Here is a 70206-nt window from a genome sequence, read left to right as displayed (position 1 = left end):
ATTGTAAAATGCTCTTCAAACTGCCCATTTTACTTATAGCAACATTTCCTTCCCAGTGTACCACTATGCCTCCCCTCATTGGTTACTACAAGGAAAATATCACCACCATTATTTATCATCAATTCCTCAGAATATTGTAGGGCAGAACTATATCACCAATAGTAAAGTTCTTAGAAAAATTCTGGGTTATGTTATCATAAGAGGTCATTTTTTTGTATATCTGTCCAAGGATCGATAGTATGCAGTTAGCCAGCATCTTCATAGATAGATTTGGCATAAATTGAAGTGGTTTGAGGGAAAAGTTGATAAAAACAGAACTACAGAAAACATTCTATACATTAGGACTGCACAGCCATGAATTTTTGGTAATATTCTGTTGCCACTACCTAGAGCATGAAATTGGTAAAAGGATTCTTCTCTAAAGATTTTATCTTGGTGATTATCTTTATAATTTCATATGTAAAATATAAAAGATACACTATTAGGACAATCACTAAGAATAGAAATAGTATGGAAAAATTTCAAACCATGAGAAGAGGAAAACAGAAAAATAAAAGTAGCAAATAATAGAAAAAAATTTAGTCAAAAAGTCAAGGAAACTTAAAACATTTATGAATAAACTCTTATATTAAAAGTGAAGAGAGCCTAAATTTGATAATCTCAGCATGAAACTTAAAATTAGAAAAAGAACAGAATAAATACAAAGAAAGGAGAAGGAAGATAAAAAGATAAGAGCAGAAAACTTAAAATATAAAAAACAAGATACTATATATAATCTACAAAGTTTAAAGTTGGGTCTTTGAAAAGACTAATAGCATTGAAAAAGTTATGGTGAAATTTATGATAAATATAAATGCAGAAATATTAAGTACAAAGCACTGACAAGCTAAATCCATCAACACCTAAAAATTTATAATAAATCATAATAAAATTAGATTTACTCAGAAATGTAAGAGTTTTTAACAGCAGAAAAAACATAAATATAATTAGCCACATTAATAAATTTAAGGAGGAAAATTATCTTCTCAATGTAGCAAGACAAACCATTCAGTAAAATATAACACCCATTTATGAATTAGCAAACTAAGATATAAAGTATCATTTCCTGAAAAAATGTATCTACCAAAATCCTATAGAAAATAGTCATGTATAGATCAAAAAGGAAGAAATAAGCTCTATAACAGTTGAAGATAATATGAATGTCTATAAAAAGGCACAAGAGAATCTGCAAATAAATATTCTGAAAAAAAATTTAAGTATCTGGACATAAAATCATTGTTCCCTAAATCAGCTGCATTTCCATTATACTATAAGCAGACATTTAGAAAATGTGAATTTAAAATCACCAGTGGAATTAGCAAAGACTTACATACACACACATCAGTACCTCAAAGAAGAAATCCCATAAGATCTGTCCAAGACAAATACAGAGAAAATTATGCAACTTATGAACCATATCTACCAAAAAATTCAGTAGATATACCAAATTTATAGTTTGAAAAACTCAGTGTCATAAAGATACAAATCCTCAAGTTAATTTACATATTAAATGTAATTCTAATTTAAGGCACAACAATTGTTAAAGAATGGGCAGAAACACAAGAATGATGTATGACAGTCTGAAGAGGGATAAGGTAGGGAGACATGCAGTACCACATGTTAAGATGTCCTATAAAACCTGTCTGCAAAAGGTCACTACCACCAATCCATTGCCAGCAGGAGTCCCCAGTGTAGGGTGCAGTAAAAATCGAAACTTTGTTCAGGTAAAACAGTTTGCAAACCCAGGAAGCAAGCAGCGTCTGGTGGAAACAAAGTACCTACTCTTAGACAAAGGGAGTCCCACTTCCATAAAGTGCCGCCTAGGTCTCACGTTGGTCTATTTTTATGTAAATAATGAATCCAAATTTGTATAGGTTGATTGGTTCAAATAACACTGATTTGTCAGAATCAAGGAGTCCTGAGTGGTCCTTATGGAGATGCTCTCATTGGTTGCTCACAATGCAAATGAGGATATAGCTCACTGGGCTGGATAGGTCTCAGCCCATTGGTTAAATTATGATTTTAGGAACTCCTTTCTAAGGTTCTGTTCAGCCTGCAGGAACTCAGTGCAGGAGGCTTAGCAGGCCAGCTGGTGGCTTTTCCCTGAACAGACCCTCCGCAAACAGTATCCTGCTAGACTATAAATTTGGGCCCAGTTACCTAAAGGAGTCCTTGTTGACAACTGTATTCCTCCTGTAGGGTCAACAAGATCTAATATTAAGACAATATGGTATTGACACAAGGATAAGAAAACTGCAAATATAGGAACAGAACTATATATATAAAAAAACAATTTATGCTAAAATTGGCAGTTTATGTAAGGGGTGATTTGTTTCTTAATGGTGCTGGGACAGTTGGGTATACCTACGGAAAAAAAGAAATTAGATACATGCCTCCTACCAGATAGAGACATTACTTAAAGATAGATTGAAGACTTTTGATATAATAAACACCAATAAGCCATGGAAGCACAGATACAGTTAGCTGTTTCCATACTCATGAGTTCCAGCCTAGGTAACCAGAGGAACACAAAAAAATCCTGAGTTCCCTTAGTGCCTGCCCCCTCTAGTTACCCTCTCTAAGCCCAACTTACCCCAAAGGAGCAGAGCTGTTAAGAGCCACATGTTATCTCCAAGGTGAGGGGACCAGTGACATCTGTAACGTGCAAGACACTGAAGAGAATCTGCTGAGGCATCTGGAGCCAAGATTAGGAAGGAGGAAGGAAATGGCCTCTTCTGACTATTCTCATCATGTTCCTTTTCTGGGAAACACATCCAGAATTCTTAAGGCATGCTCTTCCCTTTCCCGTGTTTCTTAGCCTGTCTCTCCCCCAGTTAGCAACTCTGGGTTTGGGGTTTATGAAATTCTGAGAATCCAAGGGAAGGGCTAATGTTTTACAACATTCGCTTCTGATTATATTCCCCCTTTACCAATTATGTTTCTTGGGAACAGAATATGGCAAATGCCCATTTTTTAAAATTGGTTCAAGCCTGGCTAATCCCTCCAAAACTGGATCAGTTGAAACCAGATTATTCTACGTCAGCCTCTATGAGACACGTGAGCAGTTACTCATCTACAAGAGCTCCTCTAATGCAGACTAGCCTCTGTCACTCTGGGAATTATGCAAGATTGGTTTCCCATTTTCATTTAAAATAAAAGCCATCTTCCTGAAAGACATTCTGAGTTTGGGGTGTTTATTTGGCTAAGTTCAAGGGAATTAAATATTTAATGTAAATGCTATAGGAAAGAAAAGTAGCTCCTGTATGTGAGCGGAAATATCTGTAAGAAGGGAGTATCAGAGTATAGATGGGAAGCTCTATGCCACAAAAGTGAGTTGTTTCCTGAGTCAGAGTTGTTAATATATAAAAAGATTGTTGTTGGGTTTTTTTTAGCTATTCTGTTAAGAACGGTAAAAAAACTAACAGAAACTAGGATAAGTTCAGTGGAAGCAAAAGGGGCTTAGGTAGCAATCTTACTGACAGAGAATTAAAAATGATGAAACATAATGTGGTAGATTGACTTGACGGCCCACATTATCACCCCACCTTAAATCTACACAGCCTTGTGGGAGGCTGAGGATACTTGCCTGAGCCTAGGCTTTGTTTCATACACTTGACTTTCATTGGCCAATGAAACCAATGAACGATGGGTGGAAAGAGCATTGTGCTAAGTCCACCCTAGACTTTAGGAAGCGTTACATATTATTTCACACCCTCTTGTGCTTCCCTGATGGTCCCGATAAGAACATGCTCTTGCTGTTGTGAGGCTGAGCTGTCCTAGCCACTGTCGCCTGAGGTGGAGCTGCCCCAGCTGTCCTGCAGTCTTCAAGGGAGAAATAAATGCTTACTGCTGTGTACCGCTGAGATTTTGACATTTTTTTTGAGCAAAAGCTGACCGATACACATGCAAAGCAAGATTAGGAAGAACTGAGGATGTTCTGAGAGAGACAGGAGAAGCCTCAGCTCCTTAACATTTACATTTAAATTCTATATTTATAACTATTTTACTATTTTGTCCTCAAAATTTTCCACTGCACAGATATACCATAATGCATAGGCATGCAGGTCATTTCTAATGTTTTATGACCAGCAATGCAATGAATAATCTTGTACCTAGTTTTAAACCTTTGACTTATTTCTGTAGGACACGGTTCAAGAATCAGCATTCTTCAGTCCAAGGAAATAAATATTTTTCTTTGGGTGGATGCTGTCAGATGTCTATCATTATTATCATCATCGTTGCATGTATTTGTACAATGTTTATTATGCATCAGGCAAATATACTTGAATATGAATTTTCTCATTTAATCCTTACACTAAATTATGAGTAGATACTATTCTAATGTCTATTTCACAAATGAGGAAAGTAGTCAAAGACAAATTTAGTAACTTGTCCAAGGTTATAAAAAGTGAAAGCAGAATTGAAAACCAGACAGCCTGATTTCCTTTACAGTCTCACAAATAGTGTATAATAGTACCCACCCATCCCTTACAATTTCTGGTATGTAGTAAAATAGCTGCTTGTTTGAAAAATGTGTACATATGTTTCATGGACCAGGAAAACATTGGGGAATGAGTATTGCTATGGAAGAGAAGTGAAGGAAAGGTGAAATACTTTTCTTCTGATAAGAACCTGTAGTTTCCAGATGTTGAGGAAATAGCCACTGAGATAGGTTTAAACCCATGTAAATGAACCAAGAGATAATTGAACAAACACCATTAACTAAGGCAGAGCAGTGTCTAGTACTTAATGATCAATGAAAATCATGATGCTCATAAGGCCTATTAGGAGAATTGACATCTAAATGTGACATTTATACTTCCATATATTGATGATATTTTATAATACCATCACCCTCATAGGATTCATATATTTAAAATCATTTCACAAATACACTTTTCTCATAGACTTTGGTCTTATTTGCCTCTGTTAACTAAAACTGTTTCCTTCTTACAATAGATAATTTGTGAACAATTTACATATTTTTAAAAGGTAAAATAACTAACATCTCATTAAGAATTGAGAAAAAATTATTTTATTTTTGCACTGGTTATAGTAAAAATGCATTCTGTAATCCTTTATTCCCTACCCATTCCTTCTTTAACAGCCATATATTTTTAGGAACCATTAAAATGTACCAACTAAATTTTAGGTAAATAATTGTATCTAAGTGTCTATGGCACAATTTTTCCTTAATATGTTTTGTATGCTGCAGAATATTCCTTGAATAGCTGGACTAAACTACTTTTTTATATTTGCTAATGCTGGAAGTTGTGTTCAGGAGATTCAGATAAACTTTATCTGAAGTTTTGCTTCAACTACTATTCATTATAAAAAGTCCCCCATGGATTCAATTTTGAATTTCCATTAGAAATTCAGTTTATTTTTTCATTCTTATTCTTATTTTTTAATGTAGCAAATCTTTCTCTGGCTCTTGCATTCTCAAAGTGAATCCATCAACTTTTAAAAATGTAATCCTCATCTATGACTTTATATTTTTATTATCTAGTCTTTACGGTTAATTTATGGTAGTGTTATAATTTGTCTTTTATAGATTACTTTAATTGTAGATGCCCTTGTCCATTTCCTCTTCCCCCTAATCCCACTCTGTCATCATGAATATATGAATCAAGCCCTTTGGCTAATTTTCTTGTGTGCCCTTGAAATTTCTTCCTAAGCTGCTTAAATCAAATCACTCTAAATCTTAGTCCGTGCTGTTACAGAAACTGCACATAAATCCCTCCGCTAACTTTTAATGTTTGAGTGTGAGTCAGCACTGATCTGAGAGGCCCTCATACAGCACAGTACTTACTATAAGAGGAGACCACAGCGGTTTGTTGGATCTTAGGGTGTGAAAGTTCTGATTTTTCCTGTTCCCTAAGCTAGGACCTCTTCCCTCAACCATCGTGGTATGTCAGAAAACACCTTCAGAGTCATGGTAACATGGGCAGTAGACAGCTGGTCAAGATTGGGGTTGCTGAGTATAGAGGTAGAGGAAGGAGTCAGGAAGACAGATAGAGAAGGTAGGAAGTTGATCACAAACTCTTCCTACTTCTTTTGCCCTTGTTCCATCCCAGGGAGAGAAAAAATAAATCCTTATTTCTTTTTCAAAACTTTAAAAAGTTATGTAATATTTTATGCATACAAAAGGATGTATAATGCACGTATATATGGCTATGATTCACAATAAGCAAATGATCACTTATGAACCCACTACTTAGAAACTAAAATAGTATTAATAACAGACCAGATCCAGCAGAGATGGAGTAGCAGAGATTGGATTTATTTTCTCACCTGAAATGACAAAAATAAAATGTAAAAAAATTCAATAATCATCTTCAAAACAGCAGATATCATGCAAGATAAACACCTCCAAACTCAGAATGTCTTTCAGGAAGATGGCTTTTATTTTAAATGAAAATGGGAAACCAATCTTGCATAATTCCCAGAGTGACAGAGGCTAGTCTGCATTAGAGGAGCTCTTGTAGATGAGTAACTGCTCACGTGTCTCATAGAGGCTGACGTAGAATAATCTGGTTTCAACTGATCCAGTTTTGGAGGGATTAGCCAGGCTTGAACCAATTTTAAAAAATGGGCATTTGCCATATTCTGTTCCCAAGAAACATAATTGGTAAAGGGGGAATATAATCAGAAGCGAATGTTGTAAAACATTAGCCCTTCCCTTGGATTCTCAGAATTTCATAAACCCCAAACCCAGAGTTGCTAACTGGGGGAGAGACAGGCTAAGAAACACGGGAAAGGGAAGAGCATGCCTTAAGAATTCTGGATGTGTTTCCCAGAAAAGGAACATGATGAGAATAGTCAGAAGAGGCCATTTCCTTCCTCCTTCCTAATCTTGGCTCCAGATGCCTCAGCAGATTCTCTTCAATGTCTTGCACGTTACAGATGTCACTGGTCCCCTCACCTTGGAGATAACATGTGGCTCTTAACAGCTCTGCTCCTTTGGGGTAAGTTGGGCTTAGAGAGGGTAACTAGAGGGGGCAGGCACTAGCTAAGGGAACTCAGGATTTTTTTGTGTTCCTCTGGTTACCTAGGCTGGAACTCATGAGTATGGAAACAGCTAACTATATTTGTGCTTCCATGGTTTGTTTGTATTTATTTTATCAAAAGGATGGGAAGGGAGACTCAGAGGTACTATTAAGCCTGGAAGCGTCATGTCAAAATAAAACCCCATCAATCACCACCTGTAGGCTTTTCAGTACCATTGGTACCTGATTTTGGGAAAGGAGGCAGAGAGAAACTAAAGAGACCTAAGCTGGCCCCTTAAAATCTGTATTAAGTCTGTCTCCCTAATTCTCCCTATCTTTTCTTCTTCCATGGATGAACTGATGATGTCTCCATTGTTTGGTGCCTTACAGTTCCAGTTGGTGGGCAAATAGGTGAGTCGTGTCTCACTCAGCTTCTCTTCCTCTGGCACCGCCCTGCTTCCAAAAGATAGGTTTCATTATCCTAGAGAAGACTATATGGGGAGAGGAGAGAAAAGGGAAAGATTTGTAAATTAAATGAAGTCTCCTATATTCAGAGTATGATTTTGATGATGTCCTGGGTTTTAAGGGTTCCCTCTAAGATACTCTAAATGAGCTCTGACCTCTGGACTTAATGCCTATGTAGCAAGAAAGGGCCAGAACTGCAAACATGCACTAGGAGCTCTGCTGAGTTTTACAGTATCCTCCAAACTAGTCCCCTTTACAAGAAAATTGAGTTTGTTTTTTTTCTCCTCAGAGAGAATCAAGCATGTGCTGGGGGCTTAGGAAGTGAGGGGGTTGAATCTTGATTTCCAGTGCAGATGCTAATTAAGGCTTGAGATGAACCCTCAGAGATAATATAGGAAATTGACTTGAACCTAGTCGCACCAGTTTAAAACCCTGTTTCATTTTTTACCCCGCTTCACTGTGGGTTTTTGGAATCCCAAATTGGCAACACCCAGGTTTCATAACATGAACAGAGGCCTCTGCAGTCGGATCTAGACATCCTTCATGGCTGGCATTTGTAGGTTCTCACTTGCTTATTTTTCAATCTAATATGTAAATATACATTTTTTTCATTGTGCTATCCACAAAATCTCCCCAGTTATTCAGGGCCTTTCCTTTTACTCCACCTGTTTTTGTTTCCATTTTCCCCCCAAGCAGACCGTGCAAAATCCGTGATCACCTTGCAGCCTCCGTGGGTCAGTGTATTTTCGGAGGAAAATGTAACATTATGGTGTAAGGGACCCCGCCTGCCTTGGGACCAGTTTACACACTGGTCTCTCAATGGCACAGTCATTGGGACCTTGACCAGCAGCTACAGAATCATTGCGGCCAGTGTCAATGACACTGGTGAATACAGATGCCAGAGAGGTGACTTGCTGCCAAGTGACCCCACACTGCTGGAAGTCCACAGAGGTAGGTATGGCGTGGAGAGGAGGGCTGGAATTCACAAGGTCTTCCTTTGCGTTTTCGCCTTTCTGGATGTCGGGTGGGGGATGGGGCGGGGGTGTGTGTGTGTGTGTGTGTGTGTGTGTGTGTGTGTGTGTGTTGATTTATATGAGTGTGAGTCTCAGCTGTGTGTGGCTAACAGGTGCAATAAAGTCAAGATAATCAAAATATCACATTAGAGTCCTTAAACTGTGTCCCCAAACATTCCAACTGGGGTAGATGTGAGTAGGGTATCAGGAGTAAAACTCAGACCCTAAGAGTTTATCATTATTCAGAATTATCTAGTTTTGTTTAAAAGTTATACCTGCCCATAGTAAATAATACTAATTTGGAGAAATGTACAATGATGAGCAATAAAGTCTCCCTCCCATCCCAAACACCTAGTCAGCTTCTACAGAAACAAAACTGTTAATATAAACTTTAAAAAAAGTGGTTGGTAGAATACTCTATGTATCATCCTATACCTTTTATCACTTAAAATACTATGGTCTGTTTATATTAATAGAGGTATACATCATACATTCAAATGTCTGCTTTATGGCTGTGCTATAATTGATTTAACCATTAACACTAAGCTTCTAGTGTGTTTCCATGCTTTGCTTTTACAAGTAATGCTGCAATAAGCATCTTTATACATATCATCTGGGGCACATTTCAGGTATAGCTGTAAGATAATTTTCTGGACATAGAATTACTGTGAAAGTTTATTTGTTCTTTAATGTTTTATTTAAATTTATTTTTATTTTATTTTAGTTTTAATTTTATCAATTTAATTTAATGAATTTTATTTAGTTATTTAAGTTAATTTTATTTATTTATTTCATTTTATTTATTTATTTAATTTTTATTTTATTTATAGTATATTATTTATTTTTAATTTTATATATTTATTGTATTATTCAATTAATTTAATTAATTTATTTTATTAATTTATTTCACTTACTTTTATCCATTTGATTAATTTTAATTTAATCAATTGATTTATTTAATGTAATTTATTTAATTAATGTAATTGATTCGTTTAACTTTAATTTAATTTCATTTAGGTAGTTATTTTATTTATTATTTTAAACTTTAATGAATAAAAGCAGAACAAAAGCCTACCATCTCCTTAAATCTGTAAGAGGTTTCTACTTGTTAAGAGATGGAGACTGCAGTACTCTTTAGGGCAAAGTGTTTCATTATTCAGAACAAATCATTCAAATGGATTATTTAGTTATTCAAAAGCATTAAGCTAAAACTTCCATGTAATTGACAATGCAAAACTGAATCTATGCTGGAGGCAGAATTAGATTTATGTGGACTAGATTGCTTTTGGAGGAAATGTCAAGAATGTTGGAGGAAATCTTCCTGTGTCCCTTAGGACTCTGGGACTCAACTCCTATGCTAGAGAGGTGAGGGAGCTGACTACTCTTTTAACACATGACTTTGTGTAGTTTGAGCAGTTCCAATTGGATGAGGCAGGTCTGAGCCCAGTGGCTGAAAGTTGATTCCAGGAACTCCTTCATAAGGGTTGGCTTAGCCAGCAAGAACCCAGTGCAGGAAGCTGGCAGGTCAGTTCATGGCTTTCCCCTGAAATGCAGAGTGCATGAGAGACCCCCGTACGCAATGGCTGCTAGAGTCTGATTATGAATTTGAGCCCAGTTAACCCTAAGGAGTCCTTCTTGGCAGGTATATTCCTTCCCAAGTCAACAATTATATATTTTTACATGATATTTTAATGTGAATTTTATTGAAGTATAACATACAACAAACCTTAAGTGTGCACACATCAGTGAATTTTCATTAAGTAAATTGCACCCAGATAAATGTTTCCAGAACCACAGAAACTCCCTCTAGTCCATTTCCAGTCGCTACCTCAACACTGACTTCTAACTCCGTATGTTTTCACCTGTTTTTTAACTTCATGTAAGTGGATATAGTATGGGGTCATATGTACTCTTTGTATCTGGCTTCTTTTTCTCACATGGATTGTAAGAGTCATAGATGTTATAAAGGTGCAGTTAGTTCTCATCACTGTATAATACTCCATATTTATCCATTCTATTGATTGACCTTTGGGTTGTTTCCAGGTTGGACCTCTTACAAATATGATCACTGTGAACATTTTTGGACATATCTTTAGGTGCACATATTAAACATCTGTTGGAATATGCCTAAGAGTGGAATTGCTAGGTCACAAAATACGTATTTATTCAGCTTTAATTTTCCAAAGTGGTTGGCATCCACAACACACTCTCAGTGTGAGAGTTGTGGTTGTTCCTCCTCAACAGTGGGTGTTTCCTGTGTTTTTCACTGTAGCCATTCTGTGGCAGGTGCAGTAGTATCACACTATGGTTTTAATTTGCATTTCCCTGATGACTAATGATACTGAGTATTTTTTCACTTTTATCATTTACTTGGATATGCTCTTTTGTAAAGTACCTGCTTAGGTTTTTTGGCCAATTTTTAAAAAGTGTTATCTGCCTCTTCCTTATTGACTTGTAGGAGCTCTTTATTCTGGATATGAGTCCTTGTTCAAGTACAGTAAATATCTTCTACTCTTTGGCCTGTCTTTTTTACTATCTGATTATATTGTTTTCTTTTTCAGTGAGCAAAAGTTTTTAATTTTACTGCAGTACAATACATCAAGCTTTTTGGTTGATGTTCTCTATACCATATTTAAAGATGTTTGCCACGATTAGTGAGCAGTGGAGGATTCAATGGTAGTTACACTGGCTCTCAGTCACTTCAGTTAAACCTGTGTGTCCTGAGACCAAGAAAATACAGCTGGTTTGTGGACCCAAGTCCTAATCTTGTGGTTTAAAATGAGTGTCTCCATCCTAACTCCACAGTGATAAAGATGGGGAGAATGGTTTTTGAGTAGAAAATTAATGTCTGCTAAAAGCCACATCCCCCAATTTTGGATATGTAATACTCTTATTATCTTTTAAGGCTAAATATTTTAAATTTTATTTATAAATTTCTTTCTTTCTTTTACTCTTGATTTATTTAGAAGTGCTTTTGGAGGGTGTTTTTTTCCCTTGTCATTGATTTATACTTTTATGACATTCTGGTCAGAATTTGTGTTAAATATGATATGGTTTCCTGATATTTGTGGAAAATTGCTTTGTGCTTTGGTATATGTTCAGTTTGTATAACTGTTGCATATGCATTTGGAAAGTATGTGAATTTTCTCTGAGGTACAGCATTCTGTGTAAATCCATAAAACTAAGTCTATTAATTGTGCCATTCAAATATTTTATATCATCACTAGTATTTTGGACAGTTTCTGATGGAGTTTTGTTAAAATTTCCCGCTGTGTCTGTGTAGGTATAAAGCAAGCGTGTCTGTTTTTGGGGCAGCACAGTCTTTGAGTGCCTTTTGGTTAAGGACAGGAATAGGGAGGAAAGAGTGTTCATTACATTTAGAAGCACGTACAGTAGCATCCAAGACCGAAAATAATGCTACATATAGCACTGGAATGCCTGCTTTCCATTCTTAGGTAAGTTCTAGAGGGGGAAGAAGCACTACTGTCTCCTCTCTGCTTTTGTTCTTTAAGAACCTCATCCTCATTTAGCCAAACTAAATGCTCAGGGAAGGAAGAAAGAGGCATTTTTGGTTATGTGTAGAGGTATCCATCAAAAATGAGGGCCCATTTGACTAGGAGCTGGTTTTTACCAGCTATATCACTGATGTGCACATATGTGAGTATTTCTGTTAATTTAGAAGCATAAATATATTTGGATATGTTTGCCATTTGTGTGTTTGTTTTAGTATATGTGATCCTATGAACAAATTAGTCAGGAGTTGAGTTTATCGGTTTTCTATTGCTATGTAACAAATTATCACAGACTTAGCTTAAAACAACACACATTAATTATCTTTCCATTGGACAGGAGTCTCCAGACAGCTTAGCTGGATGCTTGGTTGAGGTTGCCATTGGGGTGTTTACTGGACTGTGGTCCTTCCTGGGGGTCTTCCAGGCTCACGTGGTCCTGGGCAGAATTCAGTCCCTTGTGGCTGTGAGACTGAAGTCTCTGCCTGTTTGTTGGCAGTCAGCTGGGGACCCCCACCATATGCCTCTCACAGGCCCTCTCACAACAAGTCAGCTCACTTCTTCAAGGCCAGCAGGAGACTCTCAGTCCAGACAGCTAAGACAGAGTCTTGTACAATGTTAACAATATCATGGGAGCACATCCCATAACCTTTGTCATATTCTGGTGGCCAGAAGGGGATTGGACAAAGGTGTGCTTTACTGGGGTCATCTTAGCATACCACCTACCACCTATGATAAAACTGTTGTCCCAACCAACCTCTAAGATCTAGTAAGAGAAGACAAGAAGGAGCTCTGTTTGTGGCTGCTGGTAAAGACTACTTTTCTTCTGGCAGAGCTAAGGATATTTGAGGAGTGGAAGAGAGGCCTCAGATTCAGCAGAGCTCCAGGGTGGGATGTTCAAGGAGGAAGAGAAAGCCCCCCCGCAACCCCATGTTCAGCTTTGGCTTCCTTAAGGGTACCTCTGCCACTGTACACATGCATTTTGGGTCCCCATTTTCCAGATTGGCTACTCCTGCAGGTCTCTAGCAGAGTCATCACTGAAGGGAAGCCTCTGGCCTTGAGGTGTCATGGATGGAAGAACAAGCTGGTATACAAGATGCTTTTCTACCACAATGGCAAGACCTTTACCTTTTCTCCTGGGAATCCCGAATACACCATTCTGAAAACCAACGTGAGTCACAGTGGCATCTATCACTGCTCAGGCTTGTACGGAAGGCCCCGCTTCACATCAGCAGGAGTAAATATCACTGTTAAAGGTATTGTATCTGAATAGTCATGGAGCTATAGTTTTAAGAACCAGTAAAAGCATCACAAATGCTTGCTTCACTTTCCAAGTGAAGAAGCTGAGTTCCAGGGAGGGAACCTGTCTTCCCGAAGGTCATAAGATGACCAGTGGCTGGCAGGGTGGAGAGGGGTGGGGGGTGGAGACAAGAATGGAGGTCTTCTCAGTCCAGTCTGTTGCTCTTTCTAGAATACCATGGTGCGCTGTAAATAAACTCAGAGGCTAGTTTCAAGGCCAGTGCATAGTGAGGATACATTTCATCAATTTTATTTTAGTTGTATGGGATAGAGACCCACTCAAGGTAGGTAGGGATTTATTAGAAAATAACCCATGGAATCTCATAAAAGCTCTATGCAAGGGTGTCCAGCCTGTGGCCTGTGGGCCACATGTAAGGACTTTTTTTTCTTATCTGTGGTGGTGGATATCACGAAAATTATGCACGGGCCTTTTTTTGCTCATCAGTTTTTATCAGTGTTTGTGTATTTAGTGTGTGGCCCAAGACAACTCTTTTTCTTCCAGTGTGGTCCAGAGATGCCAAAAGGTTGGGCACCCCTGCTAGAAAGAGAGGCCAGGAAGACATTAGGACTTGGTTATTCTTTCTGTCTATATCTCAGGGGAGACGTGGCCTCTCTGGTTCCACTTCTTTCTTAACATCTGCTGTCTAAGCAGTTTCCTCTGTTCCAGTTGCATGTGGCTTCTGTTGTGACTCTTTCATGGACTTCACCTCTGTACTCATAACCACTAGCAGCTTTTTTCTGTCTGAAAAATAGTTAACTCCTATGGGAAAGAAATTACTGTTGCAGATTATCTTTTGAGGCAGGAACACAAGTGATGAAACACTGAACTGGCCAGGGTATGGGTGTATCCACTCCTGGTCAACCATCACCCAAAGACATAGTCATATAATAAATAACATGGCTATTCAGGGAAGCATGAACAACTGTGTAGAGGATTCTCACCAGTAAGATATGAGCAAGCTGGTAAGTATGTCTATGAGGAAACTCTAAGAATGTCTCTCTGCTGTAAGTAGAAAAAATTGTGTTTTATGGATGCACTGTCTAGAGACAGATTCCCAAAGGGGTAGGGGGAGTGTGTCTCCTGCGAAAAAGACCATGACTCTGAAGCAGGCAACTGTCAACTTTGTCTTTAGAGCTATTTCCAGCCCCGGTGCTGAGAGCATCCTCTCCACACCCCCTCCTAGAGGGGAATCCCATCAACCTGAGCTGTGAAACAAGGTTGCTCCTCCACAGCCCTCCTGTGCAGCTCTACTTCTCCTTCTACATGGCAAGTCAGATGCTGGTGAACAGGACCCCATCCTCTGACTACCAGATACGAACTGCTGAAAGAGAAGATTCTGGGTTCTACTGGTGTGAGGCCACCACGGAAGATGGAGATGTCATCAAGCGCAGCCCCATGTTGGAGCTTCGAGTGCTTGGTGAGTGAGAATGATGGGAACTGACCGGCTCAAGGGAAGATGCTCCCTCTGCTCCTATGGGACTGTGGTCTGTTCATGGCCCGGAAAAGAAAGTCCTATGAATAGGCCTTTCCACTCTTGATTCAGAACTTCACTAATCTCCTTGTAAACACCATTACATTTTCTTTCTTTTCCTTTTATTTTTTTCCTTTTCTTTCTCTATTTATTTCCTTTTTTTTTTGTCCTTTTTTTCTCCTATATTTTCTGTTCTTTCTCTCTTTCTCTTTGTCTCTTCTTTTGACCCCATCCCTCTCCCCCTTCTCTCTCACCAACAATCTAATCAATGATATATTGAGTTCTTATCTATTGTCATAGGTCTTGAGAACCAAGGACCTTGTGCAGTAGGTTGGTGACATGGGGATTTTGTGGGTTGCACATTGACACCTGCCCAGATACCTACATCTGGCTGAGGTCAAGGGATTGTGAGTTCGAGAACAAAAACTCCTTGGGGAAAAAAAGTTTATCTTCAATTCAAAGCCATTTCAAGCATTAAGTAGAAAGAGCAATTGTCTCTGAAACTAGAGAGAAAGCCCACTGACAGGGCCCTGGCAGTTAGGCCTTGGGAGGAGCCCGCCCCTTGTCTGTACACCCAATGGCCCAGCTGGAGCCGCCTCCAGCCCCTGCCTGCCCCCTGAATTACTGGCGTCTCCGAAGGGGACAGGCGTGGCAGATCTCGGGCAGCCTTCTCTTCAAACGTAACTTAGTCAGATCCCCCTGGTTTCTGAATAGCACTTCTTCTCTTTGTCATTCTCTTTTACAGGGTTCCAATCACCAGCTCCTGACTGGTTTCATGTCCTGCTCAGTCTGGCAGTGGGAATAATATTTTTGGTGAACACTGTTTTCTATGTGGTAATACATAAAAAACTGCAAAGGAAGAAAAAGTGGATTTTAGAAGTTCCTTTGGAGTCTGATCATGGAAAGAAGGTAAATTCCTTCCTTCAAGAAGACAGATATTCAGAAGAAGAGCTAAAATGTCAGGAACAAGAAGAGCTGCAGGAAAGGCCACTCCAAAAGGGTACTAACAAACCTAGAACCTAATTCCAGATTATTTGGTTTATAAAAAAATGCCACCTACTGCCAAACAAAGACACATCTCAGCCTAGCCTCTGTTCTGGCTCCATGTGACAGGGCTCACCTTTAACACCCACACCACCTGAGAGCACCTTCAAGCAACTTGGGACTTGAAGGAGATGGGAGAGCACCTTAGCCTGCTGCTTCCCTAGACTGTGGACAATGAGAATGTCCTCTCGCCCTCACCTTCAGAAAAAAGTACAGTAATTATCATCTTGATAGAAGTCTAACAACTCCAACGTTTTAATGAAAGGATATGATCATAGGCAGTGGCAGAAGTTTCATTGATCGCAGAGAATGCTGTCTTGTGGGCTGGGGAAACAGAGAAATCAGGGGAAGTGCAGGGAGGAAGTCCCATAGGAAAAGAGGCCCAAAGACTCTGGAAAGGGACTGTGGGTAGAAGACTGCACCCTGAGGGATTGGAAATTAAAGCGGAAGTGACATTCACACCCAGAGAAGAGAGCTCCTCCGCACCCACAGGGTGGAGAATTTCAGGGACAGTGCTCCCTAGGGCAGAAGGTCGGGGGAGAAGGGACAGGGACAGATCTCCAATGACCTGGAGTGAAGCTAAAGCACCATGAAGTGCTTCCTCCTTCCCCACTCTCCTCTTCTGCACTTCCTCTCCAGATTTTCCCCACCCCATGCTTGTGATCGTTGTCACACTTTTTTCCTAATACGTAGTTTAATGCTTAAATAATTGATTTAATTAAATCAATTTTTTAATTGAACAATATAATATGCACTTCAGTCTACCCTTATCTCCGGCTTATAGCTGTGCCAGGAATATGTTCTTGGGAGTCCCCCCAGCTGAGGCCTGCCTGCCTGTTCCCCGAGACTTAGGGCTGGGTCTGGTCAGGCCTGGCACCACCTCATACTTCCTCCAGGTGGGTGCCCAGGCCTCAAATTTCCCTCCAGAGGCCAGGTGCCCTCTCCCTGGCACTTGTCCCTATACATTTAAGGGTTCACTCCTCTTTATTTTTATTCCATCTGGTACTGGAAACATAAACCACATGTGGTTACTGAGCACTTGAAACATAACTAGTGTGACTGAGAAACTAAATTTTTAATTTTGTTTAATTAATTTGAATTTAAATAGCCACATGTAGCTAGTGACTATAACCAAATTGGTGATAGTATTGATTATAAGCAATCACCTATCACAAGACCACCAGGAAGTACGGCATGGACTGCACTCTTTGTTCCTTTGTCTTGTCAATCATTAGTACCTGAGTTATACCTTTAAAAAAGTACAGAAACAAGCGTCTGTAGCAGAGAAGAATCTGTGCAGACTGCTGGGTCATCTGTTCTGCTCCAACCCAATATTCCTATATGTAAATCACCCTATGATGAATTCTGTTATAGTCTATGGAGTTGCCTGCTTCGTTGGTCAGTCAACATATCTTCTCCTTACAGTGGCCATTACACCTTTGCCTTAACCATTAGACAGAAGGGCTTTCAGTAGGTCAAAGCTGGAACTCAAGAAGCCCCTATCACTTGGGCCGTAATGCAGCAAACCTTGTGGCACTGGGAGTATCAGTGGAGAGAAGAGGTGCTGCGGCAGACTCTGTGGCAAGACCCAGCTAGAGAATCACAGTGCAAGCCCCCTGTGATTCTGGAGCAAGGCTATGCGATCTGCAACAGAGACTTATCTGCCTTTTAAAAAACAACTTTTAGTGTACTTCGTGGCCCCAGGTAGAGAGAGAATTTTGTTTCATTTCATTTTGTTTTGTTTTCAATCACTAGGTGACAATGAGGACAGAACTGCCCAGTGTGAGCTAGGTATAGTTAGATCTACCAAGTCATAAGGTCAGTGTGGCTCAGGGACAATTTAACAAAAATAGTACTTTTGAGATGAAGCAGGACAAGAGAGCACAAACAATCTGTATGAGCAGGTAGGTAGCTCAGATGCCCATGGCACCAACCAGCACCCGTGACTACATGGGAAACCCTTATGACCAGCTGAAAAGGGAGGAAAAAAAGTTTGAAATGGACCCATTCAATATGTGTCTGCAAATTCAAAATTTACAGCAACTCAAGGGAGGCCTTTGAAGATAGTGGTGAGTAGAGTGATCCCAACTGGTAGGGTTTCAAGTGGCAAACTTAGTCACCCACTTTGTGCATACAGAGAAATGACCCAAGGTTAGAATATATCCAGACTCCAGGCAGCGGCAAACACCCTGATTGGCTGATCTAGGAATGTAAGAGGAGGAAAGATTGGAAGGGTAAGGACAAGGACGTGTGTGGTAGAAGGATATGGGTGGACATGGGGCAGTGGTCATGAGGTGTGAAGATCTTTGTATCACCCATTAAGCAGAGAACATCCCCCAAGTTAAGAGAGTAAGCCTAATGGAAACATAAGTAGACCAGCTACAGTGGCTGAGATAGGGACTACACATGGGCCCAATATCATGGACTCTCACCAAGGCTCCTGTAGCTACTGATGCTGCTGAATGTTCAGCCTGCCAGCAAAAGAGACCAAGGCTGAGCCTCTGCTGGGATGCTATACCTTGAGGATACCACCAGCTGCTTGGTATCCCATTGACTACACTGGACCCCTTCCATCCTGGAAGGGCCATCAGTTTTTTCCTTGCAGGAATCATCATGTATTCCAGGTGTGGGTTTGCCTTTCCTGCCTACAGGGGCTCACACAGCACCCTCTCCAGGGGCTTGTGGAGTGCCTGATGCTCAGGCCTGGACCCCTGAACCACACAGTACCTAACCAGGCCAGCAACTTCACATCGAAGAAAATGCAGGAGGGGGCCATGACCACAGGACGTGGTCAGATCACATACCACTCCACCCAGAAACTGCTGACTGGCTGGCCTAGAGGAGTTGGACAGCCTGCTGAAGGAACAACCGGGAGATACAGTAGAGGTGCCATTCTCCAGGATGCTGTATATTCACTGTGACCCCAGTAGAGAGAACATATGGGTCCAGGATTCATGGAGTGGAAGGGCAATCACACACTTGTTGCTCGTAATGATCAACGGTGGGATTTTGTGTTTCTCGCCCCTACGACTCTGGGTTCTGCAGGGCACATTTTCACCCAGGACACATCGTGATGCCTGGGCACTTCAGGCTCCTTGTGTCTAGGAGCAGTAGGCAAGAGAGGGGTCATTGTCTTGACAAGTATGATTGATACTAATCAGCAAGAAGACATAAAGCTTCTATTACACAATGGGATTTAGGGAGGAGTAGGTATGGAACTCAGGTAATACATTGGGATGCCCAATTGTCACTCTGATTAGATAGGGAGAGCAACTGCAGGCTTGGAAGGGCTTAGCGAGCAGGTACTCAGGACCCTCAGGAATGTGAATTGAGGTCACGCCACCAGGTTAGACTCTGAGGCAATACAATCACAGCGATGGTGACCCCGAGTCTAAATGCAGCAATAGGAGCTGGTTTGTTCCACTGTCTCCACTCTTCTATATTGTCCCTCAGAAAGAAAAGCCCACTAAAATTCTGGAAGAGGTGCTCCCCAAACTCATATGGTACAGTGGACTCAGATGGTGCAGTGGTGGATGATGGTGAACATGGAGATGTGCCACACAGATCCTTCTTCAAAAAAGGACTTGATGACCAGCTGCAAGGAATGCATTCAGCAGACGCTGTCCAGCTGTTGTGGCAGTTAACTCCTCGGGGTCTGCCTCAGCTGCCTCCCCTAAAGTCATGCCCTACCCAGAACCCCCCTGCATCTCCTGCCTGAACGAAATAGGCCACTACAGCTCAAAATAGGACTTTCGTGAGCAGTATTTGCTCCAGGGCTCCTCCGGTGTTGGTCAAAGCTTTATCAGGCTTTCAGTGTAGTCTTTTTCCTTCTGTTCAATCCTGCTTCCTCACTCTTTGATTCACAGGGTTCATCCCTAAAAAGCATCTTGCAACCCGTACTCTTTCCTGGCTTCTGCTTCCAGAGAGTCCAATCTGAGTGTTTTGTAAGTCACTGAAACAATTTTTAAAGCCTTGGGAGTCAATAACACTTCTAGGGACATATTTAACAGAGAACAAAACAAGTTGGTAACAAAAAACACACACACAGAGGTCCATTTCAGACAGGACAATAAGCTTGATATTGCTGTGAATGTTCTTTAACAGCTTATCAAGTAAGATTTTTTATGCTGCTTTGTGATGTAAATTGTTCTCTCTAGCTATGAGGGAGAGGGAACATCACATATTCTGGTGGTACATTTATGAAAGGTGACGACTTGAAATTTAAAGTCAGGGTTTAGAATTTCACTAGTTAGTGAGAGAAGTAAATTGCTTGAGGAAATCCAGCTCCAGATCATCAATTTCCCTATGCACTCTTTCATCGTATTGCACTGCCTAAGAACACGCCTGCTGTGAATGTTCGAAACTGGTTCTCCTTTTCTACCTACTGTTTCCCACACACCCTTCTCCCAGTTTACAAAAGAAAGCCATCTCTCTCACCCATCCCAAATCATGATACACTGCCCTGGGGATTTAAAAAAAAAAAAAAAATCTGAGTGTACCAAAGACACAAAAGCACAAATAAACCATAGGTAAATTTTTATGTCTTTATCTTATACTCATGGGTGTTAGGGGCAAAGCTATGTGTTATAAATGGATACATTGGCCCATGTTGAGATGTTCTGAATCCTGGTATATTGTAGAAGTAGGGCAGGATTTATGACAACTTTCATTAAAGACCTTGCCTCTTCTTTATGACTATCATCAACAAGTGGTGCTAGGTTGCCAAGGGAGCGCTCTGTGAGAGAAGGCAAAGAGAGTGTAAGAAATATCGATAACCACACTGTATCTTATCCAGGCAACAAACTTATGCACAGTTTATTTATACCTCATCTATTCATCTGTGAATTTGGCCGTATCAGAATAGGCTAGGGTACATCTTCGAGTAAAAGGAATACATTGAAGATAAGTTGTTTTGTATTTCCTCGAATAATTCAGAAGAAATTGTTTCATTCATTTACCCTCCTCTGCCCTCCATGCCCCCTAAAGTACTGGATATTGTAAATCCATAGAATATTCATAGTTTTACTTAGTTTGCAAATTTGCTTGCCAGCACTCATCGATCATTTCTCTATTTTTAACAGGGAAGTTTTAATAGATTCTATTGTAAATCAGATATTTAAGAAAGTCATTAATACTTTTTTTTTTTTTTCTTAGCTTCACACTTAACTAGTGGCTAGAACCTGGCTCCGAGATGGATAGGCCACTGTGGTCACTCTTTGACCACAGTGTTCCGCTGTGTCGCTGGCGCCACCCTGTGGCCTGCACATTGAGACATGAGTTTGCCAAGGAGGCCGCGGCGGCGTGCGCGGGGACTCAGCTGCGCGAAGATGACAGGTGCACCCTTTCTGCAACCTTCCCCGAAACCCCGTGAGAAAATTCTTGCTTTCTCAGAGCGGGTAGGGGCAAGAAATGGTGCTAGAGTGCGTTGGCAGCATCAGCTGTGCAGGCAGAGGAAAGCAAGAGGTCATGTGTATCCAATTCCTTCCGGTAGGGAAAGGGCACCCAGCTTGAACGGCTCCCCCAGTCTCGCCTTAATTTTCTACTCGGGGCTGGCAGGTGTGAGAAGCCGGCTCCCGAGTAGGCTGGATCGGCAGCGGCAGGAAAAGAAACAGTGCGGGAAGCCAAAGCAATGGTGTCGGTCTCCCGGAACCACGCAGCTGAAAACCCCTACCTAGGCCAGAACCCCGGCTCGGGGTGCCGGCAGGGGTCGGACCCGCCATCTCGCGCAGGGGCTGCTAGGAGGCGCGGGGCGGGCTGGAGGAACGCTCGGCCGGGCCGGCCTGGGCATTGAGAGAAATGGGTGGAGCTCGGGGCCCAGGACCCGGGCCCTCCAGGAGGGACTATAGAAAGAGGTGGCCTGAGGCAGCGGCAGCAGGGAGGAAGCCGGTGAAGAGTGCAAGAAGGCAACCCAGTCAAGTACATGCCAAGTTCCTGCTGGTTCTTCCACCATCAGAGCCAGGAAGGGGCCCCGGGCTGGCAGAAGCAGCAGGCCAGTGTGCAGGGAGCCTGCAGGCTCTTCAAGGGCTGCTCGGAAATGCACTGGAGAACCACAGGGCTTCGCTCTCAGGGGTCCAGGGCCTGCTTTATCCCAGATGACAGGACTGAGAACCCAGTTTCCAGGACTGAGAACCAAGGCCTGGGGAGGACTGATGGAGCCAGTAGGAGGAAGGTGGGTTCTTTCTGTCTTTGCCCTGAGATTTAGCAGGAACAGTATCCAGGGCCTGTTGGACCTACCCAGGCTTCATTTGAGAGGTTTCTGGGTCACCCTGTAAACCCCATGGCTTCCAGACCTAAGTACCACACCCCAGAGTAGACAGTTTTGGAAAACAGGCAACTGGTTGTGAGGAGGGTGGGTCAATGGAAGGATATTTTTAACATGTTCCAGCTCCCCTAGGGAGAGCCCTAAAATCACTGCGAGACCACAGGAGTTCCTATGAGAGTCCAGGCCCATTCCCAACACTCATGATTCCGAGCCCGAGAATCCCTGAAGCGGATTGCCTGGTTTGGGGTAAAATGGTTGCATCCAGTCAGGGTCTTTTCCTGGTTCCCACATTCAGTTGAGAGAAACCTCAGACCTTCTGGGTTTAGGAATTTCCCTGCCCAGGAGCCAAAGATGGCCAGACCTGCCTTGGGATTCCAAGCAACTGCTGGAAGGGGGACTGACAGTCCAAACTGCCACCAGGCTTGTTGTAGACAGACCCCAGGGGCAGTAAGGGGACAACAGTTGAGAAGCAAGGGAAACAGGAATCCAGGTGAGAGGTAATGGTAGCTTAGACTAGTATGGTGGTAGTGGAGGTGTTGAGAAGTGGTCACATTTGGAATGTATTTTGTAGGAAGTGCCCCAAAAGCTTGCTGATTGATTAGCTGTAGGGAATGTGGGAAAGAGAGGAATCAACTCTTAGAGAGGAGTAGCAAGAAGTTTTGTACTGGTCATGTAAGATTCCTAGTTAACATTTAAGTTTAACTGGTGAAAAAGCAATGGATGTATGAGTGGAACTCAGGGAAGAATCCTGGACTAGAGATAAAAATTTGAGAATCATCATATACTGTATGTGTTATTCAGAGTCATAGACAAATAGAAGAGACAACATAAACAGAAAACAGAATAATGGCCTAAGGCTGAACCCTGGAACATGCCAAATCTTAAAGGTTGTGTAAGTTAGTAGCAAAAGTGTTGACAAGGAATTGCTGATAAGGTATGAGAAACGAGAAATGGAAGTGTCTGAAGAAAGAATGATCAACTACATCAAACTCTCCTGAGACTATTTGGAGTGGGACTGCACTCAGTCTGTAGCTCTTTGGAGAGAGGGAGCATCATTATAATACTGACTTTTCTAATTCATGAACATGACATAGCTCCATTGTTTATATCATTGTTAATATCTCACAAAAGTGTTATGATTTTCTTTCTAGAAATTTTGTTCACATTTTTGTCTAGACCCTTCATTTCTGTGAGTTATTATAAATGGTATTGTAAGAAGCGTAAGAAGAAATTATCAGCCTCATTGTTACAATAGTGTAAAAACTGAAAGACCCTAGGAGAACTACATATTAAGCTTGGCAGGATGTCCAAAAAAAGAAAAAATGCTGGAAGTTGAAAATCTGCGCCTCCATAGTAAGGTTGTGCTTTAGGTTCAGACTTCTTTGTTAATGCACACTAGCAGTAAAATGGGAGCTGAAAGAATTTTTTGCTCTCCTTCCTTTACTCCTCATTTCTTGCTTTCTTTCTAAATATCCCCCACGAGGGTCAAAATCCCCTGTGGGTAAGTAGCTTGTCGGCCTGCCTTCCCCTTTCATCTCCATATCACATGAAGTACACAGGACTCCTTAACCCTTAGAAAGGACAGAAAACAAATTGTAGAGAGGGAGCATGCGTTAACGGGAGAGATTTCCAAACGTGTTATATGAGTTAATGGAGGTAAAATATCTCTAAGAGACACTAGAAATAATTGGTTTACGCATTCTGGAGAAATAAAGTTCCCACAGGTCGTGCTCTCTGAGAGGATAATTTAATTGGAGGACGCACTGACGTGATCCCCCGTGGAGCGGCAGTCAGGCAGAGTCCAGCTGTGACTTGGAGGCCCACTTCTTCTGAAGGGCAGAATAAAGCCTTGAAGAGAAGAAATAGGCATTTACAACAGGTTTCTAAGTACCATATTTACGTTAGAAAAATAATCATTTTCCAACTTTGATTCAATCATATCTTATAATTTCATAGGCATTGGGCACAATAAACTAGAATTGAAATCTTTACCCTATACTTAATAGCTCCTTGAATTGCAGTCTCTTACCTCAATTATCTCTCATTCCACTTTGAAATCTATATTGTGACCCCATAATATCTAATTTTTACAGGGTTTTTTTTGTATCAAACACTTATTTTGCCTTGCAGAGGTTAACAACTTAATATTTCTTGGTGTCATTGCCTCATAATAGAAGTAGGTGGCTTTTAATCTTTTATCATTATCTTGATCAATTTACATAATATATTGTTTCTCCCCTCAAAGTCTTGTAAAATTGCATGGGCCTGGTGCTTTTTTAAAGGGTAGCTATTTGTGTATCTTTTCAGTTTTTCAGTATGAATAAAATGTAGTTATTTTATTCAGCTACTCTACTTTTCTTAGGGCAAATTTGATCAATTGTATTTTAAATATCTGTCTATATTTGCAAATATATCTATCAAAATATACCTACCAATTTCAATGTCTTCTCTATCTAAAGTTGCTGATATTTGCATACTGTTTCAGTACTAAATTTACTGAAGGATTAACCCTGTAATTTTCATTCAGAGAGCCAGATTTTGGTTTTATTTCTTAATTATATTTTAGAGGAATGAGAAAGTATAATCTATTCCATTGATTTCTGCTTCTTTCCTCCTTTATTAGCTTTTAAGTTAAAAGCTTAATTCATTATTTTCAATAGTTCTATTTCCTCATAAGTAACATTTAAAGCTATGATTTTCTTCTTATCTCTTAGTATAGGTTTTAATATATGGCATTCTATTTCTAAAAAGTATTTATTTTGATATCCCTCTTTAACCCATGTGCTTTTCCCTAATAGTATAGATCAAGGAGAACATTTTCAGTGTATCATGATTAGTAAATATGTTTTACACGGTTTCAGCTTTTTCAACACTTGTTGAATTTTCATTTGCCATTTCACACATGGTTAGTTTCTATCAGTATCCATGTGAATTTCAAAATTATGTACTTTTTAGCCAAGTGTTGGAAGCAACTTAAGTGCCCAACAGTAAATGAGTGAATGAAAAAAACTATGGTACATTTTACACAATGGAATACTATGCAGGAGGGAGGGAGGGAGGGAGGAAGAAAAGAGCTATAACCCTTCACAACAGCATGGATAGAACTGGAGAGTATGATGCTAAGTGAAATAAGCTAGGCAGTGAAAGACAAGTACCATATGATCTCACCTATAAGTGGAACCTGATCTACAAACAAGCAAGCAAGCAAAATGTAAGCAGCAACATTGAAATAAAGAACAAACTGACAGTAACCAGAGGGGAGGGGAGAGGGGGATAGTAGAGAAAAGGGGAAGGGTTGTAAAGGAACATGTATAAAGAAAGGACCCATGGACAAAGCCAAAGGGAAGGATTGAGGGTGGGAGGTTGGGGGTGGGTGGTGAAGGGGAAAGTAGTGGCAGGAAAGTGGAAACAACTATACTTGAACAACAATAAAAGAAATTACGTACTTTTTTCTATTTTAAATATAGTTATGATTAATCTTGTTAACCTTGTTCCTCAAATCCTCTATATCAACAAGTTTTAGTTGACTCGATCTGTCAATTGCTGAGAAAGGTGTATCTATGTTAACATATAACCACTGATTGTTGCTTTATTGAAAATCTTTGTATGCATATTCATCTCAGTATATGCACGTGTTGTGTCTAAGTTAAGAACAAACAATTTATAACTTCTTACTGGATTGCTGTTTTTGGAATTGAAATATCCTCGTGCTTTTTATACATACACATATATGAGGTCTGTCCAGAAAGAGTCCAGCCATTGTTAATATAATGAGGATGGTTTTCAGGACATTGATGTGACCTGGCTGTCAAGGAGAAAGGGCTGAAATGTGCATGCGTGAACAGTGAGAACTTCACTCTACTAGTCAGCGGCGGAAGTAGGTGCTGTTAAGTGAGCATGTGTACTATGTGGACATCGCAATGAACCTGCATCAAATTTTGCGTTAAGGTTGAACATTCCTCCATGGGAACTATTCAGATGATTCAGAAGGCCGCAGCTATGGCAACTGGTGATTGGCAGCTCCATCACGACAACATACCCGCTTGTGCATCACATCTGTGCATCACAGATCTGAAATATCAGATCATCCAGGTGACTCAGCCCCCCTACACCCCGATTTGGCACCCTATGACTCCTGGATTTTCCCAAAACTAAAATCACCTTTGAAAGGGAAGAGATTTCAGACTGATGAAATTTAGGAAAATATTGACAGGACAGCTGATGGTGACTGGGAGAACTATGTAAGGTCCCAAGGTGCCTACTTTGAAAGGGACTGAGGTGTCATTGTCCTGTGTACAATGTTTATCTTCTTCAATACATGTTTCTCTTTTTTTATAGCACATGGCTGGGTACTTTCTGGGCAGACCTTGTATGTTGTTTATATATTTAAACCTATGCTTTCCTAACACTTTCTAGAGTAGTAATATCTATATCCTTCTGGAATGTAATGTAATTCTTACTTAGCTTGTTTCATTTCTTTTCACTCTTGTCCAAAATTATCACCTGACATTTAAATTCCAGATCTAAAAAAATAAATTATGGGGAGGGGGTATCTACACCAACAGATGTCTGCATTTGAAGTCACTAATAGTTTTGAGCTCTTGTCTCTTCAAAACAGTAAATGTGGAGAAGAGACTATAAATGTAAAATATTTTGTAATCACTGGGTTATGTAAACAAAAATCTTAAAATCCAAACTTGAATTACTAATCAAAACGGGGAAATTTCAATACAAACATGATGGATTCAATAAATCAATGCTTCCTGTATGGCTCCAATTATCACAATGTTACCTGTATCTAACCTCATGACACTTTCCATCTATCATTTATAGCACATTTCTTTTTAAATTTGTGTTACAAGTAATTTGAACCTTTCCTGATTCATTTATTTCATCTTTCTCCTACCACCTGATTTCTAATTTCTCAATAAAGTTACTCCATTATAAAATCAGCTATATGAATAAAGACCAATGCTCTAAGACCTAATTTTTTTTAGACTCTAAACTTATATTTAGGAAGTATTTTACTGGTACATGGCTGCCCTTGTTTCTGGTGTCCTGTATCTTCCACTTGGAATCTCTTATTCTTCCTGAAATACAACTCCAGAAATTCTTTCAGAAGGGTCTTAAAACTTACCCACACTTAGATGACAGTTTGATTGGATATGGAAATTCAGTTTCAAAATTATTTTCCCGAGATTTAAAAAAATATTGTTTCATTATCTTCTTACATATAGCATTGCCCAAATGAGAAGTCTGATATAAACTTGATTCCTATGTCTTTGTAATAATTTCCTCTGGGTGTTTTCTCCTTAACTCTTGTGTTATGAAATTTATCATTAGGTCTCTAGGAGAAGGTCCTCTTAATTCACCCTTATATGCTCAGCATTTAATGGAACCTTGCAATCGGAGGATGTATGTAGATATGTATGTATATAGATTTCCTGAAAGTCTCCTTTTAAAAAACATTTCTGCAAGAAATTTTCTGTATGGCCACTTAAGTTGTTCACTGCACAACGGGACACCAACCACAAAGATTATAATTTAAATAGCTCCAATTTAAACTTTATTTGGTAGACCTGTATTTTATATTTCTTACATTATTTCTAGTCTTTCCTTCTCACACTCTTATTAAATTTTGTAACATCTGAAATCTATACATTTAACTTTTTTTCTTATTTTCTATCTTGATATCTTTTTATATGGCATTGGGGGAAGATTTCTAGGCTTCATCTTTCAGCTCCTGTATTTTCTTTTAGCCATTCCTACTCTATTTTGAATTCAGTTCTGTTGAATTTTTGTGTCAATACCACATTTTAAATTTCTAAAATCTTTAATTAATTGTTCTTGAACTTTTCTCCCATCTGCCTTTTTTTTTGGTAAATTTTCTATCATTTTTATAAATTAGATGTGGAAGATGGGGAAAATGCAACATGTGTTCAGTACAGTCTTGAATTAGTAGATACTTTCACTGGTACATTAGAGATGCAAAAACTGGCCTAACACTCAACAGGACTTCCCTACTATCAACAACAACATTTGAAATGTTTATAAAGTGTCAACTCTAAGCATTTTGATATGTAATTTACTCATTTACCTTTCATAAAAGCATTATGAAGTAAGCATTACTATTATCCCCAATTTAAAGATGAGGACACAAATGAAGAAGGTTCAAAAACTTGCCTTAGTCACACTGATAAAGAGAAGGGCTAGACTACTAACCAGATGATCTGTCTTAAGAGCCTGGACATTTGGATCACTTTTAAGAAATGCACCCAGTTTAAAACTGAAATAGTTGTCTAAAAGTTATCACAGGTTAAACTTTTATAGATTTCTGTACATACAATAATCCATTCACCAATCCTTGAAAAAATGACTTTACTGATCTGGATGACCTTTGACCTGATCAGCCAAAACAATTTCTACATTTGTAATGTTTACTTTCTGGATCTGTTATTTAAAGCTCCTTATCTTCATTCCATCCCTCTTTTCTGTATGGTGAAGTGCACCTCGCTCCTCATCCTAGTTTACAACACTGAAAAAGCAGCACCTCACACCAGGCTGAAAAAGCTCCACCTTAATCTGTTTTGGCCACAAAGATGCATTGGCTGAAGGGAAGCTGGAAAATGCTGTACTTTATCTGCACCTCTCAGGATTTTTAAACCTCTAACACAAGTTTTAACTGGGTCAGTTATTAAAGGCACTTAGAAGAGCATTCCAGGTAAAAGGAGCAAGAAAAAATTAAAGAACAGTATAGAAAATTTATTAGCATACTTGAACCTACCATCCTCAGCTCAGTTTGGGTTCTATGGTCTTTGGTCTGGGCACTCAGTCATCAAACTTTGAGAAGCTGTTTTATAACAGGCAGTGAGATAGACTTTGTGGAAGATGCCAGGCACTCAAGATAAATACAAGAAAAAAAAATGAAAAAGAAGATAAGAAACAAGGCTACACAGTTTTGAATTCATTGTGCAAGGAACAAAAATCTCTTAAGGAAAAAAAAACTTTCCTGTGAACTAGAATGGGATGGGAAGGCTTTACGGAGTGAGATTTGAGCAAGAATTTAAAGAACTAGCAGGTTGACAGGGTTTGAACAGTCTAGAGAACAACTTAAAAGTATGTAACAGAAAAATGATATGATAGAAACACTAAAGGGGAGATGTTTTAAGATGTATAAACTGGAGGACTGGTGGAAATGAGTAATTCCAGTTGGTAGAAGGCCTTTAGTGTCAAGATAGGAACTGGGGTTTAATCTTAACGGATAATTAATGATAACTTCTGATTAAGTGAGCAAATTGACAATGTTCTAACCCTTCAAAAGACTGAGAAATATTGTTCCTAGTCCTTAAGGAAAAGAGAGCCCCCAGACTTCAGGATCCTAGATGAGGAGACCAGACACACTCTTACAGCTTGACTAGGTAGACGGAAGACAGAACACCTTGGCCTTCTCACTGAGTAAATCTTCCTACCATAAGATGAGTCACTGAGAACCCTAATTTACCAGTGAAAAAAGAAATCGTATTACAGCCCAATTTAAACAATTTTTAACTGGATGTAAATATGAACTCCTAAACTGTAATTTGATAAATTTCATTTGAAGTGCAAGGTTGTCATGTATATTTCCACAAATGTCAAGAATGGTTTAACTTCAAGGCCTATCAAGTGAATTGGAAACTAAGATTTTCCTTTGTCTCGAGGGTAGATTTTTATTTGGTAAAACAGCCACACACCTTAATCAGCATTAGTCTTGAGTTATGCAAGTTTTGAACAGAGAGGTCCTTAAAAGTTCGCCCCGTGTGTTTGTTAACTGTGATGTTTTGTACTTCATGCTCCCTAAAACCTACTGACACACACACCTGGGAACAGTAAAAACCACTTCTCATCTCCATCTCATCAGGAAACTTCAGGAGAAGCACCTGGAAATGCTTTGGAAGCTCCACAATTGTTCTTTTCCTGTGGAGATGTCTGAGTACTGCTTAGCTTTCACTAAGAGAAACACTGGCTGCGTAGGACTGAAAGATTTGACCAAAATGAGGATTAAGTAAATTCTGAAAGGACTTTCGTTTCTGGGTCTCTCGCACTACACAGAAGGGGCGATATTACGGACCAGACTGTTTTTCGGCCATCCTAGTAATTACAGAATGTGTAGCAACAGTCCTGGCGTCTCCCTATTAGGTCTAAGTAGTTAGCACTTCTTGCCCCTAATGACGACAAGCACGAGTGATTCTATTTCCAAATGGCCCATGGAGTGGGGGACAAAATGTCTGATAGCTATCGAGCAGGAAAGATAGGGTAAGATGGTTAGGTCTGCACTGACTGCTGTAAGACTACTAGGAGTGTTCATGGGAAGTCTCCACTCGTCACGCCAGAGAAAAAGCTCCAGGACGCCTACTTAAACCCATCTAAGAACAAGGGGAATACAGCACCACCCGCACCATTCAAGAGTCTTATGAAACAATGCCCAATCCTATACTTCGAGTTCTGTGCCTTTAAGCTTCCAGTCAGAAACCAGTAAGCAGGGACTATTGGGATATATATCACTTAATGCCACGAAAACTCGTGCCCCTAGATGACGCCGCTCAGCTACCTAAGGCTGCCGTTTTACCGACCAGAGTAATCTTTTATCACGATCCCAACCCCGTCCCATGCCAAAATATCCCTACCACGAGTCCCTACTACTTATTAACTAAAAGCTTACCAAATATCACAAGTGTTTACAGCCACTTCTCCAATAAGTGAAGTGGCTCTGAAAAGAGCCTTTGGGGTAAAGCAGTTGTGGAGTTACGTTGCCTGAACACTATTACTTCGAGCTGGTGTACTTGGTGACCGCCTTGGTTCCCTCGGACACGGCGTGCTTGGCCAGCTCGCCGGGCAGCAAGAGGCGCACGGCCGTCTGGATCTCCCGGGAAGTGATGGTCGAGCGCTTGTTGTAATGCGCTAGACGGGAGGCCTCACCGGCAATACGCTCGAAGATGTCGTTGACGAAGGAGTTCATGATGCCCATGGCCTTAGACGAGATACCGGTGTCCGGATGAACTTGCTTCAGCACTTTGTACACATAGACGGAGTAACTCTCCTTCCGACTGCGCTTGCGTTTCTTCCCGTCCTTTTTCTGCACTTTCGTAACAGCTTTCTTAGAGCCCTTCTTGGGAGCAGGAGCAGATTTCGCTGGATCCGGCATTTCCACAAAACGAAAAACACCTCACCCGTAGAACCAACCGCGAGTACAGCAAGGTTAGCGGCGCCCTTCTTATAGAGCCTACATGCAAATGAAGACTCGCACAAACATAAATTTTCATTGGTTGAACTCCAACAGTGGCGTCATAGAGGTGGAGCCCCTGTAAATAAGCGACTGCTCGCTCTCCCTCAGTGGTCATTAGAACAAAGTCTTGTTAGCCAATCAAAATGTTCTATTTCACACTAACCAGGAAATTATGTCAACTGATAGTTTCTGGTTTGGGGCTTCTTTGCTGTTCGGATTTCACTTTCCTTGTAGATTTATGTATGGAAGAGATCTGCAGCGCCGGTTAAAGACAAGTTAACTATCATTCTTGCAGTTTTGCTTTATGCATTTTTTTTTTAAATCTCCAGGGTATTAACCTTCCCTGAAATTCCCATTCCGATTTGCGCTACCCGTATTTTGCAGTGAGAAACATACTGAAGTAGAAATTGCATTTATATTCTTAAACACAAACCAACAAAAGGCTTAGTAATATTTTTTAAATAACTTCTCTGTTCCTGCCCGTCTTAGGGATCTTACACACCTCTTAACTCATTACGAGGTCTCCTACTCCATTCTTATCAGTTAAAACCCTGGCGACCTGTCTGGGGAAACGAGGGCTTTAGCTAACAGCCGATAGGGCTCTAAAAGCAACTTAAAGCCCAGACTACGATCCGAAGTTAGTGTTGCCTTTCAAAAGGTGTCAATTTCTGCGCTCAGATTGATGCTGACATTTTGCAATAGCACTGAAGGTACTAACACCTGATAGAGCCAAAGAAATTTTAATAAACGTACTCTATATCCACAACACCGGTGTATGGTGCAATTTGACGCAAGGTAAAAACTGGTACAGCTGCTTTTTAAGATAACGTGGGTGGCTCTGAAAAGAGCCTTTTGGGTGTTATGCTTAAGACTGTACGCATTAAGCCCGCTCCCCGCGAATGCGGCGGGCCAGCTGGATATCTTTAGGCATGATGGTCACGCGTTTAGCGTGGATAGCGCACAGATTGGTGTCTTCAAAGAGCCCCACTAAGTATGCCTCACTCGCTTCCTGCAGCGCCATCACCGCAGAGCTCTGGAAACGCAGGTCAGTCTTGAAATCTTGTGCAATCTCTCGCACCAGGCGCTGGAAGGGCAGTTTGCGGATCAGCAGCTCAGTAGACTTCTGGTAGCGGCGGATTTCGCGCAGCGCCACGGTACCCGGACGATAGCGATGCGGCTTCTTCACGCCACCCGTGGCCGGCGCGCTCTTGCGGGCCGCTTTGGTGGCCAACTGTTTACGCGGCGCCTTGCCACCGGTCGACTTCCGTGCAGTCTGCTTAGTACGCGCCATGATACTGCTGCTTTTATCCCACGAGCCCTAGACAGGCTAATTTATACACACAACCTCGCCTTGATTGGGCCAGAAAGCTACTAGGAATTTTCAGAACTGTGATCTCATTGGCTAGAATTCAATCCTTACTGGGATTGAAGATTGTTACACTAATCTCTTTACAAAAGATCTTCCCCTTAAATTGGTGTAATTTTTTATGTTTAATTCTCACCCGAGGATATTCTTATATGCTTATTGGTTTTAGAGAAAGGGGGAAAGAAACATTGGAACCAGCAACCTAGGTATGTGCCCCAACCAGGGATGGAACCTGTAGCCTAGTTATGTGCCCTGACGGGGAATTGGAACCGCAACCTTCCCATGTACCTGACAACACTCTAACTGAGCCATCTGGTGTAATTCGTTTTTTTAAGTTCATCATTTTATTTATTTTTAGAAAGAGGGGAAGGGAGGAAGAAAGGCTCGGGGAGAAACATCAATGTGTGGTTGCCTCTCGGATGCTCCCTTACTGGGGACCTGGCCTGCAACCCAGGCATATGCCCTGACTGGGAACCGAACCTGTGACCCTTTGATTTGCAAGCCGGCACCCAATCCACTGAGCTACACCAGCCAGGGCATAAATTGGTGTAATTTTTATAAAGGCACACTTGGAGCTTATATTTTAACAGACTCTTTTGCATGCCCTCCCATGAACTAGGTTTCAGCCTGTATTTCCAGTCACAAGTTACTGTAATTCCTTTCCCATAGTTAATATTTATTTAGTGCCTGGCACTGTGCAACGCGGACTATGACTGAATTTCGGCAGAACAATAGTTAATTGAAGGAACCAAAAGTTAAACTTGCGCTCATCGGACTTCTGAATCCCTGCAAAGCCTATGCTGTTCAAACTTGCAGAGCAGAGTCTTCTGCCTTTCTGTAGCCTGTCCTCCCTGGAGTGCCGTTCCCTCCTCCTCAGTCCATTTGAATAACCAATTAGGACGAGAACTAAGTCAAGGAAAACAAGACCAGAGATATTAATTTCCTCTTTACAATGGTGAATAGTTTCTAAATAGTCCAGTTACTTTTCAGTCAGACTAAAAGTTAAAGATTCAAAGCAAATAAATTATTTGTTGATTACTAAGTTGCTAGCATATGTCTTTCAATAAGGTATTTTCTAATGCTTAAAAGTTCTCTCTATAAGGAAATTTAAGATCAAAGACGTTATTTAGGTATTTCATGTGTTTTGAAACATTGCTCAGAAAATTGCATGTCATAAAACAGCGCTGATGTAAGCTTACCAATGCTTAAAGTTGTAAGAAATATAAAACTTTGAAACAGTTGCTTATTTTATTGAAAGAGCACTGAATCTTCGCAAACCTTATAAAAACTCAAACCTGAGAACAAAAGCAGGCCAAAAAAGCTTAAAAACTTACCTTGATGTCAATATGAATGATCATCTTCCTGCTGAAGTCAAATAAAATAAGTGATTGTGAGAGGATTTCCTGAACACTAAACCCAACGTAAAAACTTGGTATCTTTATATCTTCAAGAGTCCCCTTGGACAGCAGCAATCTCCTGTTCTAGGGAAAAGATCTAAAATGTCATGCAAAAGTGTAACTGATGTAAGTAACTCTTACCCCTTCTTATGGTGGTTTGTAATTATGCCTTACATATAGAGAGCACCAATCAGTGCTTTTAAATTCTTCTATATATGCCATCACATTTAATCACAACTCTGTGAAATAGATGTTATTTTCCTCATTTTACAGTTAAAGAAACTGAGTCTCAGAGAGATTATGACTTGTCTCAGGTAAGTAAGTAGGCCTGCATATTCTACAGCAAGAGAATGAAATTATAATGGATTTCCAGTTTCATCAGATTTGGGGTACTTTTTAAAACACTGATGAACTTTCCCATCATGTAATCAGATCACTCAATGTTTCTCAAACTTCTTCTACTGAACTATTCCAATCAGAAGAAACTATCTATGATGTCTGGAGGATAGTCCAAATGTCACATTTCTTTCTAGTGTTTTCTGGTTTTGTTTTCCGGGGGATTGTGGGGGTTGTTGTTCTTTTTTTTCAATGTATGTGCTCTTGCCTCTGTATGCATTCTATATAAGAAAAAGATTCTCGAGCTGCATATTCATATAGAATCCAAAAATCATGGGATTTATTTTACCTTTAGAACATAGAAAATTCCAAGACTCTTCCTCGAACTTAATAAAGAAGTTGTATAAAAATTTTTACTTCTCAGAAAAGAGAGGCAAATTTAAATATTAATTCCAGGGCAATAAATCAAATACAGTAATCAATCAGAATAGTCAGTTTTTAAGAGGTGGGTGTGTTATTAGACAGGGACCAGCCTGAAACAGGTCTGCCTCAGGATGTCCTGCAGTGTGTGAGTCCTTGACTTGGTGTAGAAAAGATTTCACGAGTCCGGGTGATTTTGAGAGTACGTTTATAAAGGCTGCGGACAATGAAACAAAGGAAGGACTTCGGGTAGAAGTAACAGGAGAGAGCCTAGGCTGTGCTCTCATTTGGCTTCCTAGAAAAATTATAGGAAAGGAGTTGTAAGCCAGCGGGGCTGCTGTTAGCTCACAGGGAAGTGAGGGGAAAAGGAGGTCTTGGAGACAGGATCGGGAGCAAACCCAGATCCAGCTGTCGCTGCCCATTGTTCCCTGGCTGCAAGTCTCCTGGGGACCCTTGGAGTTAAGGAGGAAGTAAAAAGTTCATGGCTGGGAAGGGACAGGGGCATGCTCTACAACTAGCAGTCCTGAGTCTTTGTCCTGAGGGCTTGTCTTTTTTCTGTGGGTGAGAATTGTAGGGGAGGGTTTTAGCAGAATACTCATTAGCTTTTCTAGTGCATTTTTCACATGCTGATACATCTAAATGAGCCACAGGGAGGTTTGGGAATATTCTTTGATCTCTCACACTGTTTTACTTTCATCTTGGGTCTGCCTGACTTTTAATGGGGTTCTCCTGACTGCATCTGGATTTAGCTGGCACAAATGACATTAGTTGGATCTCTGTTCTCTATTTTCCCAGACCAAAGACATTTAAACTATGCATTCTTTGGTTAAGGAGGAGCAGTATAAACCATTGACTCTCAAGTATCCTTGGTTAGGGGAGATAAAGCCCTGCAATTCACCGGCAGGCTCTAAGTTGCTTAAACTGTTTGGCCTTGTTTACTTTTGTCTGTTTCCCTATTCCACTTGGTCAGGAATTTCCCTAGCTTTTTACCATCCTGTCACATAGGTAACACTTCTCAAAATATAACAATCTGTGATGTATGGTTGCCTTAGAAACCATGTTTAATAACAGAATTCAGATCCATGTTAGTTCAATTTCACCTAGCCTCCCCACAGGAAAATATAGTGGCATTTCAGTGATATTTCTCAATAACCACTTTATCAGAAGCAAGTTTATAATGCAGAAGAGCTTTGCTTTGCTGCAGCTGGGGGGAAGAGGGAACATTTTTTTTCCTAATATTTATGAAGTTTCTTTCACCAGAAATAATAAGAATGAGTGGTTTCAAGATTAGGTACTGAAACTTTATTATTCAATACCATGAGGGGGAGACACAGGCCTAAGAAGCTTAATATTCACCGTAGGAAATAAGCAGGCAAAAAAAAAAAGTTACAAAGGTGAATTATTAGGCTGCTAATGTTTTATTTGTTCATAGGTTTGTTGTTAATACAAAAGTAATAGACTAAATTAAAATATGTGTTCCAGGAAGACAGTTTGTATTTAATCCTTGACTCAACTACCCCAGAGCATCAGGTACCACCAAGATGAGACCATAGGACTGATTCCCTTTCGTCCTGAGTGGCCTGCAGTCCTGGGCCAAATTGAGAAGCAATAGGATTTTGAGCTTCTTTTTTTATCCCATTCTGAGATGAACTCATTCCCTTAACATACTGCTCATTGGTTAAAAATTCCACCTTTGCCACCAGTCCTTAACACTAGTGTCTGTGCTGTACAGTGAAGGGTGAGTATAAGAGAGGGAGAAAGTTTTCCTCCACCCGCTTAGAGTCCCTGGCTGGATCTGAAAATTAAACTGCCAAAGACAGATTAACAGGAAACATACAAACTTATTTCACATAAGTTTTATGTGACACAGAAATCTTCATAAGGAAATGAAGACCTGAAGAAACAGTTATACCTGAGTATTTTTATGCTAGGTTTAATGAAGAGTGAGCAGTTGTGTAAAAATGGGAGTGGTTAAGGAGCATGAGGTAGATATAGTAACCTGGAGGGAAACAGCAAGGCCGGTTTGTTAGGCTTCTTCTGTGTGTCCCTTTGCCTTTAAAGATAGGAATGCTCCTTTCCTCTGAATACAAGGAGGGTATCTCTCACAAGAGGGCTTTATGACCTGTTTCGGTGGAGAAGGTCCATGGAAAGACCACTTCAGTTTAAAACATTTAATATGTAAAAAATATATATCTAATTGCTAAGGGGCCATATTTTGGGATAGCATGTCCTGAACCCCATCAGTGGCAGAATATGACACACCTAAAATATGTCATTTTGGCATAAGGATTATTTTGAGCTACATGCACTTGAAAAACAGCAGGTGCAAAGCTGAGAGAAATCTGTACAAACAAATCTCGTTAAACTAACACTTATCTTCCTGGTCCCTTTTCCACCATTGAAATACTAATTCAAACCCTTTTGTCATGTTACATTTTCCCAATTGACGAGTTTGTATCAAGTTCAGTATGTAAGTGTTCAACTCTAACCGTCTCTTTGATCCTTCATTTCTTTATGAGGGCTCCCATGGCAAGTAAAACTTACAGGAAATAAATTTGTATGCTTCCTCCAGTTACTGTCTCATGTCAATTTAATTCTCAGGCCCAGCCAAACACAGCCTAAGAGCAGAAGTGAAATTTTTGCCTTCCCTATAGCAGATAAGAGTTTAATGGGGTGCAGAGCATGCTTCCCTGAAACATGCCACTTTTGTATATTGATTTTGAGCTGAAAGAACTTGAGAAACAGCAGGTGCAGGAAGGACTCTCTGACCTGCCCCTTTTATCTAAAAGTAGCTCATAAAATTTCCTGTTTGAGAGATACGCTTCCAGTACAGGAAGAGAATATTCTTCACACCAGAGACAGGGAATTGATATCAAAATGGATCTGTACAAACCAACCTACTAAAATTACATGTATCCTCCATGACTTCCCCCGTATGTATCCTAGCTATTGTCCCACAATGTACTGTCCCAGCCCAAGCCTCAGAATTATTTTGTTTTAAAAGATATGTATAAACTTTTGGGCCAAGTGGGCTCTTCAGGTCTTAATTTCCTTCTGAAGGCTACTGTGTACAAATGCAAACATTAAAATTTGCAGGCTTTATTCCTTTTGATCAGTCTTATGTCAGTTTAATTCTTCAGACCATGCAATTCAGCTTTTTGAGGGGATCTGTCTTTAGGCAGATAAGGGGAGTTCAAAGTCTGTTCCTGCATTTCTTGTTTTTTAAGTACCTATGGCTCAAAAAAATCAATATACCAAAGCAGCATTTTGGTTTGGCATGTCCTGAACTCCTAGTCTTATTTTGGGGTGGTATGTTCTACTACCCTTCAACATCTGTGAATTCCAAGGTGTTGTTTTAGACATGTGAGCACGGTGGCATCATTCAGTGAACAGACTGAGAAAAGAGGTAGGAGTGGGGGAATCAATTCTCAGCTCCCATGAGAGTCGCACCTTAGATATTTTCATTTTAAATTTTGATTTTTGGAGAGTTTGAGTTTTGAATTTAAAATGAGTAAAGAACAATCTCATATCTGAAACCTAGAAATCAGGATAGAGATAACAATTTGGAATTCATTACTATACATTGGCATATAGAAGGTAGTAGTTAGAACCAAAGGAGAGATGAAAGAAGGCACATAAGATGTTTAAATAAATAAACCTTTCTCAGAATAAAACTTAATTCTCTCTGAGGAGAAACTATATCTTCCCGTGGATTCGCCTACAGAAGGCCCTGGTAATGAACTGCTATCAGTAAGTATCCCAATCAACTTCACAGGGCATTTTCTAGTAACAATTCAATATGGAGCAGGTGTCCTCCCTTTTGCAAAACCCATTTCAGCGAACTTTGGGGCTCTATGTGAGGCCTCAATTTGAAACAAAATCCTGGCTGAAAACAGGCGTCGATTTTAGAGGATCTAGAAAGAGTTACAGAATATCCTTCAGTCTTCTTTCTGTATATATTGCTTCTCTTACGAGAAGTTTGGACTACAGTACATTGGATTCACTGACCATGAGAAAGGTTTGGCAATATAGTGAGACCAGGATTTCATTTCTCCCAGGTGAGGTGAAATCCCAGGCCTCATACCACCAAAACAAAGGCTAGACTCAACACCAGACCTCCCCCTCCTCTCTTCCTCGACATCCCAGGTGCCGATCTGGAGATGGCCCAGTCCGTCTTTCAGGCTAACTATCCCAACTGCTTGTGGCCCTTTCCTGTAACCAGTCTAAAGCCTGGGATCCTCTTGGGATTAGACCCGGGGCTTGCGTTCTCATCTCCTTTCCATCTCGATTCCATTTGTTCTTCTAGTCTCTCCGAGAAAGACCCTTGCTCTTCGCCTGAATTTAGTGTCTCGGGGGAGCACCCCGGTTGGCGGGATCCGGAGGAAAACAACGGCGGCATCGGGAAGCCGGGGCTTGGGATCTGACTGTGGCAGACAGGGTCCGCTAGAGGGCAGTGGGCGGGGGTGGGGGCGGAGAAGGGATAGGACACGTGAGAAAAGGGAAACTGGAGGGGAGGGGGAAATTTCGACTGCTTCCCGCCCATGCGCTTGAGGTTTTCAATCCGGTCCGATAATCCTGTATATCAGGCAGAGCTGTTCTCTCGGGCATTGAGGCTTGGGTTCTCAGGTTGTGGTAGCTATGTCTGGCAGGGGCAAGGGAGGTAAGGGCTTGGGCAAAGGTGGAGCTAAGCGCCACCGCAAGGTTCTGAGGGACAATATCCAGGGCATCACCAAGCCAGCTATCCGTCGTCTTGCTCGGCGTGGAGGAGTCAAGCGTATTTCCGGGCTCATTTACGAGGAGACCCGAGGTGTGCTGAAGGTGTTCCTGGAGAATGTCATCCGGGACGCTGTAACGTACACGGAGCACGCCAAGCGTAAGACGGTCACTGCTATGGACGTGGTGTACGCTTTAAAGCGACAGGGACGCACCCTCTATGGCTTTGGAGGTTAAATGCCCGTTAAAGCCTTAAACATGGCGGCAATCTCAAAGGCCCTTTTTAGGGCCACCCATACAGGTTTTGGAGGAGTTGTTGTGCACTTGTTTTGTAGTGTGGGTAATTACCTTCGGGACACCACTTTACACTAGAGGGAAGCGTGCGTTTGTGTGTAGTGCTGCCTATGGTTCTACCCAAGTTTTAAGGGCTCCTTTTCGCTTTACTTTCCAGTTTTAAGAACCTGTGCTTTTATGTCACTGGCTGAAATAGTGTGTTAGGTTTCTCGGCGTGTTATCGCTTGTTAAACTAGCTTGTGGAAAGTGAAAAATCATGAAGGGTCGATTTATCTCAATCTCCAGTTTTGCTACATTTAAGTAAAGTGGGAAGGCTGCCGTAGACTTACGGTCTAGATGGGAGTTCTGCCTCCTGATCGTTGATTCTCGAAATCTGGGCTTCACTTCTAGCCCTTAAGTGAGGGAGTGGGCCAGGTGGCTTTAAGGGCCTGAACATAGGATGCAGTTTTGTGATAGGCTCACTTAAGATGCAAGAGTACTTGCAAAGTCGAAACCGGTTATTAACCATACAAACATCCGAATACAGGGTGGGGCAAAGATAAGCTCACCGTTTGTGAGGAAAGTACCGCAGTAATTAATGACTGGTAAGTCATAACAATATGTCATGTACTCATAACTAAACCTATTTTTCACTCATTCTGTATGTTACTAAGTCAGAGATGAGTTACCTGGTGCAGTTGTAAATGTTTGGCAGTTGTCTGGCCAGTGTATAAAAAGTATTCTGGATTTCCTTTGTGTTTAATGTTCAATAAAAAGGCCCCTCAGGGGTGTTCTGTACCTTATGTTTTTTAGATTTTGGTTTTTTGGTTCTACATTCAAGAAAATTTAGTTAAGGACCTATGAGATAGTCTTTTAGTGACAACATTGCAAATACAGATGCAGAGGGAATACCCTAAAATAGCAAAACAAATTAATAATCTTAATGTCTTAAAAGCAAATCTTCAAGTAACAATTCAGACATGTAACTTTTCCAATAGAGCCTGTTGTAGCTTAGAATGAGAGGCCTAAAGGAATATCCACCATTAATATAGAAAACATAATTTAATCATTGGTAAGGCAAAGCAAATTATTCTATATCTGCACAGTAAAGAATACAGTGTCATTCTCTGTACTACTAAATTTTCTTGAATAGAAATGTGGTAGGTCCACACCTCTAATCTTTAAGCCTAGTTATAGTTTATTAGCAATTACATTTTCAAGTAAGACGTTTTCGGCATTCTTTTTTTTTTTTTTTTTTTTTTTTTTTTTAGAGAGAGGGGAAGGGAGGGAGAAAGGGAGAGAAACATCAGTGTGTGGTACAGTGTGTGGTTGCATTTCACGCACTCCCTGCTGGGGACCTGGCCTGCGACCCAGGCATGTGTCCTACACTTGGAATCAACCTGATGACCCTTTGGTTCGCAGGCTGGTGCTCATCCATCCACTGAGCCACACCAGCTAGGGCTGTTTTCAGCATTCTAAGTTTATAATTTTACAGCTAAATTTGGCTGCATAGTAGTTGAAAAAGAAAATTTATGTCAGCTCCCAAAAGAAAAGCCAGCTGTTGCATTATTGGTCTCTATACTTGGCTGCTCTCATTGGAACCAAACACTTGAAGGGGAACCAGGTTTAAAACATGGTGCTTAACAATGGAGATATCAGCAAGTCAAAGGTTGTGAGACACCTCTAGGAGCTTATCAGAATGGAGAAGAAAAATCATAAATAAAGTATATATATACATACATATATGGTTGAATCACATGGTAGTACATATTCAATATAAGTGTAGAAAATAAAAAATTTTAATAAATATAGACAATAATTACCATAGGAACCCTTCCACTAGAATACAGTAATGAGAGAAGTCACAGGCTGCTGAGAAACAGGAAAGCGTGGCTGTGTCAGGCTTTGAATAAAGAGCAGAATGCCTGGCATCCTACTGAGATATATTCCGGGGATGGGGATGGAGACGGCGGGGGCGGGGGGGGGGGGGCGGGGGGGACCAGGGAAAGAGCTGCAAGAATAATGTTTGTGAAGATGTCCAGGTGAGAAATAAATCAGAGGATTTGGTGTTAAAGATGTTTCATTTTCCCTTTAAAATCTTAGTTGCAACTGATAGCATTTCAACTGCAAATGTCACTATGACTTTATTTTTTTTAAACTTTAAAGGCAACGTAGATTGAATAGATCTGATCCTCATTGAGATACTTTGGAGAAGGACATATTAAAGATTTAAAGAGAAATCAAAGAACAATGGGAGGAGTGGGGAGGAAACTATCCACTGGCTAAACTAGTGTTCTAAGTGTGAGCTCTAATCTAGGAGCATCAGATCACCTGGGACCTTGTTAGAACCACGCCAGGCCTATTAAATGAGAAACTCTGGGGGTAAAACCTAACAGCTTGTGTTTAAACAAACCCTCCAGGTGATTCTGATACACCCTTTAAGGTTTGAGAACCACTGATCTGAGTAACACTTTTTCTTTCAATGAAACAAAAGTATTTAGAATCTGAATATACATTACCTTATATTTGTTTACCATAATGTTCAATTTTGTTTAGTGAGACAAAAATTAGGTGAATGAGCCTAATAAATTTGTAATACAAAATATTACAAGAGAAAAAGGTAAAAGATTATTTTCTCAAAGTATTTAGAGTAAAAAAAAAATGTGTGAATAAAAACTGGTCAGCCTGTCTTACTGAGTACGATTGGTCTGTATTTTTAATAGTATTGAATTTTATAATCAATAGTTATGTTTCTTTTTTCTTCTTAAATTGCTCCAAGATCTTGTCCTTAAATCAATAATTATACATCCTCTTTACGGTAATATTAATAGTGACCCTGTTCCCATCCTGTCTAATCCACTAAATGCTATTACGATATAGTTTAACTGAATTCTGTCTTGGCTGATGCAGCTTCTGAATATTGCCAAATTTCAGAATATGTATTATGTATCTTTTCGCATTAATAAATGGCTTTTTTTAAAAAAAGTTTTTAACTATCTGTAACAGTGAGGAATATAATACTATTTTATCTCTTTGCTAACAAAAAAACTTCCTTCTCATTTCCACCCAAGTAGAAGCCAGCCTGGGCTGCTATCTCTTCCCTTCTTGGGTGAATTCAGAACTACCAGTAGAATGTACATAAATGATTATATAGAATTTACTCTGTGGGTCTACCTCCATTACCAGGGTAATAGAGGCACTTAAGTGTCCCATTGAGTAATCAGATCTCACAATTGACTGGTTTGAAGTCTTACCTTTTCTTTCCAGGCTCCCCATTTCTCTGAATAGCAGCAGCACTGTCCTCTCAGGCACCCAGGCTAGATGCCTCTGAGTCATCCACTATGTTCTTATTTTCTTCCTTTGAAAGGTTTCACTCTGAACTTTATATTCTAGCTTTTAATGTACATGTTATTTCTCTACTTGAGCCCAAAGAATTGAATTATTATATATGCAGTGTTACTAGTATATATAAATATGTATGGATGTATAGAGAATTATCAGAAAAAAAGTTCATAAAAGTTTAAGAATGATGTATAGGTGTTTCTTATATTCAGTGAGCATTTCTAAATTGTTTGAATTGCTTAAAATAAGCATGTATAGTTTCCTCCAAAACAATCAGAAGATAATAGGTAGGCAGATTGATTGATAGGTAGGTTGACACAGAGATGATAGATAGATAATAGGTAGGTAGGTAGGTAGGTAGGTAGGTAGGTAGGTAGATAGATAGATTATAGATAGATAGATACTGTAGGCTATATGAACCATGGCAAATTCTAGCTTTACCAAAGTTCAATTTTCTCATCTCTAATGTTTCTGAGAATTTTTCCTTAGACCATACGAACATTTTGACAATCAGAGGAGATCTAGGTGGAAGACTGAAGCCATGACATGACAGAAACCAAAGCTGGCGATGCCTGTTTCATTCAATCTGGTTCATCTAGGCTCTGTAATCACTGTGGAAAGGAGGGAGAATATAACCAGAATTTAGAAATAAAGGCAGACAATAAACATAAAGATGAGGTATAAACAGCTTGGTGGGGCCAGGATTAGACCAGAGAAATGTAATCATCTCAAAGAACCAAATAGACTCCCCAGCTGATGTGACTTATTACTGTCCATTATTTTTGCCATAAGCATCTTTATTGCGAGCATTTTTCCCATAAGGCAATTTTGCTGTTAAAAAAAGATAATACATTTGGTTAACAGTTTGGATTTGGTGGTGGTTGTTTGGTTTCATTTCTTCACTGACAAAGTTCTTTCAGTTACTCCCATTTTTATATGATATTTAAATCCCATTTAATCCACTTAATGTTACAGAGTTCTCCACTTGAAACTGGAAAAGCCAGTGTTCGGGTTACCTGTCACCTACTAGACCCAATAAGCAGAGGCAGGGAATGAGTCTCTATGGGCATTTTATTTAGATGGCCCAGGAGCTGAGAAGACAGTGGGTTTGTACCCTAACAGACCATCCTACATTTCCTTTCAAGCCAGGCTTTTTATAACGGAGGAGAAAATGTGGTGAGGTGTTTGGAATTCAGGAAAAATTAGATTAAAAAAAAAAACCCCTGCAAAATTCTGTCCCTGGCCACTTAGCTGTACCCCAGGCAATCATCTGTCTCTCCCTGGAACACAATGGCTCAAATGCCATCTCGATTGCTTATGGTCTCTCATGGAGCACAAAGATCAACCCCTGTGGTCTCCTGGGGTCCAGGTGGGCCTACCTGCAGTTCCTGAAACAATAGCTTTTCATATGCATTAACTACTAGGTTTATTAACTGTGGCCTTAAACTAAAATTTTCCAACTTTTGAGTCTCCCTAATCCACCAGTTTCCCTATCCATTCTCATAGTGTGGGAATTTCTTTTGGATAGATATCCAGAGGCAGAATTGCTGCTGCTTACGATACGGTTACTTAGTTGACCTAAGAAGTATCAGGCTAGTCTTCAGAATAGCTGCCCCAGCCCACACAGCGCACCAGGAGGGCTCCAGTCATGTATAAACCCTATCTCCTGGCCAACCCTTGGAATTATTCAGGTTTCCAGTGTTTTCTAGAGTATCCAGTATAAAGTGACATCCACCTCATTATTGCTTTAATTTGTCTTTTTCTGATTGCTAATATTTATGAGCATCTCAACATATATGTTAATCTTCTTGCTTCCCTTCTATAATCCTTTCCCCCACACTATTCATAGGGTAAAAGCTCCCCCTCCACAGTCTGGCATTCAAGACACCTCTCGCCCCTGCTAAGTCCCCACCACTCTAAGGTCCCATGGGAACCCTTAGGTTTTAGGAGGAAGTAAAAAGTCCATGCTCAAGAAGGGGCACAGTAATGCTGTAGAGCAAGCCCTCACCAGGTCGTTGTCTTGGTTATTTTCCCCCCTCTGCAGGAGAGAATCTTAGGAGAGGTTTTCAGTAGAATATTCATTAGCTTTCCAGGTCTGTTTTCAATATGCTGATGTATCAAAATGTGCATATAGGGAGGTTTGGGATTATTCTCTGCTCAGTTTTACTGCTTTACTTTTAATCTTGAGTCACGCTATAATCAGGTTTTTGTTTTTTGTTCCCTTGTGTTTGGCTGCACAAATGGCGTTGATTGGATCTCTGTCCTCTATCTTCCTGAGTGGGGTGATTTAAGCTAGGTATTCTCTGGTTGAGGAGAAGACGTATAAACTGTCAGGGCAGCCGTGATGCAGGCTGTGAAGGAACTCACAGAGTGGAAAATGCAGAGAGCCAACTTTTTATTTTACTTTCCAAGAGAGGGAAAGGGCTAGGTGCTGACATATTCACCCGCCCTGAGGGGTGGGGGCTTTGAGCTTTGATGAGGCTATAACTGGATTATAAAAGGGTGGGAGGGGTGGCTGTTGTGCGGCCCCTGGACTGTTGGGGGCCATGAGACACTGGAGGATTGGGATTTTTGCATAAACTGCAGTTTGCTACAATGTTATTGTTTGCCTGGGGCTGTGGGGGCAGTTAGTCAAGTTATGTTCTTGCTTTCCAGTAATTTCCAGTCATGGGGACATAAGCTCAGAAGAGGAAAATGGCATTCATGTTTAATTAGGTCATATGCCTGCTTGCAAATGGCACTGGCTTTGTTCTTTCATGAACAATTTGCTCTCCAGTGTCCTTGGTTAGGGAAGATAAGGTCTTACAATTCACTAGCTGTAAATTGTTCAGATTGTTTGGCCTTGTTTAATTATCTTGTCTCAGTTTCCTCATTCTACTTGCCCAGGAATCTTCCTAGGTTCTTACCCTCCCCAGACAAAAATGTCCTCCCCAGAGTGCAGAGAGGGAGGCACCTATTTCATTTCTCAAAGTGCTCCAGACACAGGAAGAAACTCCAAAAACTGGCAATAGGACTGGAAAAGGGCACTTCCAAATTGATAGAAATAGCCTTTAATGTGTTCAGTAACAGACAAGGCAGATGAAAAGAAGAAAGACATGGAAATGAAAAAGTAGGCTGCTATTTTGGCAGTAGCCATTTGTTTGGGACCATGTAACATTTAGAAAGAGAAGATGCCTCTGGTGAGTAACCCTGGCCCCGCCGTGGGAAAGGTCCACAGGCCCCCAAGCTAGGGCAGGACCAATGTCCATACTGCAAGAAAGCAGGGCACTGGGAGAGGGATGCTCCACCCATCCCCAGAGAGGGAAGGTGGGAGGCAGCCTCGCTCTCCAAACGCCCCTTGAAGATGAAGATTGACGTGGCCAAGGGGCTCCCCAAAAGGCCCCGGGGAATAAGATCATTTCCACTGAGGAGCCCCAGGTTATTTTAGAAGTTGAAGGAGAACCCTTAGAATTGCTACTGCACACTGGAGCCACTTACTCTGTATTGACCACTTAAAAGAACACCCTAACAGAGGTTCAATATGTGGACCCTGAGAAAAAAAGATACCTACTAAGAAGGATCCCTGGTGGCTAACTGGGCTCAAATTTAAGTAAAAACAAACAGAGCCTAGCAGTCATTTCTACACAGGGATCTTTCATGCAAACTGCACTTCAGAGAGAAGTGTGCACTCCACTACCTGCCTTTGCCCTAAACGGCCTCCCTGCACTATTTCTGGCATCTGAGCCAGCCTTTTAAAAAGTTCATGGAATCCCGTCTAAAGCAAAAGGACAGAGGTTTTCTCTATCCAATCAGAGCTTTGCAGGTATATTCCCTCCCCTACCAACACCTTTACCAACCAATCAGAAAAGTGACTTTTGGACTAAACTTCGAATGTTTAGAGTAAAGAGGACAGGTCACCAGTCAGGGATCAGAGGCAGGATGGGGACTTCTTTTATACAAACCAGCTCATCTCTGGCTCTCTTGCATACAAGAGAGGTGGGCAAAAATGCAATCGTCAGTTCCATTAATTATCTCTGATTGTTCAATAGATGGACTAGGTCCGTCTTCCATTGGTATTATCATATTAGCAATTTTCACTCCATAGCTAGGATTAGAAGGCATAATCTGGCATATTGAGGCACTAACGAACTATAACCAATGTGTCTTAAATGACACCTTAAAAGGAATGTCACTCATAACTATGGAAATGACCTTGATAAATGCAGTACTCCAAAATAGAATAGCACTAGATACTCTCACAGCAGCCTAAGGAGAAACACGTACCTTGGTAACAGAATACTGTGTGTATATCCCAGATAACTCTGGGAATATTACCTCTAGCTCTTCAGGATATGCATGTACAAATCAGTTCTATATCTGACCCATTCTTATAGCGAAACCAATAGGCTGAGTCCTGGTTTGGATTGGGACCACCCGGTGGAAGAAGATACTGATTGACAATCATCATTATGGTAGGTCTCATCTTATGCTGTGGTATCTACTGCTGTAACTTTTGTACAGGACTAAAAAAACCAGTTGCTGTGCAGAATTACTGCATCTAATGGGAAACTTATAAGTCACAAGAGGTTACCATAAACAATCCTAGGGCCTATTTAGAATTAGCAGAAAGAAAATTTCATCTTCTACTGCCCTTCAACTTTACTGACCTTAGTGACCTCCTCATGAACCTTCCTCATTGTAATACTGAAATTTTCACCCAGAAGCAGAGATTTTCTGCCGTTTTTTAACATGCAAGATATGTGTGTGTGTATGTATATATATATATATCTATATATATCTATATATCTATATCTCCATGTCTTTTTACTGCAAGTGCACTGGAATGTCTTCACCTATATATGCGATGCCAAAGTCTACCTTAATGTTTATGCATGATTGCCCCCAATAAAGATGGACTAAATGCTTGTTTGGGACACAGTGCTCTGGATGTCATTGTCAGTGTGTTCCTTGCTTGCTGTCTTCCAATAAAGTTCCTTCTCATAAAATCATCTCCAGAGCTGCTTTTTGGTGGGCAACTACTGAACTCCTGGCTCAGTCTCAAAACTTCAAAAAATTAGCAATAGGGCCAGACACGACCCTTCCAAAATGATGGAAACAACCTTTAAGATATTCAGTATCAGACATGTGGCAGAAGAAAAGAAAGAAGACACAAAGATGAACAGGCAAACTGCCCTGTTGACAGTACTCATCCATTCAGACCCAGGTAACCTCAGGTGAGTAACCCTGGCCCCCACCATGGGACAGGTCCACAGGCTACTAAGTGGAACCAAATCAATGTGTATACTATAAGCAGGAGGGACTTTGGAAGATGACTGTCCTACTAGAGAGGGAAGACTGGAGACAAGAACAGTCCCTAAATGCCCCTTGAAGATGAAGATTGATGGGGCTGAGGGGTCCCTAGGAGGCTTCGAGAAATAAGATCAAATTCTCCCCCTGAGAAGCCCCAGGTTATCTTGGAAGTTGAAGGAAACCCAATTTAATTTTTTCTGGATATGGGAAGGACTGACTTTGTATTGACCACCCAGAAAGGCAACCTGTTTAGCAGAGGTTAAATATAAAAGGCATATCAGGAAAAAGAGAAACCAAATGGTTTCTGGAGCCTTTTACCTATGAAATAGGTTCCTGACCCCTCAACCACGCTTATATGTTCTGGAATACCCTATTCCCATACTGGGGAGAGGCTTATTTATTAAACTTGGAGAGTCAGGAAGCTTGTTTGGACATACAGTCAAGATAGAAGTCCCTAAAGACATGGATTTGGATCTCTTAATCCTCCAGGAATACCCTCAACATGCAGAAGTGCTGCCAGAGGAATTTATGTCAAAGACAGATCTCAAAATACAGGCCCAGGGCAAAATAGGGAAAATAAGGAAAGCACTTGGAACCTCTCCCATGGTAATAACCTTAAAGGAGTGGGGTAGATATCAAGCAATACCTCCTAAAACCAGAAGCTTAAAAGGGATTACACCTGTGTTAGATCACTAGCTAGAACAAGAGTTCATCCGGCCATGCCAGTCTTAATGCAACAGTCTGATTCTGCCAGTCAAGAGGCCTAGGTCAAATGAATATAGCATTGTACAAGATCTGAGGTCTGTAAAATGAAGCCACACTAAATATACACCCTGTGGCATCTAATCCCTATACCCTGTTAACAAGGATAGCAAGTGACAGTCTAAGTCTCTACTGCTTAGGATTTAAAGGATGTTTTTTTCTGTATTCTCCTGGTCTGAGAGTTCCAAAAGATATTTTCTTTTGTATAGGAAAACCTAGAAACTCACCATAAACAGCAATTTTGCTGGATGGTCTTGCCCCAAGGTTTTAAAAACTCCCCTACAATTTGGGGGGAAATCTTAAGCAGGGACCTGAAGGAACTAGTGTTGCAGCGAGCAATCTTACTACTGTATGTGGATGACTTGTTAATTTCTACTCCTTCTAAAGAGAGGACTCAGATGCTGACATAGTTAAATCTTAACTTTTTAGCCAAAAAGAGATATAATATATCCAGAGAAAAAGTACATCTGTCAAAGCCCACAATAAAAATATCTGGGCTACCTAATATCAAAAGGGAAACAACTACCTCCAGAGAAAAGGCAGCCTATCTCTTGTTTAGAACTCCCAGAATCCCATAGACAGTTGAGAGGATTCTTGGAAATGGCAGGATTCTGCTGAATCTGGATTCCAATTTTGAACATATCGCTAACCTTGTATGACAAACTTTAAGGGAAGGAAAGAGATTATTCTGAATAGGATGGACAATGCCAGCAGGCCATTGAAGGACTAAAACAGCTTTTCCTTAGTACCCTGCACTACGATTACCTGATCTTGCTGATCTGATAGCCAATTATAGAATACAGCTTCGCCGCTGTCTGTTGTGGATCAGACACTGTGCTTGTCGCTCTGTGAGAAGTGTTTCTTGAGGTACCCCCCAGCACTAGCGCCTGGCGGAGCCCGTCGCCCCCATTTCACAGACGGGAAACCGAGGCCTGGGGAGGTTAAGCACCCTGCGAGAGTCGTGGAGGCAGTAAGAGGCGGAGCCAGGAGTCACCCTCAGGCCTGCGGCATCGCACTTAGTCTCTGCTTCTCTGTACTGACTGAGACGTGCAGGCAAAGCTCCATTCCGAAGGGCAGTGGGGGCGGGGGGCAGAGAAAGATCGTAAAGCCTGCACAGGGGCGACAGGCTCAGGCCTGGCTTGTGGGGAGGCTTTCTCCCCTTGACGGCAGCGGAGTCGGGCGGGGAGTGGGTGAGCAGGCAGAGAAGGTCCCTCAACCCTGTGCGTTATGAACTTCCTGTCGCTCCTCCTCTTAGCTTCCATTACGGGCTCTTGGCTTGGTGTTCTCTGCTTACGGATATGAATTTTGGAGTCCCAGCCCTTCGGTCCGAACCTCTGGCCCTCACACTCACCAGCTGTGAGAACTCTGGCGGAATGCTCTAGGCCTCCTAGCCTGTAAAATGCGAACGATAAATGCCCACCTGCCTTATAGGGTTGTCGTGGTGATTAAAAGAGAGGTGAAATACAAAGCGCAGCTAGAAGTGGCTGCGTTGAATGGGCATAAGGGGTATAGAGTGAAATGCTCACTCTCCCGGACTCTGAATTCTAGCCCGCGTTCCACCGTGGCCTTCGGGCGAGTAGCTCCTGCTGTATAGAGGAATTCTGCTTGAGACTTGAGGTTTTTGGCAGAGGTGCGCAGGCGCCCGAAGACTGGACTCAGATCGGCAGGGCCCACTGGACCAGGAACAAAGAGATTCTTAGAAATTTGGCACCCTTCCCTGGATCCCTGGTGGTGCCCAGGTGTCACGTACCTCTTGCTCCACCTTTCTCCCTTCCCTTGATGTAAAAGAAGCCTGAATTCCGTGCTCTTTTAAGGTGAATGCGTGGAAGATTTAGCCCGCCCCCCACCCCGCCCCGCCCCGCCCCGCCCGCCCCCACATCTCCTTGAGCTGGCGACTTCTTGGTCAACAACCTTTCCTCACTCCAAACCTTGACAATGTTTTTAACATTGGCCTTTAGAAACGGCAGGCCCGGGAACCTTGAGTAGGTAACAAGTGGTTATCAGTATTTCTGAATGTGCACGCACCCTCCGTTGGGCATGCCCACTTAAATGTCCTTTTTGAGTGAATTTGCACTCTCCTAAACTCTGAGTCCTCCAACGAGACTTTCAACCGGGGGGGAGAAATGGGCAGCAGCAGCTCGTCCTGGGCTCACCCCCTGAATCTGTCTCCAAGGTCCCCTTTTCTGTGGCTTTCCAGTGAGCTGACAGCAGCCCCGCGCTGGATCACTGCTTTCCTGTAAGGGTTCCAGAGAGCCAGAGCAGCCCCACCCAGGCTCCCTCCTGTTGCTTCTTCCATCCTAGGCCCTTCCTTATTTCACTCTCCCTAGCTTTAACAAACGCACTCTCAAAATTTAAAAACCAACCAACCAACCAACCAACCAACCAACCAAGAAAAACCCAAACATGTCTGAACGTCAGTGCCTAATATGGCCCTCTTGATACAATCTTTGCCTCCTCTGGACATACTGTCTTTCTTGGTGGTACTCTTCTCTCTCCACCTATCCTGCTACTTGGTGTTCTCTTGATCCATCTGCCCAATGAGTGCTTGCTGAGGGTTCTTGCCCCGGCCTTCTTTCCTTCTCCCTGATCCCTGGGTAGACTTCATCAAATTCCCCGACCTCTCTTCGTAGCTTATCTGCTAAGGGCTTCCCCCAAAGTATCTCCAGCTGAGCCCCTTTGCTGAAGAGATTATCACCCCTAACTCCTTGCGAATGTGTGCTTCTGCACGCATAGCAGGAATCTCAACTTCAACATCATAGGGGCCTTTATGCATCTAATTGATTCCAAAAGCGATTTCTTCTCCCTGAGTTCTCCACCTTAGCGCAATCTTCCGCCATCTCCCGGAGCTCCAGAGCTCCTCGGGTCAAGGGAAAGCTCCAAGGTCTCTTGCATCCTCCAAGTGCCTACGTCACCAAATCTTGTCAAGTTTACCTTCCGCCGTGACCTCAAATCTGTTGCTTCATCTCGTTTCACGCCTAGCCGCTGCCTCAGCTGAGGCCGCCATCGGCTCTGTGAAGGGGCCCAAAGTCCAATGAACAATACCAGTTCCGTGGCGGACTTTTCTTAGAACCAGGTTGGACACGATGGGGCTTTTTAAATGAATGCGAGTTGCTCTTTTGCTTGATTTTCTTTTCAGGCTTACCGGAAAGTGGGAAATTACTTATGTACCTGAAACAATTACATTTTGACCTTGACATGAAAATAAAATTAGGTACTACTTAGCTCTAGGTTCAAAGGCATTCCAAAAGTTTCCTATTAAGCCTGGGAAGTCTGGCGTTCACAAGACAGTGGCAAAAATGCCAGCTTTGTCCTCTTGCCAAAAAGGTGTCAAAGCTGTCAGTAAAACGCCTGTGGCAATTCGAGGACCCCTGAAGGAACTGGAGAATTCCTTAAAATCTTCCCAGAATATACCCTCCAGTGAGAGCCAGATTTTGTAGCCTACCTAGGCCGTACAGAAGGGTTAAAAAGTTGGAGAGCGCCTGCGCAATCAGTTCACTATCGACTATGCTTGCTAGGTTGCGGGAACTGTTGCCCTGAGGTGTTTTTCTCCAGGGCCGGAAGGTGAAGATGAGGGAACTGCCAGAAACCGCCTGAGACCTGTGGCAGCTGCTCGGTTACGGGGTCGAAGCTGCCTGAACACCCGCCTCCAGTGCGCTTTCCTCCTTATACCCGGCCACCGCTAATCTCCAGTCGAGGTGGCCCTCCTCCTCCGTTTCCCGTCCTTGCGACGCAAGTCCGGCCGTGTCCGTGCGCTGCGCGCGCTCGCCCCCAGACCTCCCCCGATGCGCCGCGTGGTCAGCGGCCGGCCCGGGAAAGCGCTGCAGTCCTTCCCGCTGGGGGAGGCACGCTGCTTTGGGAAGGCTCCCCGGTGCGCCGCTCGTTCGTGTGCGCTGGCTCGTTGGCTTGCGATCAAGGTCCTGCTAAGAAAATCAGCTTGGCGTGGTGATTTGGCTGACACCTCCCGGTTCGATTCGGAAACAGGTTCTGATGCCCTAACTTTGTCGAGGGGGCGGGGGGTGCAAATCCCCAAGACGTGGCTGCTGACAGACAAGGCAGCGGTGTCCTGCCAAGGCCTGACCCTCTGGAGGGTGAGAGATGTTGGATCGGGTAGGCCGTAGTTCCTCAGAAAGCGAGTGTGCACACACCCGTTGGCGCTGCCTGGTGTTTCCCGGGCTCTGCGTGTGGGCAGGCGGCTCAGTCAAGCCGAGCAGAGAACCCTTCCGCGGTCCCACGGTCGAGGCCCTGGAAGAGAGATCGATGATTACAGACAAGGCCCTGCCCTTAAGGGTCTCACCTCTGACAGCAAACGAGAAGAGCCCAAGCAGGGAGGGCCTCCGCTGTCCCACAGTAGTGAGGGACCGGGCCTTAGACTCCCCAGCGCCGCTGCTCCTCTGCCTTCTTTCGCCCGTTCCCCTTCCGCACCCTGCGATCTCCGAGTTTGGTGAGTGAGCGCTCCGCTGTCGTGGCAGGAAGAAGGGAGGAGAAGAAGGGCGAAGGCAGAACACAGCCATTCCCACTAAGCCGGGGGACCCCTGAACTGCCGTAGCCGTGACAGCATCTGCGCAGGCCAGTCGTCAGATCTCGGGGCCTCTGGGAGGTCTTGGATATCTTTGGCATTTTGAGTTTTCGCTTTTAAATCCGATTTAGTACCAGTTCAGGGGAGTTTGGTCCTGAGGAGGAAGGGCGCTGACGTGGAACTGTACGCGCTGGAATGTCACGCACTCTTGAGAACTCCAGGCAGCACTTTCGAAAACAAACGTCAATGGGTGAGATGGGAGAGATGGGTGGGATGCGGGGTGCGAGGGTGCCGGCCCCGCCCAGCCGCCCGGCGCCGAGTCGCTGCTGTTTCTGCTTGTAACTCACAAAGCACAGATCCTGCGGACCCCATTGTGGGTCGTGGGTCTGGGTGGGGAATGGGGCCCCGGGCAGAGATCAAGGGGGCCTGTGTTTGCTCGGCGTGCCGCCACAGTAACAGAGCACCCCAGACGGGGTGGCTTACACAAGAGAAACTCATTTGATCACATTTGATCACAGTTCTAGAGGCCGGACGTCAGAGATCCCGATCACGATTTCGGCAGGTTTAGTTCCTCTCGATGTCTCTCCTTGGCTTGCAGATGCAAGCTGTGCTCTGGCTGTCCTCACATAGTTGTCCCTCTGCGTTGTCTCTGTCCTGATCCCTTCTTCTTGTTTTTATTTTTTATTTTAAATTCTTAGAGCCAATGCTTTGCTTGGTTGTTTGTTTGTTTAAAGATTTTAATTTATTTATCTTTAGACAGAGGGGGGAGGGAGGGAGGGAGGGAGGGAGAAAGACAGGGAGAGAAACATCAGTGTGTGGTTGCCTCTCGCACGCCCCCGACTGGGGACCCGCCCGCAACCCAGGCGTGTGCCGGGACTGGGAATCGAACAGGGGACCCCTCGGCTCCCAGGCCGGCGCTCAATCCACTGAGCCACACCAGTCGGGGACTGGTCCCTTCTTTTTATAAAGACACCGCTCGTGTTGAATTGGGGCCCATCCCGATGACCCCATTTTTAACGTAATCGCTTCTTCAAAAGTCCTGTCTCCCAATGCTGTCACACTCGGCCTTCAACAGATGAATGTCCATACCAACAAAATGGAGACTAAACCTGGGCATTAAGGAGACCTCCGCGTACCACTGCACCTCCCTCGCCGCTCCCCGCTTCCCAACCCCCGACCAGGCGTCGGCTGCTCTGGAGATGGGCTCGTCCGACTGTCATTCAGTCTAATGATGGGAACTGCTTTTGTTGCCCTTCTCGGTAACTACGGTTCGGAGCCTGGGATCCTCTCGTTGATATGAAACCCGGCGCTGGTTCTCTCGTCTCTTCCCCATCTCTGGCCTCCATTTGCCCTTCGGGTCTTTTCCCCCCGGGAGGGGAAATATTAATGCCTCGGCGGGGGGGGGGGGGGCGCCCAGATGGCGAGAACGGGAAGAAAACAGCTGCGGGATCCGGAAGCCGCGGCTTGGGATCAGACTGCGGCGGACAGGGTCCGCTAGAGGGCGGTGTCGGGGGTGGGGAAAAGGGGTAGGACTCGCGAGAAAAGAAATGAGACACTGCGGAGGGGCGGGGACAACTTCGACCCCGCTTCCCGCCCGCGCGCTTTCGGGTTTTCAATCCGGTCCGAGACGCTTGTATATCAGGGGCAGAGCTGCCCTCGCCGGCACTGAGGCTTGTGAGCTCAGACCGCGGTAGTCATGTCTGGGAGAGGAAAGGGAGGTAAGGGCTTGGGCAAAGGTGGGGCCAAGCGTCACCGCAAGGTCCTGAGGGACAATATCCAGGGCATCACCAAGCCCGCCATCCGTCGTCTGGCACGGCGTGGGGGAGTCAAGCGGATCTCGGGACTCATCTACGAGGAGACCCGGGGTGTGTTGAAGGTGTTCCTGGAGAATGTCATTCGGGACGCAGTGACTTACACGGAGCACGCCAAGCGCAAGACGGTCACTGCCATGGACGTGGTGTATGCCCTGAAGCGACAGGGACGCACCCTTTATGGCTTTGGAGGTTAGGCGGCGGCCGTGGCGGCGGCTGCTGCTGGCTTAAGCGTGCGGCAATTCCAAAGGCCCTTTTTAGGGCCACCCATATAGTCCTTTGGAGGAGCTGGGTACAGCGTGTGTTTACGTGTGTGTCGCGCTTTGGGGCTGGGTCGTTGACGCGACTGCGTCTGTTTTTGCTGGCTGAGCGTTCCCTCGTTAAGTCTGCTGGCGTTGGACTGAACAATGGGGTTGAGGCCTTCCCCGTCTAGCTGCAGCTGCGCGGCTGTGTCCGTACTTAGGTGTTCAGGGACTAGGGGAAGGCGCTCCACAACAACCGAAGTGCGGATTCGGCCGGTCCGGACAGTGTTTCTTTCATGAATCGAGCTCGGTGTAACTGGAGTCCACGTTCGCCTCGAAGAGTACCCCTCAGGGACGGGGGTGGTGGGGGCCTGGGATTGAGGCGGGACCTTACGCTAGCCACGCTAGCGTCCGTCCTGTCTCTGGGGCGCTCTTTCGCTCTGCTTTCCCGGCTGGGGGGCCGCGGGGGTGGGGGGTGGGGGCTGGCAGGACGCGAGGTGCCTCCTCCGCTGTGTTCTGCATCGGGGGCTCCTGTTGACGCGAGGATGCCGGCAGAGGAGTTTGCTCGTAGCTTCCTGAGAGGATGTTGTGCTCCATCTTGAAGCGCCACATCATACCAGTTTCCTTTTGGGCGCGTTACCCACGTTGGCTGTCGTATTACTGGGCCGTGGGGAGTTTAAAGCAGCAAAACGAGGCAAGGTCAAGCCACCCTCACTGTTCGTCTCAAGGCAGCCCCAGACTTGCGGCCCCGAGGGGGCCAGTTCTGCCACTTGATCGTTTTGGATTTCACGGGCCATTCTGTTTGGGTTTCCCTTCCCAGTCCTGCAGTGAGGGAGTTAGGCCAGGTGGCTTAGGGGAGCCTGTTCACACCGGACGCTGTTTTGTGCCACTCACTGCTCGCTTGAAATGGCGCGAGCGCACCTGCAAAATCAGGTCCAATCAACAGCCACTCGGAAGTCAAGGAGGAAGAGAAATACAGGTTATTAGATCACAGGTGAACTCACTAGTGCAACTTTATTTTTTTTTTTTTTAAGACGTTATGTATTTATTTTTAGAGAGAGGGGGAAGGGAGGGAGAAAGAGGGAGAGAAACACGAATGTGTGGTTGCCTCCTGTACGCCCCGCCCCCCCGGGACGACCTGGCTAGCAACCCAGGCATGTTCCCTGACTGGGAATCGAACTGGCGACCCCTGGGTTCGCAGCCCGGCACTCGATCCACGAAGCCACATCAGCTAGGGCCGTTACTGCAGTTTTAAAACAAGTCTGGCGAGGCGTCTGGCCAGTGCGTGAAAAGTATTCTTGGTTTCAAACTGCGTCCTGGTAATTTTCTCTGTCGCCGTGGTCTTCAGTTGCCGGCTGTGACCCATGAGCAGGTGACAAGATCAACGTAGAAAATGGGAGCCGGTATCTTGAATTAAGGAGGCAGAACAGGGTTGAAACTATCCCAGGTGAAAAACCGATCCTTTTGTACATCTTTGTGTCATTTTTTTAGGTGTGTGTGAACGTGCAGTAGGTAGTAATATGAAATTACCTGTTACTGTAGTCTGGGATCAGAAATCAGAGCTACTGTATGTATACAGAGTGATACTGTGCCTCTATAATATGTAAGGATTATGTACTGTTTTCTTCTGAAACAATGTCGTGTAAAGCAAAACCATAAGGCTCGGGCTCAAGTTCTACCCCCACCTCATGCCATCTTCTGACTGTGCGCGGGCCACGCATTCCCAGGTGTTCCTTCCTCACCAGGTTTAGTGCCTTCAGCCATTCACCAGGAATAAAACAAAGTCCCGCCCTCCCTCCCCCGGTTATTGTGAAATTGAAAGAGAGGAGGCGGGTTGAAAGATGGAGCCGTAAGCCATCTAGGATCCTGGGTTGTTTTTTACTGCCCATGCCTGGCAGTCTGGAAGCTGGTCCCGTGTTTAAGATTATTCACCAGTTTGTGTGTGCGTGTGTGTTTTAATGGAGCGACTGCATAACGGCGGGGACTTGCAATGGTGGGAAATCGTGACCCACCCCGCTGTTCTTTTAGACATTGTTTCTGTTAAGTGCTGGCTCTGACTAATGTGTAGCAGCTTGTAGCTGAACGCCATGTTTGTATAGGAGCCCTAGGAACGAACTTCAGAAGATACAGACCGCGACCCTGGAGCATCGCCGCTCCGGGAGATTTGCTGACCTTTGTCCATCCGTGGAGCCAGGATGACGTGAAGCCGGGACGACGCACACGGGACGGTCACTTGCCTTATCGGAATGGACTGCGCTCACCTGCACGTAGAGGACTTTTCGACCCCCCTCCCTTGATCTCTTTGTCCTGTTCCCCCGTCCCTCCTTATAAAAACCTCTTCCTCCACTGAGAGGTGGAGATGGGCTTTGAGTTGTGAGTGCCCCATCTTCCAGGTGGCCAGCATTTGAAAATAAACCACTTCCCTTTACATCAAGCACCTGCCTCTCGAGTACTGGCTTTCCTCGCAGCAGGCAGCCGGACCCGCTTTCGGTTACGATTGTAATCTAGGTTTACATCAGTTGATGTTAACGTCACTAGTACTTACGTCATGGATGCTGATGCTATCGATAGGTTTGTGACTGCACGTAAGGCTCTGCTCTAAGCCCGTTGTGTGTGGACCATACTCTCTCTTTTCATCCTCACAGCGCTCTGGGAGTGAGCGCAATTAGGATGCTGCTCTACGCGTGAGGACGTGGAGGTCCCGGTCTGTTTTTCCCTGGAGCCTTTCCCTGGTTGTGGGTCGGGAGCTCTGGCCCTGCCCTTAAGGGGCCTCAGGCCTTAACCACTCCCTCCCACCCCCCCCCTTCCCCGCCGTAGCAGTGAGGCGAGGACCCTAGGGTTCTGTTTCCCATCCCCTTTCTCTTCTCTGTCATCCTTTTTCCTTTTCCTGCCTTTCTTTATGTACTTCACCCTCAGCCCCCGATCGTACCCCAGTCCCCTACCGCATCCCTGGATAATTCTGTGAGCAAGGCTGAACTTGATGTCTTTGGCGGTATGAGAACAGACATTCTCCCCCAGATCACCTGCATTCAGGCACAGGCAGGGGTGCAGCTCCTTGGACTCTTTTCTCAGTTACTCTCCCCGGGAGCAGGCTAAGCCTGGGACTGTGGCCGTTTGTGGGCTTTCCGTATTGCGTGACCCTGCCAAGGAACTTGGAAGTTTCTCCCAGAGGTCCGGTCCAGGCCTGCTCTTGGTCTGCTAACTTCAAAGAGCTCCAAGAGTGGAGCGGGGCGGGGCGGGGCGGGGGGGGGGGGGCGGCGGCGGCGCATCTCGAGATGCCCAGCTCCCTCACATAAGGCAAAGAGCCAACGGGTAGGCCCCTCCTCCAGCATTTCCTGACCAGCTACGCTGTGGCCAGCACCGCTTGGGTGCTGGTGCCACAGAGATGAATGAGGACAAATCCTTACCCCGAGGAATGCCCTCAGCCTAATGGCCGAGGGTGAGGGAGTAGGAAGGGGTGTTGTTAGCACGGGACAGGGGGAGAGGCAGGGAGGAGGGCCCAAAGAGATGAGGGTGCAGAGGAGAGAGGGAAGGGCCTGAATCTTGAAGAGCTGGGGCTCTCAGGGCTCCAAAAAAGGGGGCAGGGCATTCCACACAGAAGCAACAGGGATGCGTAAAGGCGTCGTACACTTGGGGACCGCAGATGTTCTGTGGGGTCGGAGCCTACCGGTTCAGCTGGCAGAACACCTGAAACCTGGGGAGGCTCTGAGAAATACGAGGAGCTAGATGCATATTAAAAATAATTTTCCTTGGGATGTTTTAGATTTAATAACTATCCACAGAATAGCTAAAACAAATTGAACGCTTATTCTGGAGCAGACACTGTGCTAGGTACTTTTTGAGAAGCGTCACTTTTAATATCTCCGACAACATCATTGGCAAGATGCTGCTGTCGCTCGCCGTTTTGACAAATGGGGAAGAGCGAAGCCTACAGAGATTTCCTTGCCGAAGCCACATACCTGTTCTGTTGTATGGGCAAGACCAGGATTTTAGCCGCCAGTGCTCTGAACTGCTGTGCGAAAGGAGGTGGACTTCACTCGGAAGGGAATTGGGAAGGAGGTGGGAAATTTGTAAGCATTTAGAGAAAAGACTTCTCATACAGAGTGAAAGCTTAGCGGCAGGGCAGAGAGTCTGTCGGTTAAGGGAGGGACCATGGATGGATGGAGGGAGGGAGGGTGACAGAATTGAAAGTCAGAGAGCGGATTTGATAACATTTGTTGACTCGTGAGACTTGGACGAAGGAACTTCTGCCCTGAGCAGGTTAACTACGGGGGGGGGGGGGGGGGGGAGCTGAAGGTGTCTCTCATTTAAGTTGAGAAATATGGAAGGGGAAAAGTAGCTTGGGGGAGCAAGATGATGCAGTTTTGGAAAAAAGCTGAGTCTGGAGCACCTATTATCCATCCGGAAGGACCTAGCCAACAAGGCAGTTAGAAAAATATTGGTGTGGAGCTCAGGACAGGGGTCTCAGCAGGAGTACCGACTTGGGAGCACTTGTCAGAGGCAGAGACACGGAAAGCAGGGGATCCGCGATCTCACGGGTGCTGCAGGGAGCGAAGAGACAAAGGCCGGCGTGGGTTGAAACCACGATATTGATGGGCCTGGCGGAGAAAGAGGCGGAGGCCTGGAGAGAAGAGTAAGGAGGACGACCGGCAGAGGGTGTGGACCCAAAGGCCGAGTCCCCTGCCGAGGAAGCGAAGGTGTCAGCAGGGCCACAGTACCGCGCAGTTTTGCTCTCCACGCGCACATGCACCAGTCCCTACTGCCCCAAGGCAGAATTCAGTCAGAACGCAGACTTTTTCCACTTCGTAAAAACAGGGTAGACTTTTCCTGCAGCCAAGCTAGCCGTACATACAAGAAGCCAATTATCAGAGGAAGAGCATTTATTGACCTTGTCCTTCATTCTCTTTTAACTCTCATCTGAGAGTAGAGAAGTGATTTAAGTACAGAAATCATTAAGTGTTAAAACCTATATCTTAAATGGTTCTCTTGTATTGATGAATTCAAGTTTGTGCCAGTCTCCCAAACAAGTAGAAAGATTTGAAAGGCTTCTGCGAGGGTGGGTAGGCCTTTACAGTGACAGGAACACAAAATTTTACTCTATTCTTGACTGGATGTCAACAATGCTATTAAATTTGAGATTTAGGCAGGGAGGCTTCCTGGGGGGGGCGGGGCCTGGAGGGCGGGGCGAAGGCTGGTAAAGGAAAGCTGTGCGATCTGAAGGGCCGGTGCGGGGGCGGGGGGAGAGGAGGGGAGGGGAGGGGAGGGGAGGGAGGGGGGGAGGGGGAGGGGAGGGGAGGGGGGAGGGGCAGGCAGAGGACCGACACCTGATACCGGCATCTCAGGTTCCAGTGTCTGCCCAGCTGCTTCCGGACCTGAGATGCCGGTCCAGTGTGTGTCCGTGTGTCCCTGCAAGGATTGCCCTGGGGATGGATGAGATGATAGGTGCAAAGCTGGTGCCGCCGCACACCTCTAAGACCCAGGCCAAGAGGTCCAGCCTGCACTGGGGCCTGCGCTGGTTATAAGGCACTGGGGAGAGACCGAGAGACTGCTCTGGCAAGTTGCCCTGATCCGGAAAACAGAGGCATGTGGCAACCTGTAGCAGGCGCTGTGCGGACCCGGGCCGAAAACGGTCCGTTGAAGGCCCAGCTCACGAGTGGCCCACAGGTACACGTGTACACACGTGTACACACACACACACACACACACACACACACACACACACACACACACACACACAGTCCCCGCTCCGCGGTCTTGATAAGGATAAAGAGGGCGGGAAGTGTTACCCAGGTGGCGAGTGAGGCCCCGGGTTACCGACCGACCATGGTGTCACAGGAACCCGGAACTTTACCCGGAAGAAACCTTCCCGAGAGAAGAGGCGACTTTCTTCCTCAGTCCGAGAGCCGTGCCGGGTGAGGCCATTTCCGGCGGGGGTCGGAGCGCGCACCCCATGGCGCGCGGCACCCAGCAGCTAGAGAGGCCTCCCGGGTACACTCTGGACCACGAATCCCGAGGGCCCCCAGCGACGACTCCTAGCGCCAGCCCAGCCCCGAACCCCCTTCGTGGTGACCTCTCCCATTTCACAGACGCCATCTGAGGCCCTGTGAACCTCAAAACAGCTCAGAAAAGCGGCCAACGGGGACCAGTCCTCTCTGCCCCACCTCTCAGCTCCCTCCCCTCCCGGGGCGTGGGGGCACGGAGGCCCAGCAGCACACACAGCCTCTTCTCAGTGACCTCGTGGGTGGCTCTGAAAAGAGCCTTTGGATGCGATGGAACCTCGGACTGAGCGCGCACTTCTTAGGCCCGCTCCCCGCGGATGCGGCGGGCCAGCTGGATGTCTTTGGGCATGATGGTCACGCGCTTGGCGTGGATGGCGCACAGGTTGGTGTCCTCGAACAGCCCCACCAGGTAGGCCTCGCTCGCCTCCTGCAGCGCCATCACGGCCGAGCTCTGGAAGCGCAGGTCGGTCTTGAAGTCCTGCGCGATCTCGCGCACCAGACGTTGGAAGGGCAGCTTGCGGATGAGCAGCTCGGTCGACTTCTGGTAGCGCCGGATCTCGCGCAGGGCCACAGTGCCCGGGCGGTAGCGATGCGGCTTCTTCACGCCGCCCGTGGCCGGCGCGCTCTTGCGGGCCGCTTTGGTGGCCAACTGCTTCCGCGGGGCTTTACCACCGGTCGACTTGCGCGCAGTCTGCTTAGTACGGGCCATGGCAAACAACACCTACACAACACAGCAGCCGGGAGGGTATCGGTCCCCGGGCCGTCTCAGCCGCCTTTATAGGCACAGTCTTTTCCCTATTGGGCGGGACGATAAACTTGAAAGTCCCGCGCTGGCTATCCATTGGCTGTGATGTCATCCGCCCTGGCGTGCCCGATTGGCTGGGGCAGAATCCCCTCTGCGCGCGCGCGCGCCCGCCCCCTACTTTCCAGTGTGTCGGTGTCTCCTACCTGGCTTTTCCTTTCTTTCCGACCGTTTTCTTTTTGTTGTTTTTTAAAGTATGTTTTTTAAAAATTGCAGCTTCGTCATAATGCCCCTCCACAGCCCTCCCTGCCCCTAAGACATTCTGCCCGCCATGCCCTCTTCTGTTCCGCGCTTTGTAACTCCCAAATTGAATCTCAATCTTCCGTTTGACCCCCCGCCCCTGGTGACCTTGTTACCTCCCCAGGGCCCCTTACTCGGCCCGAAGAACCGCTTTTCCCGCCCTTCGGCTCGGAAAATTGCCCCCGGCCCGGGCACAAGGTCCCGCCTCCAAAAGCCTAAGTGGGGAACCCTTACCTCGCCTGTAAAAAAGCTAGAAAAACAAAAACCCACCAAGTCAGCCCAGTTAGGCCAAGCCCCCGGTTCGCCACAATTCCGAAAACCGCCCGCTGCGCTCCCGCCTGGGGTGCCCGGGGTGCTTGTGCGCTCGGCTCCTCCTGCGTCTCAAGTGCCTGGCAGAGCCCTCGGGAGGGAGGCCCGGGTAACTGGGAAACAGTTGCGCGCTCGGCGCAGACTGAGGTGGAAGCACCAGGGGCCGCCTAACAGGAATTTGTTAACAATCGCCGGTGGCGCCCGAAAGACTTGTTACCTCCACCTGTGTTGTGAGGTTTACGACCCCGCCCGCCCAACTCAATCAAGCTGGCGAAGTGCTTGCTCGAGATGTGGGAGGGGAGGAACGGTCTGGAGTCCAGCCGAGTGGCATTCCCACCGCCACACACGCGGGTGGGGCTGGCCCTTACTGCTGAGAAACTGGGATGTCAGAAACCGGCTTCTACAATAAAACAGCTCTTTTACTTGAAAAAGTGGGTGGCTCTGAAAAGAGCCTTTTGATTTCACAGGTGCTGCCTCTTCGAAACGGGGGCTGGGGGGGGCGCCAAATGCCTTCACTTGCCCTTCGCCTTGTGGTGGCTCTCCGTCTTCTTAGGGAGCAGCACGGCCTGGATGTTGGGCAAAACGCCGCCCTGGGCGATGGTGACTTTGCCCAGCAGCTTATTCAACTCCTCATCGTTGCGGATGGCCAGCTGCAAGTGACGAGGGATGATGCGCGTCTTCTTGTTGTCTCGGGCGGCGTTACCCGCCAGCTCCAGGATCTCGGCGGTCAGATACTCCAGCACGGCCGCCATGTAGACCGGCGCGCCGGCCCCCACCCGCTCGGCGTAGTTGCCTTTACGCAGCAGACGATGCACACGCCCCACGGGGAACTGGAGACCAGCGCGGGAAGAGCGGGACTTGGCCTTAGCGCGGGCCTTGCCTCCTTGTTTGCCACGACCAGACATGACGGCGCTAGGCACTGCGAGCACCTTCCGACCGACGACCGAGGAAGTCGCCCTAAACGGCTCCGCTTCAGCTTTTTATAGGCAGAATGGCGATTGTCCACCGAGCACTTTGATTGGCTAAAGCGCAGCTTTCTCCCGATGGCCAGTAAGAGGGCGCAGGGAGAATCCGCTCATTTGCATGATCTTCTCCCCCACCCCGCAAGGGGCTCCACGGAAAACTCACCAATCACAACGCAGCGTGCTCAGAGCCTTAATTTGCATACATCCTCTATAAGTCCCGAGCCGCTTCCGGTAGCCTCGGTCCTGCTGCTGTTGTGTTTGCGTTCCCGGTCCTTCTCTCCGCTCGTGCTTCCCGCTATGCCTGAGCCGGCCAAGTCCGCTCCCGCGCCCAAGAAGGGCTCGAAGAAAGCGGTCACCAAAGCCCAGAAAAAGGATGGCAAGAAGCGCAAGCGCAGTCGGAAGGGGAGAGCTACTCCATCTACGTGTACAAGGTGCTCAAGCAGGTGCACCCCGACACGGGCATCTCGTCCAAGGCCATGGGCATCGTGAACTCCTTCGTCAACGACATCTTCGAGCGCATCGCCGGGGAAGCGTCCCGCCTGGCGCATTACAACAAGCGCTCCACCATCACCTCCCGGGAGATCCAGACGGCCGTGCGCCTCTTGCTGCCCGGCGAGCTGGCCAAGCACGCCGTGTCCGAGGGCACCAAGGCGGTCACCAAGTACACCAGCTCCAAGTGAGTCCCTCCTGGGACTCGGCGCTCGCACGAGTCGCCGGCCGCTTGACCCCCCCCAAAGGCTCTTTTCAGAGCCACCTCCCTTCTCAGTGAAAGAGCTTGTGTCACTTTGCCTACTCCAGTGCCTGTCCTATGCTTTTCATACCACTTATCCGTTCTCCAGGGGAAGTGTTCCTAAGAACGGATAAGGTACCCAAGTAAACGCAAGGCCAGTTTTACGTACCTTGCTAAAGGACTATCTAGAAGAGCGTGTTCATTTGCACACAAGTTAATTGCCTTCACAGTAAAACGTTTAAGGATCCGTGGTCCTCCGGTGTAAATCTGAAGAGGTCGGGGAGGGTCGGAAAGCAGCGTTGACTCTGGCATTTTAGGTTGGGTCAGTGCGTTATGACGCGCTTTTCTTGGTCTCTGGGAGCCTTATTCCGTAATGTTACTGTAAAACCGAAGCAATACTCGAGGCCATGCCTCAGCCCCTACAGTAAACTTTTCTGGTGTGTCTGGATACCTTGATTTCTGTGGTTGAAGTAATTTTTAGTTAGAACTGTCAGTTTTGCGTTCTTTCAGGTGCACAGATCCAATACATACCAATGCTCTAGTTGGAGAAGTTAAATACTGTCAGGTTAAGGTAACAAAGGCTACTGTTTTCAGTCTTTTTTTTTTCTTCTTTAACTTGGTCCTTGATACCTACACAATTCCCCATAGTTGTAATTTTTTGCTGTTTTATCCTCTGGATGAGGAAGACAGGAAGAAAGGGGATTTAGAGATATTCAGGGATTTCATGAACCCCGGCCGGCTTTTCATAACACATCCTTCAGAGACTTCAAACAGCAGTGTCAGCCTTAAAAACATTCGTCCCTTGCCCGAAATAGTTCATTCTCTCTGCAAAAATAGAGGCACTAAAAATTCGATGGTAATACCGAGGTCCTCCTGTTTTTGAGACTAGATGGCTCCAAAGAAGTGTTTCCAAAAACAATTCAAATGCCATTAAGACGCTGAACCAATCAACCTATCGATAAAACCCCAAGGCACATCCACTGGAACCCACATCACTGGGAAGCAAGGATGACCGACCTATGGAACACACCAGGTGATTCATGGTTGAGAACCGCTGATGTGTTGGTTACGCAGTTGCCATATTCCTTGGTAAGAGCCTGTTCACAGTTTTTAGTCACGGCCCCAGACATTTTCTTGCCTTTTTTCCTAATTGTCCTCTCGTGGAATTGTTGGTAACGCTACATACAAAACTAGCTGCATTTCCCCTTCATTCCCTCATTAATTCAGAGCACCAAATATAGTACAGGATTTTACATTTCTACCCTTATTAGGGTTCAAGAACATTTTAAAGAGGTCAAATGAGAATGGAAGGTAAAGCACAAAGTAAAGGCATAAAACTCAAACTCCCTACCAGATAGGTAGGTAGGTAGGTGATACATAAAAAAGTTAAGTACACTGCAGCAGGGTCCTAGCTCATCCCCTTCCTTTAGCTCTTGTTTGTTCCTTGTGTACCTACTTGGAACCCTCAAAATTGTCTTCCAGCATGATTTTTCTTGCTTCCTGTCTACAGTTCCCAGTTAGGGCACATACAGGGCACAGTCCCAGGGTGGGTGCGTTTGGGAGGCAACTGATCAATGTCTCTCTCACATACCAGTGTTTCTCTCTTACTCCTCCTCTCTTCCCCTATCAAACCAATAAACACTACCTTTGATGATATTTTTAAAATGTGTATATCAGACAAATTAGCTTAACTAGATGTCTAAAGGAAAAAGAGAACTCTGAAGTTGGCTATCTCCAAGAGCAGCTCAGCTCCCTCATTCTCCATATCAGCTGTGTTGAATGTATATAAACACTCTTGCCTTCACAGGCACAGAATAGTCTGTCCTGCTCCTGACTCTTGAAAACAAAAAACTTCTTTCCCAAAAGACCTATCCACGTTCCTGTACTGAATTACTCAGTTCTAGTTCTAAAAATTTGTGCTAGATTCCTGAACTAATCAATGTGAGTAACATCTGAAAAACACATGGGGCAATGGTTCTCAAATCTGACTTCAATCAGAGTCACCTGGGAAGATTTTTAATCCCCTGAGTGCAGCCTATACTCCCAAACCCCTTGTTTCTGAATTTCTAGGATTGGCAATCAGGCATCAGTATTTTTAAAATTATCCATCTGATATTATTGAAGAGTCAAACTGCAGGACTACCACATAAAGGATTAGGGGGATTCCTTAATGAAAACAAGGATACAATTAGAGAAACAAGAGAAAAATAAATGTTATAGTCTATTTTATGCACTATCAGAATATCAACTACTAAGTTATACTTCATGACAAACATGTAAGAAGAAATATAGTTTTGAAGAATACTTTTGGGAAACATATGAGGAAGAAAAAGAGTAGAGAATATTTTAAGGGCAAATTTGCATTCTCTTCATTGAGCCCTCAGATTTCTCTCAACTGCCAATTGCATATATGCACTTGAAGTGTAAAACTTCTCAAATTTACATAGCAGTGAAGGGCGTTGCTTTCGAAGTGCATATTCCAAAAACTTGCAATCAGTCCTTGATACTTCACAATCTACATTCAATTAATTTAAAATATACCTGGAATACTTCTGACCATCTTCACTGCTATCACTTATGTCTCTTTTGAAATACTATTAATGTACCCTCTTTGGTATGTTCCCTGCCTCTACTCCTGCTCTCCTAGCCTATTTTTCAACACAGCATCTTGGGTGAGCTTCAGAAAACATAAGTCAAATCATGTCAGTACTCCAACCAAACCCTCCAAAAGCACTTCAACTTTCAGGGATAAAAGTTAAGATGTTTGCAATGGCTTATGAGGTCCATCAACGGCCTACTTGATCAGCTATGGCTCTGCTGTCATCTCTCCACAAATCTTTACTTTGCTCACTGTGCTTTAACCATAGTAGCCTTGGCTATTCCTTGAACTGCCGAAACTTTTGCCTGCCTCAGGGCCTTTGCACTTGCTGGGGTTTTTTAATTCTTTCTTCTTTTTTTCCTGAATACTTTTCTCCAAGCTACCCGCTGGCTCACTATCTCACTTTATTCAGGTCTCTGCTCAGATATTAACTGATCAGACCTGTCATCCACACTCCACTCCATATTCCGTTTTCTGTCATAGCACACATCACCCCCTTAATATCATTGTTATGCATTTCTTTTGTTGGCTTATTTCAGCATCCATCTATTACAATGTAGCTTTATGTGGACAGGGACCTTTTCTATTCTGTTTGTCACTATATCCCAAGCATGTTTATTTATCTCAGGGTGCAAAGTGCGGTTTTTAAAAAATCTCTCCCATATTGTGGGAATCGATGTGCACAAATACTTATCATGAGGCCAGAACAGGGTGTCAGTTTTGCTTTCAATCATGTAAGTGTAAATGTTAGCACTAAACAGAACTATTGATAGATGATCAATTTAGTCATTTTCTGCATCCTTCAGTTCAAGATTAGTTGTTTTGTGCTTTCCTGCTCACATATTTGAGTATTCCAGACCAAATATCCACTACCGCCCCAACATACTAGTTCAGCCATAAACTTTTATTTTTCGTGTTGTTATTTTATTTCTACTCTGTAAAATCAACATCCCGCTATTTTCTCTACCCCGCTGCCCCTTCTTCCTATCCAATCTCCATGCTTTACCTGGCCTTTTTATCTTCCGGCAATCGGCCTCATCCCACAGTGCATCCAAGCAAGGCCTAAGCAACAGCACGAAAGTGTTTCCTGGGGTAAGGGACAAAGCATCGGAAAGAGCGATGGATTTAGTACAATAACTAAGAAATAAGTTATCTACACATGATTGCGTGAAGTAGACAGAAGAAAATTCATGGTGGAAGACAACATTGGGGGTCTCAAATACGTACATAAAACACAAACAATCAAGCAGAGTGACACAAGCTCTTTCACTGAGAAGGGAGGTGGCTCTGAAAAGAGCCTTTGGGGGGGGTCAAGCGGCCGGCGACTCGTGCGAGCGCCGAGTCCCAGGAGGGACTCACTTGGAGCTGGTGTACTTGGTGACCGCCTTGGTGCCCTCGGACACGGCGTGCTTGGCCAGCTCGCCGGGCAGCAAGAGGCGCACGGCCGTCTGGATCTCCCGGGAGGTGATGGTGGAGCGCTTGTTGTAATGCGCCAGGCGGGACGCTTCCCCGGCGATGCGCTCGAAGATGTCGTTGACGAAGGAGTTCATGATGCCCATGGCCTTGGACGAGATGCCCGTGTCGGGGTGCACCTGCTTGAGCACCTTGTACACGTAGATGGAGTAGCTCTCCTTCCGACTGCGCTTGCGCTTCTTGCCATCCTTTTTCTGGGCTTTGGTGACCGCTTTCTTCGAGCCCTTCTTGGGCGCGGGAGCGGACTTGGCCGGCTCAGGCATAGCGGGAAGCACGAGCGGAGAGAAGGACCGGGAACGCAAACACAACAGCAGCAGGACCGAGGCTACCGGAAGCGGCTCGGGACTTATAGAGGATGTATGCAAATTAAGGCTCTGAGCACGCTGCGTTGTGATTGGTGAGTTTTCCGTGGAGCCCCCTGCGGGGGGGGGAGAAGAAAAGAGCGGATTCTCCCGCCTCTACTGGCCATGGGAGAAAGCTGCGCTAGCACAACAAAGTGCTCGGTGGACAATCGCCATTCTGCCTATAAAAAGCTGAAGCGGAGCCGTTTAGGGCGACTTCCTCGGTCGTCGGTCGGAAGGTGCTCGCAGCGCCCAGCGCCGTCAAGTCTGGTCGTGGCAAACAAGGAGGCAAGGCCCGCAGGGGTCCCGCTCTTCCCGGGCGCTGGTCTCCAGCTCCCCGGGGGCGTGTGTGCACGTCTGCTGCGTAAAAGGCAACTACGCCGGGGGGGCCGGCGCCGGTCTACATGGCGGCCGTGCTGGAGTATCTGACCGCCGAGATCCTGGAGCTGGCGGGTAACGCCGCCCGAGACAACAAGAAGACGCGCGCATCATCCCTCGTCACTTGCAGCTGGCCATCCGCAACGATGAGTTGAATAAGCTGCTGGGCAAAGTCACCATCGCCCAGGGCGCAGCGGCCCAACATCCAGGCCGTGCTGCTCCCCAAGAAGACGGAGAGCCACCAGGCGAAGGGCAAGGAAGGCATTTGGCGCCCCCCCCAGCCCCCGTTTCGAAGAGGCAGCACCAAGAACAAAAGGCCTTTCAGAGCATCTTTTTAAGTAAAAGAGCTGTTTTATTGTAGAAGCCGGTTTCTGACATCCCCAGTTTTCAGCAGTAAGGGCCAACCCCACCCGCGTGTGGCGGGGGGATGCCACTGGCTGGACTCAGACCGTTCCTCCCTCCCACATCTTCGAGCAAGCACTTCTGCCAGCTTGACGAGTTGGGCTGGGCGGGGTCGTAAACCTCACAACACAGGTGGAGGTAACAAGT

General features: G+C 44.4%; 6 protein-coding genes and 3 pseudogenes across 6 annotated transcripts; 4 read left to right on the top strand and 5 right to left on the bottom strand.

Annotated features, from left to right (window-relative positions):
• Positions 1–6976: 6976 nt before the first annotated feature.
• FCGR1A (Fc gamma receptor Ia) lies at positions 6977–15809 on the top strand. The gene is made up of 6 exons (XM_054564783.1): positions 6977–7007; positions 7419–7439; positions 8190–8444; positions 13017–13271; positions 14448–14732; positions 15532–15809. Exons 1-6 carry the CDS (start codon positions 6977–6979, stop codon positions 15807–15809), a joined length of 1125 nt encoding a protein of 374 aa, XP_054420758.1.
• An 8011-nt stretch (positions 15810–23820) lies between these two features.
• Positions 23821–31312, bottom strand: LOC129063966 (histone H2B type 2-F). Its single transcript, XM_054565098.1, has 2 exons — positions 30791–31312; positions 23821–23940 (listed from the first exon to the last, which is right to left on the bottom strand). Exon 1 carries the CDS (start codon positions 31271–31273, stop codon positions 30893–30895), a length of 381 nt encoding a protein of 126 aa, XP_054421073.1. The 5' UTR covers positions 31274–31312; the 3' UTR covers positions 23821–23940; positions 30791–30892.
• Positions 31313–32211: 899 nt separating this feature from the next.
• On the bottom strand, positions 32212–32645 carry LOC129063876 (histone H3). Its single transcript, XM_054564973.1, has one exon. It carries the CDS (start codon positions 32643–32645, stop codon positions 32235–32237), a length of 411 nt encoding a protein of 136 aa, XP_054420948.1. The 3' UTR covers positions 32212–32234.
• Positions 32646–39485: 6840 nt separating this feature from the next.
• On the top strand, positions 39486–56167 carry LOC129063715 (uncharacterized). The gene is made up of 3 exons (XM_054564782.1): positions 39486–39821; positions 52943–53120; positions 55446–56167. The coding sequence occupies exons 1-3, from the start codon at positions 39512–39514 to the stop codon at positions 55774–55776; spliced, it is 819 nt and encodes a 272-aa protein (XP_054420757.1). The 5' UTR covers positions 39486–39511; the 3' UTR covers positions 55777–56167.
• A 5805-nt stretch (positions 56168–61972) lies between these two features.
• On the bottom strand, positions 61973–62662 carry LOC129063875 (histone H3-like; annotated as a pseudogene).
• Positions 62663–63539: 877 nt separating this feature from the next.
• LOC129063877 (histone H2A type 2-A) lies at positions 63540–64159 on the bottom strand. The gene has a single exon (XM_054564975.1). It carries the CDS (start codon positions 64074–64076, stop codon positions 63684–63686), a length of 393 nt encoding a protein of 130 aa, XP_054420950.1. The 5' UTR covers positions 64077–64159; the 3' UTR covers positions 63540–63683.
• Positions 64160–64258: 99 nt separating this feature from the next.
• On the top strand, positions 64259–64863 carry LOC129063878 (histone H2B type 2-E-like; annotated as a pseudogene).
• Positions 64864–68770: 3907 nt separating this feature from the next.
• Positions 68771–69253, bottom strand: LOC129063897 (histone H2B type 2-E). Its single transcript, XM_054565000.1, has one exon. It carries the CDS (start codon positions 69199–69201, stop codon positions 68821–68823), a length of 381 nt encoding a protein of 126 aa, XP_054420975.1. The 5' UTR covers positions 69202–69253; the 3' UTR covers positions 68771–68820.
• Positions 69254–69297: 44 nt separating this feature from the next.
• LOC129063714 (histone H2A type 2-C-like) lies at positions 69298–69995 on the top strand (annotated as a pseudogene).
• Positions 69996–70206: the final 211 nt, after the last annotated feature.

The sequence above is a fragment of the Pteronotus mesoamericanus genome, unplaced genomic scaffold (assembly GCF_021234165.1).
Source record: "Pteronotus mesoamericanus isolate MK-2021 breed Mesoamerican mustached bat unplaced genomic scaffold, CSHL_Meso_final scaffold_99, whole genome shotgun sequence".
Classification (NCBI taxonomy): Eukaryota; Metazoa; Chordata; class Mammalia; order Chiroptera; family Mormoopidae; genus Pteronotus; species Pteronotus mesoamericanus.
The sequence above is the reverse complement of the archived record's forward strand: the minus strand, read 5'-3'. Positions and strand labels throughout refer to the sequence as shown.

Coding starts and splice junctions, on each gene's coding strand:
- LOC129063715 (XM_054564782.1), top strand. CDS start 39,512: ATGTCTGGCAGGGGCAAGGGAGGTAAGGGCTTGGGCAAAGGTGGAGCT. Junction 39,822..52,942: donor CCTCTATGGCTTTGGAGGTT/AAATGCCCGTTA, acceptor GCTAATCTCCAG/TCGAGGTGGCCCTCCTCCTC. Junction 53,121..55,445: donor TGCTTTGGGAAGGCTCCCCG/GTGCGCCGCTCG, acceptor CTGAGGCTTGTG/AGCTCAGACCGCGGTAGTCA.
- LOC129063966 (XM_054565098.1), bottom strand. CDS start 31,273: ATGCCGGATCCAGCGAAATCTGCTCCTGCTCCCAAGAAGGGCTCTAAG.
- FCGR1A (XM_054564783.1), top strand. CDS start 6,977: ATGTGGCTCTTAACAGCTCTGCTCCTTTGGG. Junction 7,440..8,189: donor TCCAGTTGGTGGGCAAATAG/GTGAGTCGTGTC, acceptor CCCCCCAAGCAG/ACCGTGCAAAATCCGTGATC. Junction 14,733..15,531: donor GTTGGAGCTTCGAGTGCTTG/GTGAGTGAGAAT, acceptor TCTCTTTTACAG/GGTTCCAATCACCAGCTCCT.
- LOC129063897 (XM_054565000.1), bottom strand. CDS start 69,201: ATGCCTGAGCCGGCCAAGTCCGCTCCCGCGCCCAAGAAGGGCTCGAAG.
- LOC129063876 (XM_054564973.1), bottom strand. CDS start 32,645: ATGGCGCGTACTAAGCAGACTGCACGGAAGTCGACCGGTGGCAAGGCG.
- LOC129063877 (XM_054564975.1), bottom strand. CDS start 64,076: ATGTCTGGTCGTGGCAAACAAGGAGGCAAGGCCCGCGCTAAGGCCAAG.